The sequence below is a fragment of the Mesoplodon mirus genome, assembly GCF_964341445.2.
Source record: "Mesoplodon mirus genome assembly, chromosome: 8".
Taxonomy (NCBI): domain Eukaryota; kingdom Metazoa; phylum Chordata; class Mammalia; order Artiodactyla; family Ziphiidae; genus Mesoplodon; species Mesoplodon mirus.
This window is the reverse complement of record NC_138984.1, coordinates 103728297-103800385: the sequence shown is the minus strand read 5'-3', so window position 1 is coordinate 103800385 and position 72089 is coordinate 103728297.

The following is a 72089-nucleotide window of genomic DNA, read 5'->3' as shown; positions in this document are numbered from 1 at the left end:
GTTATTATAACAGTGTTTTAATATAAATGGGATTAGCTCAACAAATGTCAGAATAAAATTATAGAATCCTCTTTTCATTCACATACAGTTTTATAAACATGCCTTTCATTTGTTTCAATCCAATCTTGAATTTTCTGGAAAATTCTGGAAAGAATAAACTTTTCTGACCATTTTTAAGTCATTTGCAAGTCATATTATAACTATTTTTCCTTTAAATAATGACAATGAAAAGTGTGGGTTGTTTAATTAGTCACATCACTGAACCCAGCTATATAGATGGAGATCACTTTGGTGCTTTGTACCATGTCACAAGTCCAAATGTCATGCTCTTGTACTGAGCTAAACACTAATTACAAAATCATTATACAGAATTATTATTATTATTATTTTATGACAGGTGGGTGTCAACATCTGAGCATGTTATCAATAAAAAAAAACACTCCTTTTTAAACACATATGCCATACATATTTTCTCTGTACATAATAAATATATCAATAAATGATTTTATTTGCTATAAAATGATACATTCAATGACAGTAACCTCCCATCATTTATTCAATAACTATTTTCTAAGTTACTATAATACATTTTCATAGGTTTACTGTTTTATAATTGCTTACACAAGCATCCCTGTGTATCTCTATGCACAGGAAAAGCAGGGGATGTGCATTTCAAGATATTGAGAGACATTTCCAAATTGTCCTTTAGAAAATATGTAACAATGCCTGTGGTCCAATAATAGACAAGGGCATCTTTCTACTGATTACACTGAATATCTAACTGACAAAATTACAAGAAATATGATATCTGGTTATTTAATTTTTATTATAAACAAAATATCTTTTCACATGTTTATTGACTATTTGAAGTTCTTTTATAAATTTCTTAGCCTTCTTAGCCTTCATTAGACTTTTTTAATTAGTTTCTGCTTTAAAACAAAGTGAATCAGTCATACATATACATGTGTTCTCACATCCCTTCCCTCTTCCGTCTCACTCCCTCCCACCCTCCCTATCCCACCCTTCCAGGCGGTCACAAAGCACCCAGCTGATCTCCCTGTGCTATTTGGCTGCTTCCCACTATCTATCTACCTTACATTTGGTAGTGTATATATGTCCATGCCTCTCTTTTGCTTTGTCACAGCTTACCCTTCCCCCTCCCCATATCCTCAAGTCCATTCTCAGTAGGTCTGTGTCTTTATTCCTGTTTTACCCCTAGGTTCTTCATGACATTTTTTTTTCTTAAAATCCATATATATGTGTTAGCATATGGTATTTGTCTTTCTCTTTCTGACTTACTTCACTCTGTATGACAGACTCTAGGTCTATCCACCTCATTACAAATAGCTCAGTTTCATTTCTTTTTATGGCTGAGTAATATTCCATTGTATATATGTGCCACATCTTCTTTATCCATTCATCCGATGATGGACACTTAGGTTGTTTCCAGCTCTGGGCTATTGTGAATAGAGCTGCAATTAACATTTTGGTATATGTCTCTTTTTGAATTATGGTTTTCTCAGGGTATATGCGTAGTAGTGGGATTGCTGGGTCATATGGTAGTTCTATTTTTAGTTTTTTAAGGAATCTCCATACTGTTCTCCATAGTGGCTGTACCAATTCACATTCCCACCAGCAGTGCAAGAGTGTTCCCTTTTCTCCACACCCTCTCCAGCATTTATTGTTTCTAGATTTCTTGATGATGGCCATTCTGATTGGTGTGAGATGATATCTCATTGTAGTTTTGATTTGCATTTCTCTAATGATTAATGATGTTGAGCATTCTGTCATGTGTTTGTTGGCAGTCTGTATATCTTCTTTGGAGAAATGGCTATTTAAGTCTTCTGCCCATTTTTGGATTGGGTTGTTTGTTTTTTTGCTATCGAGCTGCATGAGCTGCTTATAAATTTTGGAGATTAATCCTTTGTCAGTTGCTTCATTTGCAAATATTTTCTCCCATTCTGAGGGTTGTCTTTTGGTCTTGTTTATGGTTTCCTTTGCTGTGCAAAAGCTTTGAAGTTTCATTAGGTCCCATTTGTTTATCTTTGTTTTTATTTCCATTTCTCTAGGAGGTGGGTCAAAAAGGATCTTGCTGTGATTTATGTCATAGAGTGTTCTGCCTATGTTTTCCTCTAAGAGTTTGATAGTTTCTGGCCTTACATTTAGGTCTTTAATCCATTTTGAGCTTATTTTTGTGTATGGTGTTAGGGAATGATCTAATCTCATACTTCTACATGTTCCTGTCCAGTTTTCCCAGCACCACTTATTGAAGAGGCTGTCCTTTCTCCACTGTACATTCCTGCCTCCTTTATGAAAGATAAGTTGACCATATGTGCGTGGGTGTATCTCTGGGCTTTCTATCCTGTTCCATTGATCTATCTTTCTGTTTATGTGCCAGTACCACACTGTCTTGATTACTGTAGCTTTGTAGTATAGTCTGAAGTCAGGGAGCCTGATTCCTCCAGCTCCATTTTTCGTTCTCAAGATTGCTTTGGCTATTCGGGGTCTTTTGTTTTTCCAAACAAATTTTGAAATTTTTTGTTCTAGTTCTGTGAAAAATGCCAGTGGTAGTTTGATAGGGATTGCATTGAAACTGTAGATTGCTTTGCGTAGTAGATTCATTTTCATGATGTTGATTCTTCCAATCCAGGAGCATGGTATACCTCTCCATCTATTTGTATCATCTTTAATTTCTTTCATCAGTGTCTTATAATTTTCTGCATACAGGTCTTTTGTCTCCTTAGGTAGGTTTATTCCTAGATATTTTATTCTTTTTGTTGCAATGGTAAATGGGAGTGTTTCCTTCATTTCATTTTCAGATTTTTCATCATTAGTGTATAGGAATGCCAGAGATTTCTGTGCATTAATTTTGTATCCTGCTACTTTACCAAATTCATTGATTAGCTCTAGTAGTTTTCTGGTAGCATCTTTAGGATTCTCTATGTATAGTATCATGTCATCTGCAAACAGTGACAACTTTACTTCTTCTTTTCCAATTTGGATTCCTTTTATTTCCTTTTCTTCTCTGATTGCTGTGGCTAAAACTTCTAAAACTAAGTTGAATAAGAGTGGTGAGAGTGGGCAGACTTGTCTTGTTCCTGATCTTAGTGGAAATGGTTTCAGTTTCTCACAATTGAGGACGATGTTGGCTATGGGTTTGTCAAATATGGCCTTTATTATGTTGAGGAAAGTTCCCTCTATGCTTACTTTCTACAGGGTTTTTATCATAAATGGCTGTTGAATTTTATCGAAAGCTTTCTCTGCATCTATTGAGATGATCATATGGTTTTTCTTCTTCAATTTGTTAATATGGTGTATCACATTGATTGATTTGCATATATTGAAGAATCCTTGCATTCCTGGAATAAACCCCACTTGATCATGGTGTATGATCCTTTTAATGTGCTGTTGGATTCTGTTTGCTAGTATTTTGTTGAGGATTTTTGCATCTATGTTCATCAGTGATATTGGCCTGTAGTTTTCTTTCTTTGTGACATCCTTGCCTGGTTTTGGTATCAAGGTGATGGTGGCCTCGTAGAATGAGTTTGGGAGTTCTCCCCCCTCTGCTATATTTTGGAAGAGTTTGAGAAGGATGGGTGTTAGCTCTTCTCTAAATGTTTGATAGAATTCGCCTGTGAAGCCATCGGGTCCTGGGCTTTTGTTTGTTGGAAGATTTTTAATCACAGTTTTAATTTCAGTGCTTGTGATTGGTCTATTCATATTTTCTACTTCTTCCTGATTCAGTCTTGGCAGGTTGTGCATTTCTAAGAATTTGTCCATTTCTTCCAGGTTGTCCATTTTATTGGCATAGAGTTGCTTGTAGTAATCTCTCATGATCTTTTGTATTTCTGCAGTGTCAGTTGTTACTTCTCCTTTTTCATTTCTAATTCTATTGATTTGAGTCTCCTCCCTTTTTTTTCGTGATGAGTCTGGCTAATGGTTTTTCTATTTTGTTTATCTTCTTAAAGAACCAGCTTTTAGTTTGATTGATCTTTGCTATCATTTCCTTCATTTCTTTTTCATTTATTTCTGATCTTATCTTTATGATTTCTTTCCTTCTGCTAACTTTGGGGGTCTTTTGTTCTTCTTTCTCTAATTGCTTTAGGTGCAGGGTCAGGTTGTTTACTCGAGATGTTTCCTGTTTCTTAAGGTGGGATTGTATTGCTATAAACTTCCCCCTTAGAACTGCTTTTGCTGCGTCCCATAGGTTTTGGGTCGTCGTGTCTCCATTGTCATTTGTTTCTAGGTATTTTTTAATTTCCTCTTTGATTTCTTCAGTGATCACTTCGTTATTGAGTAGTGTATTGTTTAGCCTCCATGTGTTTGTATTTTTTACAGATCTTTTCCTGTAATTGATGTCTAGTCTCATAGCATTGTGGTCGGAAAAGATACTTGATACAATTCCAATTTTCTTAAATTTACCAAGGCTTGATTTGTTACCCAAGATATGATCTATCCTGGAGAATGTTCCATGAGCACTTGAGAAAAATATGTATCCTGTTGTTTTTGGATGGAATGTCCTATAAATATCAATTAAGTCCATCTTGTTTAATGTATCATTTAAAGCTTGTGTTTCCTTATTTATTTTCATTTTGGATGATCTGTCTATTGGTGAAAGTGGGATGTTAAAGTCCCCTACTAGGAGTGTGTTACTGTCAATTTCCCCTTTTATGGCTGTTAGTATTTGCCTTATGTATTGAGGTGCTCCTATGTTGGGTGCATAAATATTTACAATTGTTACATCTCCTTCTTGGATCGATCCCTTTATCATTATGTAGTGTCCTTTTTTGTCTCTTCTAATAGTCTTTATTTTAAAGTCTATTTTGTCTGATATAAGAATTGCTACTCCAGCTTTCTTTTGATTTCCATTTGCATGGAATATCTTTTTCCATCCCCTTACTTTCAATCTGTATGTGTCTCTAGGTCTGAAGTGGGTCTCTTGTAGACAGCATATATATGGGTCTTGTTTTTGTATCCATTCAGCCAATCTGTGTCTTTTGGTGGGAGCATTTAGTCCATTTACTTTTAAGGTAATTATTGATATGTATGTTCCTATTCCCATTTCCTTAATTGCTTTGGGTTCGTTATTGCAGGTATATTCCTTCTGTTGTGTTTCTTGCCTAGAGAAGTTCCTTTAGCATTTGTTGTAAAGCTGGTTTGGTGGTGCTGAACTCTCTCAGCTTTTGCTCATCTGTAAACGTTTTAATTTCTCCCTCAAATCTGAATGAGATCCTTGCTGGGTAGAGTAATCTTGGTTGCAGGTTTCTCTCCTTCATCACTTTAATTATATCCTGCCACTCCCTTCTGGCTTGTAGAGTTTCTGCTGAGAGATCAGCTGTTAACCTGATGGGGATTCCGTTGTGTGTTATTTGTTGTTTTTCCCTTGCTGCTTTTAATATGATTTCTTTGTGTTTAATTTTTGACAGTTTGATTAATACGTGTCTTGGCGTATTTCTCCTTGGATTTATTCTGTATGGGAGTGTCTGTGCCTCCTGGAGTTGATTAACTATTTCCTTTCCCATATTAGGGAAGTTTTCAACTATAATCTCTTCAAATATTTTCTCAGTCCCTTTCTTTTTCTCTTCTTCTTCTGGAACCCCTATAATTCGAATGTTGGTGCGTTTAATGTTGTCCCAGAGGTCTCTGAGACTGTCCTCTGTTCTTTTCATTCTTTTTTCTTTATTTTGCTCTGCAGCAGTTATTTCCACTATTTTATCTTCCACCTCACTTATCCGTTCTTCTCCCTCAGTTATTCTGCTATTGATCCCATCTAGAGTATTTTTCATTTCATGTATTGTGTTTTTAATCAATGCTTGATTCATCTTTAGTTCTTCTAGGTCCTTGTTAACTGTTTCTTGCATTTTGTCTATTCTATTTCCAAGATTTTGGATCTTGGAAATAGAATCTTGGATCAGCTTTATTATCATTATTCTGAATTCTTTTTCAGGTAGACTGCCTATTACCTCCTCATTTGTTAGGTCTGGTAGGTTTTTATCTTGCTCCTTCACCTGCTGTGTGTTTTTCTGTCTTCTCATTTTACTTATCTTCCTGTGTTTGGGGTCTCCTTTTCACAGGCTGCAGGTTCGTAGTTCCCGTTTTTTTGGTGTCTGTCCCTAGTGGCTAAGGTTGTTTCAGTAGGTTGTGTAGGCTTCCTGGTGGGGGGGGCGCCTAGTGCCTGTGTTCTTGTGGTTGAGGCTCAATCTTGTCTTTTGGTGGACAGGTCCACGTCCTGTGGTGTGTTTTGGGGTGCCTGTGCCCTTATTATATTTTTAGGCAGCCTCTCTGCTAATGGGTGGGGTTGTGTTCCTGTCTTGTGAGTTGCTTGGCATAGGGTGACCAGCACTGTAGTTTGCTGGTCGTTGACTGAAGCTGGGTGCTGGTGTTGAGATGGAGATCTCTGAGAGATTTTCGCTGCTTGATATTATGTGGAGCTGGGAGGTCTCTTGTGAACCCGTGTCCTGAAGTTGGCTCTTCCACTTCAGAGGCACAACACTGACTCCTGGCTATTGCACCCAGAGCCATTCATCTACCCGGCTCAGAATAAAAGGGAGAAAAATAGAAAGAAAGAATTAGTAGAAGAAAGAAATAGAGAGAGAAAGAAAGGAAGAAGGAAAGAAAGGAAGGAAGGAAGGAAGAAAGCAAGAAAGAAAGAAAGGAGGGAGGTAGGAAGGATGGAAAGAAAGACAGGAGGGAGGGAGAGAGGGGGGAAGGAAAGGAAGAAAGAAAGAAAGAGGCAGAGGGAGGGAGGGAGGAAGGGAAGGTAGGAAAAAAAGAACGAGAGAAGTTAAAGTAAAATAGAATAAAGTATAAAATATAGTAACATTATTAAAAATAAAAAAGTAATTATTAAAAAGAAAAACGGACGGATCAAACCCATGGACCTATGGTGGAAGCAAAGCTATACAGAGAAAATCTCACACAGAAGCATACACATACACATTCACAAAAAGAGAACAGGGGGAAAAAATCGAAAATCTTGCTCACAAAGTCCACCTCCTCAATTTGGGATAATTCGTTGTAAAAAGAGGAAAAGGGGAAAAAGTCTGAAATCTTGCTCTCAAAGTCCACCTCCTTAAGTTGGGATAATTCATTGTAAAAAGAGGAAAAGGGTAAAAAGTCTTAAATCTTGTCCTCAAAGTCCACCTCCTCAATTTGGGATGATTCGCTGTCCATTCATGCACTCCACAGATGCAGGGCACATCAAGCGGACCGTGGAGCTTTAATCCGCTGCCTCCAAGGCTGCACAGAGAGATTTCCCTGTCTCTTCTCTGCTCTCACAGCTCCCGGGTCTCAGCCTTGGACCTGGCCCCGCCTCTGCGTGTAGGTCACCGGAGGGTGTCCATTCTTTGCTCAGACAGGACGGGTTTAAAGGAGCTGCTGGTTCGGGGGCTCTGGCTCATTCAGGCAGAGGGGAGGGAGGGGCACGCAGTGTGGGGCGGACCTGCAGCGGCAGAGGCCGGCGTGACGTTGCACCAGCCCGAGGCGCTCTGTGCGCTTTCCCAGGGAAGCCGTCCCTGGGTTCCGGGACCCCGGCAGTGGCGGACTGCACAGGCTCCCCGGAAGTGGGGGTTGACAGTGACCTGCGCTCACACACAGGCCTTGTGGCGGCGGCAGCAGCAGCCCCAGCATCCCACGCCCATCTCCGGGGTCCGCGCTTTCAGCCATGGCTCACGCCCGTCTCTGAAGCTTCTTTAAGCACTGCTCTTAATGCCCTCTCCTTGGGCACCAGGAAACAAAAGGGAAGAAAAAGTCTCTTGCCTCTTCGGCAGCTCCAGACTTTTTCCCTGGACTCCCTCCGGGCTAGCCGTGGTGCACTAACCCCCTCAGGCTCTCTTCCTACCGCCAGCCCCAGTCCTCTCCCTGCGCTCTGTCTGAAACCCGATACCCGAGCCTCAGCTCCCAGCCCCGCCCACCCCGGCGGCCAAGCAGACAAGCTTCTCGGGGCTGGTGTTTGCCTGAGGGCACCAATCCTCTGTGCCGGAATCTCTCCGCTTTGCCCTCCGCACCCCTGTGGCTGTGCTCTCCTCCGCTACTCCGAATCTTTCCCCCTCCGCCACCCGCGGTCTCCACCCGCGAAGGGGCTTCTAGTGTGTGGAAACCTTCCCTCCTTCACGGCTCCCTCCCACTGGTGCAGGTCCCGTCCCTATCCTATTGTCTCTGTTTATTCTTTTTTCTTTTGCCCTACCCATGTATGTGGGGAGTTTCTTGCCTTTTGGGGGGTCTGAGGTCTTCTGTCAGCGTTCAGTAGGTGTTCTGTAGGAGTTGTTCCACGTGTAGATGAATTTCTGATGTATCTGTGGGGAGGAAGGTGATCTCCGCATCTTACTCTTCCGCCATCTTCCTCCAGACTCCCCTTCATTAGACTTTGTGTGCCATTCATGTTGCAAATATTTTTCAGTTGATCAGTTTCCTTTTGTTTATTATATTTGATATAAAACCTCAATATAATTATTATGGTGATTGAAACAAAGTGTCTCTAGCACCAGAATCACAGTACATACAAATATAGAATAAATGTGGTGTGATTTTAAAATCCATACATTGAGTGGGTGCTGAGGGGAAATCTGTCTTCATGATGCAGGGCACGGACTTTGTGAAGGATGCTCCTCTCAGCCCCCACCTAATTTCATCTAGATATTTGAGGGTGTCAGAAATTTTACCTCCAGAAATGCAGGCACTGTTTCATGGTGTCAGTTATTGTCTTGGATTGCAAAAATTGTTTCATGAAAATTAAACAATGAGAGTTGGTTTCCTTCTATGTTGCTTTGCCTTTAGATGATGGTTTTGTTTCCACGTACATTATGGTCTATAATCCTGCATAGTGACCCATTGACAAGGGTTAGCCAAATATTCTGAAGCAGCAGCCTGAGAATTTTAAATGTAGTTTTCATAGAAAATAAGAGCAAGCTTGCCTTCTAATACTGACTGCCCAGGAAGGCTCCTGTACTTTGATAAAAGTTGGTGAAATGTCTTTTTATTGAAACATTATTTTCTTATAACAGATATTCATTGACTATTCTGTATCAAGCCCTGTATTCAGCACTGGCAGATTAAAGATTTATCTATCTATCTATCTATCCATCCATCCATCTATCCAACTACCTATATCAACTTATCTATCATCTATCTACTTATATCTAAACTATGTATCTATATGTATCTATGTATCTATCACCTATATATCTATCTATCAGCTGTCTATCTGTCATCCATACAACATAGATGTAGATATATAAATATGGATTTATTTTTTATCCTTAGGAAATCCAGCATTAAATGAGAATCTCAAATGAATGTGAAAACAATAAGAGGGCAAAAAGTGGAGGAATCTAATTCAAGTGTGCAGTTCAGGGACGGCTTCCTTGGGAAATTACACTGAAACTTGAAGGACAAGTGCATTATGTAGGTAAATAACTAGAGGGAGGGCTATAACAGACTAAGGAGGAAGAGGCAAAATTTAACATGATTATTTAAAAATTATGCTATGGAAATAAAAGAAAAGTAACAGGAAACTACCTTAAGTCAGTGTTTCTCAGGCCTGTCCATAAAAAAATAATTCTTGGGAACTTTAAAAAGTTCAGATGTATGGGAACTATCTCAGGCCTACTAATAATTTTAAAGAGACCAAAGCTGGTATTTTCAGTGATGATAATCTTGAAAATTACAGATAAGGAGAGAGGCTAAAGGAGCCAACGCAAACAATCATAATTCTAAGCACAGGGAAGAAAGATAATGATTATTATTCTTAAGTATTAAAACCAAGCTTATAACTAATGTACAGAAACAGACACCTAAGACAATATTTGAAATGAAGTAATGAAAAAGATAATATATCTATAAGCTGACTGTACACTTACAAAATAAGTTAGAGAAAATAAAACTTGTTTTTCCCGTAACTTTGGAGAAACATATTAGGATTTAGGCAAATAAAGAGGAAGAAATTTGAATTCACTTAATGACCAATAAGAAATAGCAGGTTTCTTGACTTAATCACCTTATTTGCTAAGCTAATGAAAGGCTCTGGAAACAGCAAACGTGTGAGAAAATTCTTATCAAAATTCAATCAGAAGGTCTTTCTCAAATTGAGGAGTCTTTCTCTCATTCTCTCTCTCACACACACATATACATACACACATACATACACAGGCACCAGCAGATTTTAAATACAAAATCAATATAGATGCTATCCATATATAATACATTTTAACATTTAATATAAAAATGCAAAGATCAATAAATAGGCTGTTCAGACATAAGAAATTTTAATAATTTGCAGTATTTGTTCCATATTTCTGAAGAAATAAAAGAACTGTAGTTGAAGTCTCTTTTGTACTTCCCTTCTTTGTGTGAGTTTTCTCATTTCTTCCCTTTGTAGAAGATGCCATTTTACTGAGTATTAAACATTTAGATCTAAGTCATCTTACTTAAATGCTGTACCTTATGAACCTACCATGATTTATTTACACATTTCTCTATTAATGGACATTTAAACTTATTCCCAACTTTTTATGTTATAAAATGTTGCAATAAACATCATATCTTTATCTCTTTATGCTCATGTATCAAAGTTGTCCTTTAGGGTTTATACCTAGAAGTGGGAGTTCTGAGTTGCAGTGTATGTTAACATTACTAAACCTCATCCTTTTCCTCTATTTTTGTTTTCTCATTCTTCACCCTACTTCTGCCTAATCACAGTCACCAAAAGGATGGTAGATTTTTGGGGTGTGTACTTCCTTGTTAACGAGGATTGGCTTAGAGCACATAATCCTTTCAAGAACGCCATGCAGTGTATAGACTTAGTTCCAGTTTTGAGTTGAGGAACGCAATGTTAAAGCAAACAAAAAACATTATTTAGATCTCAGCTAGCAAATGGCATACTGGAACGCAAAAGTCTGGGCTGTTTTAGTCAAACTCAGAAGTCACAATTGAAGATGAATTTATTTAATTATTTTAAAGTTTATTTTATTCAAGTATAGTTGATTCACAATGTTGTGTTAATTTCTGCTGTACAGCAAAGTCATTCAGTTATACATGCATATACTTTCACCAGGTCTTATTATTTGGACTCTTCTCCTACATTCACACCTTTGAAGGTCTTATCAAGTCTCTGGGGTATAAATATGACCTATATTCTGAAGAATCTAATTTATATCTCCAGCATGGATCTTTCCACTTAATTCTAAATTCAACAGATCCATTTAGATGTGTACTAGACACCCATCACACAATCTATCAGCAAATTCTTAAAGCACCACAATTGATATATAGTTTATGTATATCTGTAACACACACACATGACTAATGGTCATTTAGACTTTCAAACATTATTCCTTCTTATTTTTTCCCCTAAATTTGTTGCAATGTGAGTTTCCATTTTTCTTCTTCTGTCTTTACTCAGCCAATGCTAACGACTGCACCGTATAGTTGAACATTAGTTATAAAGTTTACCCTTGTATTTCACTATTATGAGAAGCAATTTGAGACTGTGCATCAGAGCTGCTTATTATTAAATCATGGGGACACTATTACTTCCCCAATGGGTTGGCCCTAACCTAACCTCCACATCCTTATAAGCATGTGTACATGGGTGTATTTTTAAGTAAGAATAGTTACTCATACAGTCTCATCAACTGAAAAGAAGCAAAAGAAATCTGGAGGAAAAAGTTATGTAACATTACAAGCGCTTCTACAAGAATAAGCAAATATAAAAGTGATGGTGTAACTCCTCCTCACTCTTGTGTAATGGCATATCTTAATTCCTAGTCTAACCAGTTGTTTCAAACATTTTTTCATCAAAATTGTATGTATATGAAAACCTTTGGTCTCATCCCATGTTTCTTGACATTTGTGTTTGATATGGAAACCACACCCCATCATGTCTGTAATTTGTACATGACTAGTTGCAAAACTTACAGTACAACCTGGGCTGGAAAAATAAAAAGAGAAAACTTACAAGGGGATATAGAATCATATCAGAGTGACAAAGGCTGAGATGCACCAGTCTCAGAAATGAGCTTGAAGGGAGTACTGGCTACCAAGCAGATTGTTTTGACTTCACTCATCTTTGTTTTGGTCCACAAATGTTCTCCATTCTTCTCTTATGTCTCAATCTGCTTTCTTCTGATTCTTTTGTTTGTGAAGTAGAGCTGGGCCTCTAATAATTGTTGAACTTATGTGTTACTATTTCCATCATCAGGCATAGTAACTTCCTCTTAGTACCAATATCTAATTCCTAGGGAAGCGTCTCTATCTGATGCTATCAAATATTGCCAAAGAATTTAAATTCTGCTCCAATGAATATTTCATCGTCCTTAATTGTATATTTAGGGAGTGGGCAGTTAATGGAAATTATCTTAATAAATTCCAAAATTGTCCATTTAATATACATGTAATGATTTAAGTCATATGATGCCATTTTCTCTTTTGGTTCAGCACATATCAAACAAACCAGCCAAAAGTCATGGTCTAGACATATGGTGCCTTGGATTTGTTTGAAAAAATAAAAAAGGGAGGAAAGAGGAACCTCAATCACATATCCTATACAAATGTATAATGACATGTATCTATCACTATCATATCATAGAGTATTTTTACTGATCTAAAAATTCTCTGTGCTCTGCATATTTTTTCTGTCCCCCCACTCTTGTCAATCATTGATATTTTTATTGTCTCCATAGTTTTTTCTTTCCCAGAATGTCATATATTTGGAATTATCCAATATGTAGCCTTTCAGATTAGCTTCTTTCACTTAGTAATGTGCATTTAAGGTTCCACCATGTCTTTTTATGGCTTGAGAACACATTTCTTTTTAGCCCTGAAGAGTATTTCATTCTCTAGATGTACCACAGTTTATTTATCCAGTCACCTACTGAAGGACATTTTGTTTGCTTCTAAGTTTTGACAATTAGGAAAAAAAGCTGCTATGAACATCTGTGTGCAAGTTTTTGTGTAGGCATACATTTTCAAATGCTTTGGGTAAAAAGCAAGGAGTGTGACTGATGCATTATGTGGTAGGAGTATGTTTAGTTTTGTAAGAAACCACTTAAGTACTTTCCAAAAAGGATTTACCATTTTGTGTTCCCACCAGAAATTTATGAGAGATTCTGTTGCTCCACATCCTCACCAAAATTTGGTGTTGTCAGTGTGTGGGTAACAGTAGTGTAGTGCATGGACTGAATGCCTCCCCTGCAAATTCATATGTTGAGTCCTAACCCCGTATCTGAAGTATGGCAATGTCTTGAGATGGGGATTCTAAAGAAGTAATTAAGTTTAAATGAGGTCATAATGGTGGGGTGCTGATCCCACTGAATTAGCATCCTTTTAAGAGGAGAAACCATATAAAATAGATAACTAATAAGAACCTACTGTATAGCACAGGCAACTCCACTGTGCTGTACAGTAGAAACTAACACAATATTGTAAAAACAACTATACCCCAATAAAAAATAAATAAGTAAAATAAAATTAAAAAAAGAGGAGAAACCAGAGAGCTTTCTTTTTGTCCCTTCCTGCTCAAGAACTGAGGAGAGGCCATGTGAACACACAAAAATAAAGAGTCCATCTGCAGTTAGGATGGGAACACTCATCAGAAATGGAATGGCTAGAAACTTGAGCTTGGACATCCAGCCTCTGGAACTGTGAGAAAATATATTCTTAGAGTTTTAGCCACATGGTCTGTGGTATCAGCCTGAGAAGAGGGGCTCAACCCAGGTTCCCATTTCAGCTCCAACACACCCATCCCATAGGGACTGAAGGCTCACCTACTCTCACTGGATGTTACCTTCCACCAAAGGGAATCACCTTGTGCAAGAATGTGCCTTCTCCCAGGTTGTGGTTCACAGCCTAGGTAGCTGATATGGGGATCAAAGGCCTCAGCCTCTTATTTCAATTTGGAATAATTCTGGAGGATCATCCCAGCTCTAGAGCTCCCTGTAGGGTCAGTGGAACATTGTAAGTGTATTAGTGGGTGAGAGTCTCCCTCCATCCAATTTTCTCTTCCTCACTTTCCTACAAATTTATCTCAAAACATTTCTTAGTAAATGTTCTTCACTTAGTTCTCTGTCTCAGTGTCTGTTTACAGATAACTCAATCAAAGGCAGGGTTTTATAAGTTCTTTCCTGTATTGTATTTCCATTCCCATATTCCTGTTATGCCTTTTCTTATAGGAAGCTGACTGGTCGGCTATCCAAAGACAAGGGCTCATCCCATGTTTACCTTACACGTGTATAAAGAAAGATACTTGAGCCTGGCAAGACTGGTGCTTCAAAAAGAATGAGGTCAATGCTGGAGATAGCAAGTGATAACTCGGATGGATTTATGAGACTTAGAACCATTTATCAGGCAACTTAGGAATGACTAGGGAAATTAACATGGTAAAATACAAGGGTTACTTCAGGAACAGTTACTTAGACAACTGTAATTTGGCATAAAGGAAATAATGACCTTAAAGGCCAGTGAATTACAGTACATGCAGGATATCTTTCTTTATATACATGCATCAGCAAAATTGATATTATTTTGTATAAAATTTTATGTATGGTTTTATTTCAGTTTTAAAAAATTAGGTCATAAAATAATTTTCAAAAGCATGACTCTTGATGATTGCATAATTTTACATACTTGATATGTACTGTAATTTATTTTACCCATTTCTTTATTTTTTCATATTGATATCACTTTCTCATTTTTTGCTATTATAAATAATACTGAGATTACTATCATTGCACATAAATCTTAATGTGTATTTCTGATTATTTCCTGGGAATAAATCTGTAGATGTGGGATTTTTGAGTTAAAAGGAAGACCATTTTGATAGCTCTTTGATGTATATTGCAGAACTGTGATTCATAAGTGTAAAATATGCATTCCTTCCAGCCTTTCAATCAGTGTAGGTTTACTGAGTTATACAATGTAATGGGAACTCTTTCTAGGTGTTGGGGGAAAAAAGTCAGATAGGGTTTTATTCTCAGGATTCTTATATTCCAGTGAGAAGACAATAATAACTAGTAGCAAAAAATAAGATGCCAGATAGTGATAAGCTCTGTGAAGGAAACAAAGCAGTGGTGGGGGAAAGCATGCAAACCTTGGTGAGACGGTTGAGAACTCTTAGAGGAGGTGACTTTGAAAGATCTAAATGAAACCTGGGAGCTAGTAATGCAAGGAAATAATTGCGTGGCTACTCATAGTGTTACCAAACAGTACTCAGTAAAAATTTCTGATATTTAGGTGGAAATGGGATCCCACTATTATTTTTAAAAATTATGTTTTGGGCTTCCCTGGTGGCGCAGTGGTTGAGAGTCCGCCTGGCGATGCAGGGGACACGGGTTCGTGCCCCGGTCTGGGAAGATCCCACATGCCATGGAGCAGCTGGGCCCATGAGCCATGGCCACTGAGCCTGCATGTCCGGAGCCTGTGCTCCACCACGGGAGAGGCCACAACAGTGAGAGGCCCGCGGACCGCAAAAAAAAAAAATTATCTTTTTATTATTTTGGAAAACTTTATTTTTCAAATACTTACTGATCATTGCATTGCTTGCCTTGTGATTGTCCTATCTTGTCATTTATCAACTGATGGTTTAGAGTATTAGTGGCTTTCTTACTTATATTCAAAGGTTTCTCATGTATTAAAAACAATGACATTTCAAATGTCAGTACTTGCTGCTAATGTTTGTTCCCAGTTTTCCATTTGCTCTTTACTTTTGTTTTGACTATATCTATAGAACTTTTTTTCTCTTCAGATTTTTACATACTCAAATCTATTCACTTTTACCTTTGTGATTCTCCTTTTTCAATGTAGCTTTAGAAATGACTTTCAAATTATCATTTTTGTCATTTAGAAGTGAAAGTTTTCCTAGACTGACAGAAGTTGAATTTGAACCTAGATATTTCTGTTCCCCAAAGCCTCTTTTTTTCCATGATACCACACTACTTTAAATATGAGCTGGAGAATATAAATGAAGCCTGTGATTTTAGTTTTTGAACATGTCTTTTATAGCCAGCCAGCTAGCTAAAGTTTTGCCAGTAACTAGGACAAGTAGAATACAAGACAAAATGAACTCTAGTGTCTTTGAATTGTGAAATCTGGGGTGAGATGCTGTTTGGCCCCAATTAGTATAATCGAAGTCAGGAGAGGCACAGTGGAAGAAGGAAAGTGAGCTATTCTCAGAGCACCAGAATGGTATCAAATTTCAAGTTCCCGGGTCAAGAGGCAAGCAGATAGAAAAGCTACCAAGTAAAGAAGATGTGGCACATATATACAATGGAATACTACTTAGCCATAAAAAGAATGACATAATGCCTTTTGCAGCAACATGGATGGACTAGAGATTATCATACTAAGCGAAGTAAGTTGGAAAGAGAAAGACAAATATCATATGATATCACTTATAGGTGGAATCTAAAATATGGCACAAATGAACCTATCTATGAAACAAAAACAGACTCATAGACATAGAGAACAGACTTGTGGTTGCCAAGGAGAAGGGGGTGGGGGAGGGATGGAGTGGGTTGTTGGGATTAGCAGATGCAAACTCTTATATACAGACTGGATAAACAACAAGGTCCTACTGTAGAGCACAGGGAACTGTATTCAATATCCTGTGATAAACCATCATGGAAAAGAATATTAAAAAATAATGTATATATGTATAACTGAATCACTTTGCTGTACAGTAGAAATTAACACTGTAAATCAACTATACATCAATTTAAAAAAAACTTAAAAAAAGAAATTCTATCAAGAAATAGAGTCAGAGACATATCTAGAGGAAGGGCTGGAGCTGAAACTACAGGAAATATGGATTGGTGCTTGATTTTCGCTGAATTTATGAGCTCATGGTGGTGGCTAGGAGCTGGGAATGGCATTGCCTGTGTCAGGTTGGAAAGAGACCCAACAGTGAATCGTCTGCCGATCCTTCCAATCAGTGGAATTAAAGAATGTGTACACTACAATACCGCACAACATACTATAAATACATAACCATGTGCAATTTCATGGATGAGTCTTCATTAGATTTTCAGTTGTATCAGGCATTATTTAAAGTATTTTCATGTCCTGTTTTCGGCATGCCTCAAACAAAGCAAGTTTGTAGAGAAGATGCCTTATTTTCTTGGTAAGTAAAGATGGTCTATTTGATGTAAGCTTTTTCCCTGCTCTGATCGGAACACGAAGATATGCTGCTGTTGACCCTTCTTCCCTATATTTCTTAGCTACTTTTTATTTCTCATTCTGCAGTTATACTTCCTAGATTTCAGCATTAGTTTATATCCAATTACATCTCAAACTTCAAATCCTTACTTACTCCAGAATCTTCCCACAAATCCCTTTCCTGCCCTTGTAATTTATATGTACCTTTTAGGTTTTCACCTCATAAAAATGTAAAGAAAAAAAACACCTTTTGTTTTTACAGTGTAAGGAATTGAGCTCCCGGCAGTTCTTCTGCCAGCAGAGCTGTTGATGAATGTTGGCAGCCTGTATAAAATGAGACACAAAAGCATCAAGACTCTCCCTCAAATGTTGTATGAGATTCCTCTAGTAATTTTACCCAAGAAAGGGCACCATTGTACCAGTCATTTGCACAAGCAATGCTATTGCTACCATCTACATTAGCATCCCTGCCATCATTGAATGCTTTGGGTCATTCACTCCATGAATAATGGCACAGAGAATGATCTACTTTTTCTATAAAGCCTGGACTACCATACCTGAGACACATACCTTATGAGTAAAATCTAAATATCCCTCTTTTCCAATACTCCCATTTTCATGGACCAATAAAGGAAAATGAGGGAATGAAGATACATGCAAAAACATAAAAGTAATGCCAATTTATGAGAAAATCTATCATTTACAGGCAGGTGGAATGTAAATGGTATAGGTTTTGAAGACTTTCAGCTCCAAATGAAGCCACAGCTCTGCAAATGAGTCACTGTGGCACTTTATCTGACCTCTCTGGGCTTCTGTTTTCTCCTCTGTAAAATGCATAAAAAGGTTTTGTTAATTTATATTATGCACATACCACTTCTAGAATAATGCCTGGCTTACGGTAGTTGTTCTTTAAAAAAGTAACAATAGTAATGAAATCAATTTGGATTTTCTGTTCAGTAAGTAAGCTTAAAAGTAAAAGTACCTATTTTGATTTTTATGGCAATTACATTTTTAAAAAATCTGAAAAATTCACTAGTGTTTCAGCATATTTTTCTTGTTCCTACTCATGACCCTTTTGAACGTGAGAGGACTACATTATCTAGGAAGTATCTGAATTTTGACAGCTGCACATTTTGTGTGCAGACTTCACATCAATGGTGTTTACTAAAATAACTAGTAATGGTTTTAGCTATATTGTAGGTACCCACTATAATATAAATTTTTGTTATTTTATTTTTCCAAATACAGAAAAAAGGATTAGAAAATTACTCAGTTACAACATGTGACCCTATATAGTTAATTACCCCAAATCAAAAGTCAGTTTCAGCCTCTTTTTCAGAAGTTGTAACTAAAATTCCAAATTGGATGACATATGTCCCATCAAGACAAAGAAATGGAGCCTATTAGCTGGAAGTAAGTTCATCTGGTGAGACCAAAAGACACATAGGCCCCAATTTGGATTCTGTCTACTTGCATCTGTAGGAAAACATATTACACTTTTTAGATCTCACTGTCCTTATTTGTCAAATTCAGATGATACTGATCTTCCCAAAGCACAGCATTATTATGAGGGCCACCTTGTACAATTGGGAGATGTCTCCTGCAACAAAAATATGTAAATGAAGTACAGAATCCGACTCTCCTACAGAACATGCTTCCACTCAAGGTGTTTGTGAATCACCTCAGGTTGTACAATCCAAGGTGAAGGTCCAGGGTTCCAACCACTGAATAGAGGGACCATCTGGGAACTACAAAGTAGAAAACAGGCTGGTCTATGGTGAAAAATAGACGAGAAGCTGAGTAGTATTCCATTGTATATATGTACCACATCTTCTTTGTCCATTCATCTGTGGAAGGACACTTAGGTTGCTTCCATGTCTTGGCTATTGTGAATAGTGCTGTTATGAGCATTGGGGTGCATGTATATTTTTGAATTAGAGTTTTTTATTTAATTTTATTTTTTATTAGTTTCTGCTTTATAACAAAGTGAATCAGTCATCCACATACATCTGTTCCCACATCCCTTCCCTCATGCATCTCCCTCCCTCCCACACTCCTAATCCCATCCCTACAGATGGTCACAAAGCACCGAGCTGATCTCCCTGTGCTCTGCGGCTGCTTCCCACTATCTATCTACCTTACGTTTGGTAGTGTATATATGTCCATGCCTCACTTTCGCTTTGTCACAGCTTACCCTTCCCCCTCCCCCTCCCCATATCCTCAAGTCCATTCTCAAGTAGGTCTGTGTCTTTATTCCCTAGGTTTTTATGACATTTTTTTTTAATTCCATATATATGTGTTAGCATACGGTATTTGTCTTTCTCTTTCTGACTTACTTCACTCTGTATGACAGACTCTAGGTCTATCCACCTCATTACAAATAGCTCAGTTTCGTTTCTTTTTATGGCTGAGTAATATTCCATTGTATATATGTGCCACATCTTCTTTATCCATTCATCCGATGATGGACACTTAGGTTGTTTCCAGCTCCGGGCTATTGTGAATAGAGCTGCAATGAACATTTTGGTACATGTCTCTTTTTGAATTATGGTTTTCTCAGGGTATATGCCTAGTAGTGGGATTGCTGGATCATATGGTAGTTCTATTTTTAGTTTTTAAAGGAACCTCCATACTGTTCTCCATAGTGGCTGTACCAATTCACATTCCCACCAGCAGTGCAAGAGTGTTCCCTTTTCTCCACACCCTCTCCAGCATTTATTGTTTCTAGATTTCTTGATGATGGCCATTCTGACTGGTGTGAGATGATATCTCATTTTAGTTTTGATTTGCATTTCTCTAATGATTAATGATGTTGAGCATTCTGTCATGTGTTTGTTGGCAGTCTGTATATCTTCTGTGGAGAAATGGCTATTTAAGTCTTCTGCCCATTTTTGGATTGGGTTGTTTGTTTTTTTGCTATTGAGCTGCATGAGCTGTTTATAAATTTTGGAGATTAATCCTTTGTCAGTTGCTTCATTTGCAAATATTTTCTCCCATTCTGAGGGTTGTCTTTTGGTCTTGTTTATGGTTTCCTTTGCTGTGCAAAAGCTTTGCAGTTTCATTAGGTCCCATTTGTTTATCTTTGTTTTTATTTCCATTTCTCTAGGAGGTGGGTCCAAAAGGATCTTGCTGTGATTTATGTCATAGAGTGTTCTACTTATGTTTTCCTCTAAGAGTTTGATAGTTTCTGGCCTTACATTTAAGTCTTTAATCCATTTTGAGCTTATCTTTGTGTATGGTGTTAGGGAATGACCTAATCTCATACTTTTACATGTCCCAGTCCAGTTTTCACAGCACCACTTATTGAAGAGGCTGTCCTTTCTCCACTGTACATTCCTGCCTCCTTTATCAAAGATAAGATGACCATATGTGCGTGGGTTTATCTCTGGGCTTTCTATCCTATTCCATTGATCTATCTTTCTGTTTTTGTGCCAGTACCACACTGTCTTGATTACTGTAGCTTTGCAGTATAGTCTGAAGTCAGGGAGCCTGATTCCTCCAGCTCCGTTTTTCGTTCTCAAGATTGCTTTGGCTATTCGGGGTCTTTTGTTTTTCCAAACAAATTTTGAAATTTTCTGTTCTAGTTCTGTGAAAAATGCCAGTGGTAGTTTGATAGGGATTGCATTGAAACTGTAGATTGCTTTGGGTAGTAGAGTCATTTTCACAATATTGATTCTACCAATCCAGGAGCATGGTATATCTCTCCATCAATTTGTATCATCTTTAATTTCTTTCATCAGTGTCTTATAATTTTCTGCATACAGGTCTTTTGTCTCCTTACGTAGGTTTATTCCTAGATAATTTATTCTTTTCGTTGCAATGGTAAATGGGAGTGTTTTCTTGATTTCATTTTCAGATTTTTCATCATTAGTGTACAGGAATGCCAGAGATTTCTGTGCATTAATTTTGTATCCTGCTACTTTACCAAATTCATTGATTAGCTCTAGTAGTTTTCTGGTAGCGTCTTTAGGATTCTCTATGTATAGTATCATGTCATCTGCAAACAATGACAGCTTTACTTCTTCTTTTCCAATTTGGATTCCTTTTATTTCCTTTTCTTCTCTAATTGCTGTGGCTAAAACTTCCAAAGCTAGGTTGAATAAGAGTGGTGAGAGTGGGCAGCCTTGTCTTGTTCCTGATCTTAGTGGAAATGGTTTCAGTTTTTCACCACTGAGGACAATGTTGGCTGTGGGTTTGTCATATATGGCCTTTATTATGTTGAGGAAAGTTCCCTCTATGCCTACTTTCTGCAGGGTTTTTATCATAAATGGGTGTTGAATTTTGTCGAAAGCTTTCTCTGCATCTATTGAGATGATCGTATGGTTTTTCTTTTTCAATTTGTTAATATGGTGTATCACATTGATTGATTTGCGTATATTGAAGAATCCTTGCATTCCTGGAATAAACCCCACTTGATCATGGTGTATGATCATTTTAATGTGCTGTTGGATTCTCTTTGCTAGTATTTTGTTGAGGATTTTTGCATCTATGTTTATCAGTGATATTGGCCTGTTGTTTTCTTTCTTTGTGACATCCTTGCCTGGTTTTGGTATCAAGGTGATGGTGGCCTCATAGAATGAGTTTGGGAGTGTTCCTTCCTCTGAAATTGTTTGGAAGAGTTTGAGAAGGATGGGTGTTAGCTCTTCTCTAAATGTTTGATAGAATTCGCCTGTGAAGCCATCTGGTCCTGGGCTTTTGTTTGTTGGAAGATTTTTAATCACAGTTTCAATTTCAGTGCTTGTGATTGGTCTGTTCATATTTTCTATTTCTTCCTGATTCAGTCTTGGCAGGTTGTGCATTTCTAAGAATTTGTCCATTTCTTCCAGGTTGTCCATTTTATTGGCATAGAGTTGCTTGTAGTAATCTTTCATGATCTTTTGTATTTCTGCAGTGTCAGTTGTTACTTCTCCTTTTTCATTTCTAATTCTATTGATTTGAGTCTTCTCCCTTTTTTTCGTGATGAGTCTGGCTAATGGTTTGTCTATTTTGTTTATCTTCTCAAAGAACCAGCTTTTAGTTTTATTGATCTTTGCTATCGTTTCCTTCATTTCTTTTTCATTTATTTCTGATCTGATCTTTATGATTTCTTTCCTTCTGCTAACTTTGGGGGTTTTTTGTTCTTTTTCTAATTGCTTTAGGTGCCGGGTCACATTGTTTGCCCAAGATGTTTCCTGTTTCTTAAGGTAGGATTGTATTGCTGTAAACTTCCCCCTTAGAACTGCTTTTGCTGTGTCCCATAGGTTTTGGGTCATCGTGTCTCCATTGTCATTTGTTTCTAGGTATTTTTTAATTTCCTCTTTGATTTCTTCAGTGATCACTTCGTTATTAAGTAGTGTATTGTTTAGCCTCCATGTTTTTGTATTTTTTACAGACCTTTTCCTGTAATTGATGTCTAGTCTCATAGCATTGTGGTCGGAAAAGATACTTGATACAATTCCAATTTTCTTAAATTTACCAAGGCTTGATTTGTGACCCAAGATATGATCTATCCTGGAGAATGTTCCATAAGCACTTGAGAAAAATGTGTATCCTGTTGTTTTTGGGTGGAATGTCCTATAAATATCAATTAAGTCCATCTTGTTTAATGTATCATTTAAAGCTTGTGTTTCCTTATTTATTTTCATTTTAGATGATCTGTCCATTGGTGAAAGTTGGATGTTAAAGTACCCTACTAGGAGTGTGTTACTGTCCATTTCCCCTTTTATGGCTGTTAGTTTTTGCCTTATGTATTGAGGTGCTCCTATGTTGGGTGCATAAATATTTACAATTGTCATATCTTCTTCTTGGATCGATCCCTTTATCATTATGTAGTGTCCTTCTTTGTCTCTTCTAATAGTCTTTATTTTAAAGTCTATTTTGTCTGATATAAGAATTGCTACTCCAGCTTTCTTTGCATTTCCATTTGCATGGAATATCTTTTTCCATCCCCTTACTTTCAGTCTGTATTTGTCTCTAGGTCGGAAGTGGGTCTCTTGTAGACAGCATATATATGGGTCTTGTTTTTGTATCCATTAAGCAAATCTGTGTCTTTTGGTGGGAGCATTTAGTCCATTTACATTTAAGGGAATTATTGATATGTATGTTCCTATTCCCATTTCCTTAATTGCTTTGGGTTCATTATTGTAGGTATATTCCTTCTGTTGTGTTTCTTGCCTAGAGAAGTTCCTTTAGCATTTGTTGTAAAGCTGGTTTGGTGGTGCTGAACTCTCTCAGCTTTTGCTCGTCTGTAAAGCTTTTAATTTCTCCATCAAATCTGAATGAGATCCTTGCTGGGTAGAGTAATCTTGGTTGCAGGTTTCTCTCCTTCATCACTTTAATTATATCCTGCCACTCCCTTCTGACTTGTAGAGTTTCTGCTGAGAGATCAGCTATTAACCTGATGGGGATTCCCTTGTGTGTTATTTGTTTTTTTTTTTTTTTCCCTTGCTGCTTTTAATATGATTTCTTTGTGTTTAATTTTTGACAGTTTGATTAATACGTGTCTTGGCATATTTCTCCTTGGATTTATTCTGTATGGGACTCTCTGTGCCTCCTGGACTTGATTAACTATTTCCTTTCCCATATTAGGGAAGTTTTCAACTATAATCTCTTCAAATATTTTCTCAGTCCCTTTCTTTTTCTCTTCTTCTTCTGGAACCCCTATAATTCGAATGTTGGTGCGTTTAATGTTGTCCCAGAGGTCTCTGAGACTGTCCTCTGTTCTTTTCATTCTTTTTTCTTTATTTTGCTCTGCAGCAGTTATTTCCACTATTTTATCTTCCACCTCACTTATCCGTTCTTCTCCCTCAGTTATTCTGCTATTGATCCCATCTAGAGTATTTTTCATTTCATGTATTGTGTTTTTAATCGATGCTTGATTCATCTTTAGTTCTTCTAGGTCCTTGTTAACTGTTTCTTGCATTTTGTCTATTCTATTTCCAAGATTTTGGATCTTGGAAATAGAATCTTGGATCATCTTTACTATCATTATTCTGAATTCTTTTTCAGGTAGACTGTCTATTACCTCTTCATTTGTTATGTCTAGTAGGTTTTTATCTTGCTCCTTCACCTGCTGTGTGTTTTTCTGTCTTCTCATTTTGCTTATCTTCCTGTGTTTGGGGTCTCCTTTTTGCAGGCTGCAGATTCGTAGTTCCTGTTGTTTTTGGTGTCTGTCCCCAGTGGCTAATGTTGTTTCAGTAGGTTGTGTAGGCTTCCTGGTGGCGGGGACTAGTGCCTGTGTTCTGGTGGTTAAGGCTCGATCTTGTCTTTCTGGTGGACAGGTCCACGTCTGGTGGTGTGTTTTGGGGTGCCTGTGGCCTTATTATGTTTTTAGGCAGCCTCTCTTTTAATGAGTGGGGTTGTGTTCCTGCCTTGCTAGTTGCTTGGCATAGGGTGACCAGCACTGTAGTTTGCTGGTCGTTGACTGAAGCTTGGTGCTGGTGTTGAGATGGAGATCTCTGGGAGATTTTCGCTCCTTGATATTATGTGGAGCTGGGAGGTCTCTTGTGGACCTGTGTCCTGAAGTTGGCTCTCCCACTTCAGAGGCACAGCACTGACTCCTGGCTATAGCACCAAGAGCCTTTCATCTACCCGGCTCAGAATAAAAGGGAGAATAAGTAGAAAGAAAGAATTAGTAGAAGAAAGAAAGAGAGAGAGAAAGAAAGTAAGAAGGAAAGAATGGAATGAAGGAAGGAAGAATGAAAGAAAGGAGGGAGGGAGGGCGGAAGGATGGAAAGAAAGAAAGAAAGGAAGGAGGGAGGGAGAAATGAAAGAAAAAGTAAGAGTGAATGGAAGAAGGGAGGGAGAGAGGGAGGAAGGAAAGAAAGAAAGAAAGACAGGAGGGAGGGAGGGAGGAAGGAAAGAAAAAGAAAGTGAATGGAAGAAGGGTGGGAGGGAGGGATGAAGGAAAGAAAGACGGGAGAGAGGAAGGAAAAAAGAAAGAGTGAAAGGAAGAAGGGAGGGAGGGAGGGAGGGAGGAAGGAAAGAAAGAGAGAAAGAAGGAAAGGAGGGAGGGAGGGAGGAAGGGAAGGTAGGAAAAAAGAAAGAGCAGGTAAAGTAAAATAGAATAAAGTATGAAATATAGTAGCATTATTAAAATTAAAAAGTAATTATTGAAAAAAAAAACGGACAGAAAGAACCCTGTAACATATGGTGGAAGCAAAGCTATACAGAGAGAATCTTACACAGAAGAATACACGTACACATTCACAAAAAGAGAGCAGGGGAAATAATCAAAAATCTTGCTCTCCAAGTCCACCTCCTCAATTTGGGATAATTCGTTGTAAAAAGAGGAAAAGGGCGAGAAGTCTGAAATCTTGCTCTCTAAGTCCACCTCCTTAATTTGGGATAATTCATTGTAAAAAGAGGAAAAGGGGGGAAAGTCTTAAATCTTGTCCTCAAAGTCCACTTCCTCAATTTGGGATGATTCGCTGTCCATTCATGCACTCCACAGCCGCAGGGCACATCAAGTGGACCGTGGAGCTTTAATCCGCTGCCTCCGAGGCTGCACAGAGAGATTTCCCTGTCTCTTCTCTGCTCTCACAGCTCCTGGGTCTCAGCCTTGGACCTGGCCCCGCCTCTGCGCGTAGTTCTCCGGAGGGCGTCCGTTCTTCGCTCAGACAGGACGGGTTTAAAGGAGCCGCTGATTCGGGGGCTCTGGCTCACTCAGGCAGAGGGGAGGGAGGGGTGCACAGTGTGGGGCAGGCCTGCGGTGGCAGAGGCCAGTGTGACGTTGCACCAGACCGAGGTTTTCCGTGTGCTTTCCCGGGAAAGCCGTTCCTGGGTCTCGGGACCCCGGCAGTGGCGGGGTGCACAGGCCCCCCGGAAGGCGGGGCGGACAGTGACCCACGCTCACACACAGGCCCCGCGGTGGCGGCAGCAGCAGCAGCCCCAGTGTCCCACGCCCGTCTCCGGGGTCCACGCCTTTAGCCGCGGCTCGTGCCTGTCTCAGGCGCTTCCCCAAACAGCCCTCTTAATGCCCTCATGCACCAGGAAACAAAAGGGAAGAAAAAGTCTCTTGCCTCTTCGGCAGCTCCAGACCCTTTCCCCGGACTCCCTCCGGGCTAGCCGTGGTGCACTAACCCCTTCAGGCTCTCTTCCTGCCGCCAGCCCCAGTCCTCTCCCTTTGCTCAGACTGAAAGCCGATACCCGAGCCTCAGCTCCCAGCCCCGCCTGCCCCGGCGGCCGGCCGAGCAGACAAGCCTCTCGGGCTGGTGAGTGCCTGAGGGCACCGATCCTCTGTGCCGGAATCTCTCCGCTTTGCCCCTGTTGCTGTGCTCTCCTCCGCTACTCCGAAGCTTTCCCCCTCCGCCACCTGCAGTCTCCGCCCGCGAAGGGGCTTGTAGTGTGTAGAAACCTTCCCTCCTTCACGGCTCCCTCCCACTGGCGCAGGTCCCGTCCCTATTCTTTTGTCTCTGTTTATTCTTTTTTCTTTTGCCCTATCCAGGTATGTGGGGAGTTTCTTGTCTTTTGGGGGGGTCTGAGGTCTTCTGCCAGCGTTCAGTAGGTGTTCTGTAGGAGTTGTTCCATGTGTAGATGAATTTCTGATGTATCTGTGGGGAGGAAGATGATCTCCGCATCTTACTCTTCCGCCATGTTCCCAGGGTCCCCCAAGAATTTCAGAGCCACGCCTCCGTCATATCCACAGGGGTCTCCTTGGTCATGGTGATGCCACTCCTCATGAATTTCATGCTGTAGCCAGTGCTGTGAGCTCATTTCACAAGGTACTTGCTCTGCATGTTTGTCGTGTTGCTCCCCCTGCCTGAAATAACGGATTCTTCTCTTGCCATACAGTAAGGATTTTGGCCTTACCCCCAAGCCACTTCTCCTTTTAGATTTCCTCATTCATGGTCAATGGTTCCTAGATGAGCACACTTTAGACTTCTACCTCACTTGCTGGCGGAGTCAGCCAAGTTCCTCGGCGTCTCAACTGCAGGTGCTCACCCTGCTCCTCCACTGCTCCGGCTCCTCCATGGCCCAGATCACAGCTCTGCGTCGGGTCCTCATTTGGCTGAATTAGAGTTTTGTTCAGATAGATACTCAGGAGTGGGATTGCAGGATCACATGATAAGTCTACTTTTAGTTTTTAAAGGAACCTCCATACTGTTTTCCACAGTGACTGCAGCAATTTATATTCCCAACAGCAGTGCAGGAGGGTTCCTGATAAACAATTATGAAATAATGCCTTTTGCAGCAACATGGATGGACCTAGAGATTATCGTACTAAGTGAAGTAAGTCAGACAGAGAAAGACAAATACCATATGATATCACTTATATGTGAAATCTAAAATAGAAATGATACAAATGAACTTATTTACAGAACTGAAAGATACCCAAAGACGTAGAAAACAAAATTATGGTTACCAATGGCGAAAGGGGGGGGGGTGAAGGATAAATTAGGAGTTTGGAATTAACCTATACACACCATTATATATAAAATAGATAACAAACAAGACCTACTGTGTAGCACAATATTTTATAATAACCTATAGGGGAAAAGAATCTCAAAAAGTAAGTGTATATATATATAACTGAATCACTGTGCTGTATACCTGAAACTAACACAACATTGTAAACTGACTATTGGTCAATTTTAAAAAAAATTAAAAACATATGAGAAGCAAGAAAATAAGTCTATAGTAAGAAAATAGAGAGATTAAACAGAGAAAGAGTCTAAGGCTCTGACTGAAATGAGCATTGTTGAGCATGGGGCTTTGAAAGGCCTATTGTGTTTAAACAGTGAAGGGTGGACAGAAGTAGCTGGACTGACCTCTCTGGAGTCATCATCCATGGCCCTCCCTTTTCATCATTGGTACTTTTTCCCCAGATTCCCAGCCTTGGCAGTTCAAAAGGTTGTAGGTGAGAAGGTACACATGCCCATGAGTTACCTCCCTTTGACACATGGCAGAATATTGTTTGGCTTCCAAGAAAGAATGTATAGTTGAGTATTTGGGGGAAGATATGAACAAGTAAGAAAACAAGTGCTTTATATTGAGGTAGATAGATATAATTTGAGGCATCAGTTGGCATCCAAGAAAGAAATATCAAAGAGAAAAATCCACCTTCAATTATTGGACCCATCATTTGGCTATTTGGGAAAATAAATTTTCTAAATTTTTATCTCTAAATTAAAAATATGGATACTATATTAATCAGGGTTCCCTAGAGAGGGAGAAGATGAGAGAGACAGACAGAAACAAAGACAGAGACGAGACTGATTTTAAAGAATTGACTTACAAGACAGTAAGGGCTGATAAGCCTGCAATCCATAGGCTAGATATTCAGATAAGGATTGATGCCATTTGAGTCTGAATTTCATAGGGCAGGCCAGCAGGCTGGAAACTCAGACCAGATTTCTATATTATAGTCTGAGGCAGAATTACTTCTTTGAGAAAACTCAGTCTTTGCTCTTGAGGCCTCCAACTGATTGGATGAGACCCACTCATACCTACTTAAAGTCAACTGATTGTAAATGTTAATCATGTGCACAAATACCTTAACAAGCCACATTTAGACTAGGGTTTGACCAAACAACTGGGTACCATAGACTAGCCAAGTTGACACAGAAAATTAACTGTCACAGATCCTTACTGCATGGGGTAAATGTGATAACATGCAGAACATTTAATAAGGGGGTTGACACAATTTGCCTTGTCAGCGTTTGATCTGGGTGACAGGTGGAAGTGAGGTGTATTGAGGAGATATTTTTCAAATATATCAAATTGAACCTAAAACCATTTCCAGTTGGCTGGAATATATATATATATATACATATACATATACACATTACTTTATCTTAATGTTTTTTATGTTAAAGAAATTGATGTGACTTTGGTCAAAGAAGCCAGAGAAAACAGTGCTATGTATAGAAGAGAGCACAGCATTTGACAGTGTCAATGCCAAGTTTGAATCTAAGTTATGCTCTGTGTCACTTTGGCCAAGTTGCTCTCATCCTCAATTTCTTTATTTGCAAAATGGATATAATAATGTCACATCTTAGAGTCTGCGGGATATGTGAAACATTTAGACCATGGAGTTTCTCAGAAAATATATATTTTTTTCTTCTCCATTCACTGTGTTCAACTTGCTGAATAGAAGCTCATTTTCCGGTCAGAGGATGACATTGTAAAATTTCATAATTGTCCGGCCCTTTATGATTATTATACTTAGTCCAGGGCAGTTTATAAATCCAATCCTGTGTTAAATTTAAAACTTCTGTCTCCATCATTAACTATAACTGAGGGTGAAAAGGCTTGGAGTGAAGATTGAGTGTGGCTTGTTTTTGTAGCCATCCATGTTCTGGACGTTGCGTGAAGACCTGTAATGAGACAGTTATGGCCATATGCAACGGAGGGGGTGCTGGCACCATGCAGAACCGCCCCTGGCCTTCCCCTGATGTGTGGGGCTTCTGAAGACATAGCAGTCTGTGTATGAAGCGTCTGATTTTCTTGGAGAGGTATCCAGATTCCTCTAGCCTGTGTCTCACTGAAGACCATTGTTTTGAGGTATAATTAACATACAACATTATATCAGTTTTACTTGTGCAATGTAATTATTTGATATTTACATAGGTTGCAAAAAGATCACCACAATAAGTCTCACAAACATCTATCACCACACATAGTTACAAAATTTTTTTTCTTGTGATGCAAACTTTTAAGATCTACTCTCTTAGCACCTTTCAAATATGCAATAGAGTATCATTAACTATAGTCACCACGCTGTGCATTACATCCCCATGATTTATTTATTTTATAACTGGAAATTTGAACCTTTTGGCTCCCTCCATGCATTTCTCCCATCCCTCACCCTTTGCTTCTGGTAGCCACCAGTCTGTTCACTGTATCTATGAGCTTGTGTTTTGTTTGTTTTTAGATTCCCCATATAAGTGAGATCATGCAATATGTGTCTTTCTCTGTTTGATTTATTTCACTTAGCATAATGGCCTCAAGGTCCGTACAAGGTCTGTCCTTGTTGCAAATGGCAAGATTTCCTTTCGTTGATCACCCTCTTTTGATTATAGGCCTTAAATGCCAATTACAGGGCAACTGGAAAATTTCACTCTGAATTCGATTACAGTTGCTACTATTATTATCAGCAGAAACAGTAGCTGCATTGTTCACACCAAACAGGTAGACTTCTGTTTTTCTCCTTTATTACCATTGTATAATGTATAGTTTCTGGATGGTGGCATATTGGGGCCTAAATACTGTAAATTTCTCCTACACAGATTTCCAATAGACACTCCTTTACAATCATTTTATGGTTTTAAAAATAGCTCCATATCATCAAGATGTTGTTTCCTGTTTCAAAAAAGTTATTGCTTTTCCCCTTCCTCGTGCTGAGAAAAAATACATTTGAAGAACAGAATATTGCATGTTCCCCAGGGTTTGCTTTCTATAGGGTTACTCTGGGGGAGACCAACCAAGGTATTTCAGCAGGCCTTTGCCATTTTTCTGCAAATCCTGGTCACATCTCTCTTTAGACTCCATCTTCATATATATATACACATATATATTATTTTTTGGCCAGACTGTGTGGCATGTGGGATCTTGGTTCCCCAATGAACAGGGATTGAAGATGGGCCCCCTGCATTGGGAGTACAGAGTCTTAACTACTGGACTACCAGGGAATATGTGTTATCTAATTCCCAGTTTAATGAATTATTTTACAGGAAAACCCAGAACCAACAAAATCATCAGTAAGCTGGAAAAACTCAAATTTTATAGGGTGGAGTATCATGCTGTACTGCCTGGGAGTACTGTCTTAATCACAGCCTATGCTTTTCTGACTTAGTTAAACACAATTATAGGTATCTCTTAGTTAGTACCTGGAAAAGACTGACAATGATGCCTTTGAATAGGTCTCTGGTAAGTAAACTAAGGCTGAGGCCAAACAGAACATTAGGATGCTCTTGACAAGGACATCATCTCTACTCTGTTTCAACCCAACATTCTATAACATTGAAAACAGAGAGAAACTAGATTTTCAATTAACCTAAATTGAATACCTCATTACTTATGTTTATTATGCACATAGAAGATGTTCTCCTTCAAAATTTTCAGGCTCCCCCAAAACAAAGCTGCACTTGTCTAGGAAATTAGGAGAAATGCAAGATTTATTGAAGATTCTGTAAGTGAGGTAGAGGTGCCCCAGCACTGAGCTTTGAAGTAACAATATCTCTTCCCTGCTGCATCAGTGGCTAAGTCTCTTTTTTCTTTCCTGTGCTTAGGTTTCCTGGCTCTTGACTCTTTTTCTGACATCTCTTTTCTCTTCACTTCTTCCCACGGTCTTCTAGTTTTCTCTGCCAGAGCCATTTCACTCTGCCCCAGCTACTGTATTTTGTGTTCCTCGTTTAAAGGAAAGGTGATCTGGTTGCTAGGCTTCTTCCTCTCCAGAAGGCAATAGGTTATAACAAATGACAAATAATTTCTTCCTGTTCTATGCCAGTATTCAAAACAAGAACTTTATTATGTCTGCTCAATGCAAGATAAAGCAATTTATACTTTGCTATTTGTTTGCATTATGTGCAGAAACCCATGTTAACTGGCACCATATTTTCTATTTATTTCACTGACATTTTAGCACCCCTTATAGATCAATGCATCCAGCAGATGCCCAGATGGCTGGCCTATTAGCAGGTGTCCAACTGACCCTGATCCTGGGCTCTACCAAGCCTGTTCATCCATACACAATACTAAGAGCAAATAAAAATGAGAGTTGAGCGGACAGAATTTTTTTTCAATGTTTTTCTTTGTTGTAGTAAAGCACAGATAACATAAAATTTACAATTTTAAACATTATTATAGTTCAGTGGCATTAAATGCATTCATAATGATGTGAAACATTACCAAGATCCATCTTCACAAATCTTTTCACCCTGCAAAACTGAAACTCTATACCCATTAAACAGTAACTTCCTGTTCCCCCTTGTCCCGACCTTGACAACCACCCTTCTATTTTCTGTCTCTATAATTTTGACTACTGGAAGTACCTCATATACAAGGAATCATACAATATTTGTTTTTTTGTGATTGGTTTATTTTACTTAGAATAATATCCTCAAGTTTCATGCATGTTGAAACATATTGCAGAATTTCCTTTCTTTTTAAAGCTGAATATATTCCATTGTATGTTTACACCACATTTTGTTTATCCATTCATCTGTCCATGGGCACTTGGGTTGCCTCCACATTTTAGCTATTGTGAATAATGCTGTTATGAACATGGTGTACAAATATCTTTTTAAGATCTTGCTTTCAATTACTTTGGGTATATGCCAGAAGTAGAAATGTTGGATCATATACTAATTCTATTTTTTTTGAGGAATTACCATACTGTTTTCCATAATGGCTGTACAATTTTACATTCCCACTAACAGTGCACAAGTGTCCTAATTTCTCCAAGTTCTCTCCAACACTTCTTTTCTTTCTTTTGAATAGTAGCCTTCCTAATGGGTGTGAGCCAGTATCTCATGTAGCTTTCATTTGCATTTTGCTAATGAATAGTGATACTGAGCATCTTTTCATGTGTTTATTGGATATTTGATGTCTTCTGTGGAGAAATATCAGCTCAAGTCCTTTGCCTATTTTTTAATCAGCTTGTCTGTATTTTTGTTGTTGAGATTTAGGAATTCTCTATATATTCTGGATATATATTCCAGGTATATAATTTTCAAATATTTTCTTCCATTATGTGGGTTACCTTTTTATTCTATCCATAGTGTTGTTGATACACATATCTTTTAATTTTCATGAATTCCAATGCGTCTATTTTTTATTGTGTTACATATGCCTTTGGAGTCATATCCAAGAAATCATTGCCAAATCCAATGTCATGAGGTTTTTGTCCTATGTTTTCTTCTCAGAGTTTTATGGTTTTAGGTCTTACATGTAGGTCTTTCATCCATTTTGAATTAACTTTTGCGTATGGTGTTAGTAAAGGGTCCAACTTCATTATTTTGCATGTGGTTATCAGTTGTCCCAGAATAATTTGTTGAAAAGACTGTCTTATTCTCATTGAATGGTCTTTCTCCATTGACTGGTCTTGTTAATCTTGTCAAAAATCATTTGGCCGTATTTGTGAGGATTTATTTCTGAGCCCTCTATTCTGTTTCATTGGCCTATATGTTTTTTTTTTGTTTTTTTGTTTTTGTTTGTTTGTTTGTTTTTGCTTCTATCACACTGTTTTGATTACTGTAGCTTTATAGTAAGGCTTGAAATCAGAAAGTGAGTCCGGCAGGTTTGTTATTTCTCAAAATTGCTTTGGCTATTTGAGGTCCCTTGAGATTCCATATGAATTTTAGAATGGGTCTTTCTATTTCTGCAAACAATATCATTGGGGTTTTGATAGGGATGGCATTGAATCTATAGATTGCTTTGGATTGTATGGACATTTCAACAATATTAAGTCTTCTAATCCGTGAACATGGCATGTACTTCCTTCCTTATGACTTCTTTCATTTCCTTCAACAACTTTTAAAAGTTTTTATTGTGAAAGTCTTTTCCCTTCTTGGTTAAGCTAATTCGTAAGTAATTTATTCTTTTTGATGCAGTTGTAATTCCATTTTTTGTTCTTACATGGAAATATCCTAATTACCCCTCACTTTTGAAAGATAGTTATCCCAGATATAGAATTATTCTTGAGAGCTTCTTTTTTGATTTTTAGCACTTTGAAAACCTTGGTCCACTGTCTTCTGGCCTCCAACATCTTTAATGAGAAATCTGATAGTTTTCTTTGGGACATTCCTTGTATTTGGATTCACTTTTTTGTTGCTTTTAAGATCATCTCTTTGTCTTTGTCTTTTGAAAGTTTGATTATAATTTGTCTTGGTGTGGTCTCTGAACTCATTCTACTTGGAGTTTGTTGAGCATTTTGGAGTTTTATAGTCATGTATTTCATCACATTTGGGAAGTACTCAGCTATGGTTTTTAAAAATATTCTCTCTGCATTTTTTCCCTTTAGTTTTGGACTCCCACAATGTGCATATTGGGTCCATTTGATTGTGTCCCAAATGTCCTCTTATGCTCTTTTCAATTTTCTCAATCGTTTTGCTTTCTGTTTCTCACACTTGATAATTTCCATTAAGCTTTCAAGTTTACTAATTCTCTTGTCTGCTCAGATCTGCCTTTGAATTCCTCTAGTAAACTTGTCATTTTAGTTATTGTACTTTTCAGTTCCAGAATTTATTTTTGGCTTCTTTTTAGGTTATCTATGTCTTCAATGACATTTTCATCTTGTTCATACATGATTTTCTTGAGTTTATTCATATCTTCCTTTAGTTCTTTGAGCATTTTTAAGAAGCTGTTTTCATCTTTGTCTAGTATATGTCCCATCAGCTCTTTTTCAGGGACAGTTTCTGTGGCTTTATTTTCTTCTTTAAATGGGCTGTACTTTCCTGTTTCTTTGTATGCTTTGTGATTTTTGCTGTTGTTGAAAGATAGACATTTGAATTTAATAATGTGGTAACTCTGGAAATCAGATTTTCCCCTTCCCTGGGGTTTGCTGTTTTTTGTTATTGTCTTTGCTTATTTATTATTATTATTATTTTAGGTTATCTCTTGCTGACTATCAGCCTGAGGAATAAACTTAAGGTCTTCTCAGGTCTTTACTAGAACTTTTCCTGGGTACACAGTGTCATTTTCTACATTTCCCCACACAAGCAGTTTTTTTTTTAATGTCCTAGTTTTTAATGTCTTTTTCTGAAAAAGTGGAAAAAAAAGAAAAATGAAGGGCAGTAAAAAGGGTGCCAGCCCTTTAAATTCCTTGGAAGTGACTTCAATCTGAGGAAGAGGGTCTTGCAACATTTGGGGTTGGTGTAGATACAATGGCTGCCCACTTCTTGTCTGCACCTCTGTGATCAGAATCAGGAATCAACAGTCAGAACAGAGATGCCCGATATTTGGAGGATAACGTCCTTTTTGCCCACCCTGGCTTCTGCTTCAGGAATACATGCATGGCTGCCTGACACACGGCTGGCATGCCAGATGGGTTGCTGCTAGTATAGTAACAGCTAAAATTGTCAGAAATAAACCACAATTTACTGTCTAAGCCTTCATCTGGAAGTTGCAAGCCTTCAATAAACTCCAGAGTTCCAAAATGGTTACATCAGACAGATTTGGTCATTGCAATTTTTATCTACAAAATTTTTAACTACAGAATTTTTAGAACGATTTTCAGGCATGAACTTAGCTCTAAGCTTTTTTCTTTACCATATTTACTTGGTTCTTAGCCTTAATTTTGTCTCATTTTACTCCTAAATTTACTCCTCAGATTTCATGAAATACTTTAGCATCCTGGTTTGGGTCTTCACAATTCCCTGAGACATTCTGTATAGAACAGTAATGAAGTCCAGGAGGGCAGAAATCCTAGACTGGAATCATAGGTCATCCACTTGCCATCTTTGTGATCAAGATTCATCTGGCATCTCAGAGCCTTGTTCTTCTCATCCATGAAACTTAGTGCTTAGAGAGGTTTGTTGTAAAGATTAAATTAGAAAAGCAGTTAAATGGCTTTAGTCCAATGTAAGAAACATGGCAAACTTCATTTCATACTAGTTGAAGTGATCATTTCATCAGTTGTATTGTAATTACAATGCTTGACTATTTTCATCTTTAGCAAGTACCTAATGCTTCCAGCACTGGTCTGCAGACTCTCACTGAGGCATCAGTCCTGCTGGAGACCTGTATGAGAGCTCACCCTCTTCCTTGGCAATGTGCACACTCAACAGTTACCTCCCAATATATGATCACTTGTGGACCCAAGGCAATATTCTCTTCCTAATTAAAATAAAATCAAATTGATATTTATTGTTAATATCTTTAAATGTCCACTTAACACAGCTTTCACCATATCAAGGTAAAATGAGGTTTGAATTGTCTTCACGCAAGGAAAATCATGTGTTTTTCTTCTAACAGTCACTGCTGACATCGGACCTATTAACAACAAAAAAGTGAGAAAAAGGTATAGTTTTTATAAACAATACACTCTTTAGAATGTGTTTATGAGAATAGATGTATTTGAAGGGGAGAAAGCAGCTCTTTTTCTTTTCTGACGTGATGTAAATATGTCACTCTCAACTTGTACACTTGGCTCCCATTTCCAAGAAGCATTTAGTTCCTGTTTTTATCAGTTACATAAAAGTGAAGGACTTTGGTTTATTCCTAGTTTAAATAAAGAGAACACGAAGGCAGCAGATCGTCAAGGACAGAACGTTGTCAGAAGAGTTGGTGCTTGACAGTGAGAGGCTGACCAGGAGAGGCAGGTGCCACCATGGAGAGCGAACACGGAGAGTTCTAAGTGGCTCATTTTCTATCTGTATAAATATAAAAATAAAAACATGCCACCTTGTCAGGGACTCTCTGTGCTCTGAGCATTGGGTGTAAGATGGGCTGGGAAGGAACCTGCCAAATGCCCTCGAAGCCTCTCTTTGCTGGAGTGCTTTAGGGACACGCACCTCCCTTCTGGCTTAGAGCCTTGGTCTTTCAGTTGACTCCTCTGCCTTCTTTTCCCCTGAGTTTAACCTTTGTGTTTCTCACTTTTATATATGCTTCTGCAATCTTGATTATCCCACGTCTAAACTGTATGAGCTTGGGTGAGTCACTTAACACTCTAAACTTTAGTTTACACATCAGTAAAAAGGGGATAATAATAGTGATCAAGTCATATTAAAATATTTAAAGGATTTTATCTCTCTTGTGGTATTTTAGCACTCGACTCAGGTCTAGTAAAGACCCAAGAAGACCTTCAGTTTACTTAGACTCAGTACATTAAATTACTTACAAGCTTCATTCACTGCAATCATTGAATTAACGGTATTTCTGATGACAAGCAATAGAATCCTTGCCGTGGTTCAAGTGCAGGGTAAAACATTCAGCTGGTTGCTGTGCTGCTGGGGAAAGTCACACAGCCATTCTCAGTAGCTTCACTTCAAAGCTGTAGTAAAATCAAAATGGGCACTCAATATTATCATGATGCCCTCTGTGTTTTTCTAGAGAGATCATTTTTCACTTCTGGGAATAAATTTTGTATAATATCTATCTCCATAAGATTACCAAACCATTCCTTCTACCTCCCCTCTCAACTATGAAGTTGCTCACATGACACTGGGAGAAAAAGAAATCGACAAAGACAAACTACATCATTTCCCTATTACCAACTGGTAGTCTCCCTCTACTCAGCTTTACTTTCTTAATCTGAATACAGAAAAGGAATTGTCCCTTCTACTATAGAAGGTCAGTTCCTGCACATCTAGGGCCAGTGCTCCATCCCTCCTGGCTCTATTTCTCCTGAACCATAAACATCCATATTTCTGTTGAATCATTTCCACTAGCACATAGACATGTGCTGGTGCATTCTATATTTAAAATTAAAAATAAAGAATTCTCTCTTTTCTTCATTTCTGTTTGGCTACCTCTATAATTGTCTGCCTCAGATTCACAGAAAGAGTCTCAAGAGTGAGTTACCTTTGCACTATCCACTTCCTACTCAACCCACTCCAATAGGCTTCTTCCTTGACCATCCCATCCATTCCTTTCAGTAACAAACGTACAGGCCAAATCTATGCTAGGCTTGGGAGATGCAGTAGTGAGTAAGAGAGAGAGCAATTCCTTCTTCACAACACTTATCTTGTCTAGCATTAAAAAGGATTAAGAATAAAACAAGTGACCACACTAATTGTAAAAGATGTTAACAGGAAAATAACAGGTAATTACTTGGATAATAATTGAGGTTCATTTGGGTAAACCTGAGGGGCCTGTGAGGAAAGCTCATGGATCCTCATGGTGAGGAAAAGTGAGGCTCTTACGTTCTAGGTCTCTGTGGAAGACATAAAGAGATAGGACAGATACTCTAGATAGTGTGGGTTTTCCAAAGGCAGGAGTTGTTCATTTCACAGTTTAATGATAAATAGGACTTAGTCAAGAGTTGAGGAAAAGAGTATTCAAGTTAGAGCAAAGGAACATTATGTCAAAGTCTGGTGCAGGAAATTATGCACTTTTCCAGCACTGAAAGAAAATCTGTCAGCCTGGATTGTGGTGAACAAGATGGGGAAGGACCCAAGCTGGACATGGAGGGTGTTTAAGGACCAGAACTTGAAAAATCCAGAAGACCACTGTCAGTAGTTTGGAAATTCATTTCTTACACAAGGATTATGACTGAAGACTGTGTAGCAATTAATAGCATTTTTTTGTTGGAGACAGTCTTGAAATACTGCTTATGTGAAAAGTGAGAGGCCAACTAGCAGATTATTCTGATGGGCCTGGAGGGAGACAATGGTGGTCTAGCTAGTAATTAATCCTCCCTAGTAATTATGCTCCATCTTAGCCAACTGGACACCCTACAGTGTCCTCACCCCAAATGGCCTATTTTGGTGCCTGAGATTTTCTAATAGTAGAAACTGAAACCCAACTCTATTATTTCATTATTATTGGATTTTGTAGAACTCAAGAGTTGTGGCCCTATGTGATTGTGAGTTATTATTTTTATTGAGTTCCCGAAATATTTATTTAGTTATGGTGTTAGACATTCTTAGATATAATTTTGCAAGTAAAATTTACAACTTCTTGGAGTTGGAGGCCCTGAAAGCCTATTGACTTATCCAAAATCTCATATTCACTAGTAGATCCTATATTTTAAATGAGTTCTTTCTAGTTTCTGGGTAATAAGGAAATGATGAACTAGCCTTAAAATAATAATGTTACATGAGTAGCACACAATGTATTAGTGTTTTTCTCATTGTATTCAAATTTGCTTCCCTTTTCACCTTCAAATGTCCTGTAATCTTGAGTCAGGTGAGAAGATTTACATATGGAAACCCAGAGCATCTCATCGACTTTCTTTCCTAACTACTTCATATTTTATTGGAAGAAGAAAGAGAGGTAAAGTAATAGAATAAGGTAATTTAGTAACCTCTGGACGATTCTGGGAAATTGAAACACAGAGTCTGTGATCACACACACACACACACGCACACAAAATACCATATTTGGATAATGAAAATGTATCACAATAGATCTGTAGAAAGTGACATCTTGAAAACTCACATCGTACCAAATCAAATCTTTCCTTCATGATAGCAAATGGATAGGTCCCACCTCAAGTTTCTTTCTACTGTCCCAAAAAACAAGGTAGTCATTCTATTGCCTAAAATGAAATAAATCATTCTAGGGAAACTTCAAGTGCTTTTAAATGAATAATCCTTTACATGTTTAGCATTATCTTCCTCAATGATGAGAAAAGGAGTGCCTTTTTAGTGTGACTAAGGCTGTAGAAAACAGGTCCTGCTTATTTGATATTTCTGACAGAGAGAGGTTGGAGGTATTAATGTCATCAGAACACGTACTGTTGTTATAAAGTGGGATCCAAACACAGAGAGAGATGATTGATTGACTGATAAATGTGGGCGTACTTTTATTAAATCATGAAAACAAGAGTCACAAGGCCAAATGACTGTATCATTTATCATAACTGTGAAACTGTAAAAGGAGGTGGGGATAGGAATATTTAACGTAAACTGTTTCTGAAATGAAGGAGATGTTAAAATCAGGCTAATTTGGATTGTGTGTTAAACTCATCATTTAGTTGATGTCTATCCCATTCCCTGCATGTGCTGTAGAACTCCTGCTGTCCATCTCTAGTAACTTGGGAAACTTTGCACAAGATGTGGCATTTATCCTGGAAACCCAGGAAAACCCAAGCTCCTTCACATACCAGCATGAAAACTGAAGCTCAGAGGAGGGAATTGACATGCTCAGAGCATAATTTTCCTCACACATTGTATTCATTCCTAGGGTTGCCATAAAAAATTGCCACAAACTCGAAGCCTTAAAGTAACAGGAATTTATTCTCAGTTTTAGAGACTAGGAGTTTAAAACTGAGATGTGGACAGGTCCATACTTCCTCAGAAAGCTCCAGAAAAGAATTCCTTCTGGTCCCTTCCAGCTTCTGGTAGCTCCTGCCACTCCTTAGCTCTTGGATGCTCTACTCTCTGCCTTCTTCATGTGACCTTCTCCCCTGTGTCTCTGTGTCTGCTCCACTGTGTATAAGGACACCCTTCATTGGTTTCAAGGGCCACCCTAAATCTAAAGTGGTTTCATCTCAAGGTACTTAGCTAATTGCTTCTGCAAAGACCCTATTTCCAAATAAGGTCATATTCTTAGGTTCTGAGTGGACGTGTATTTTGGGTGGGACACTATTTAATCTCCTATTTAACCATCTATAAATGGAGCTGGCAATGCCTAACTTGTAAGATCGTTATCACGACTGAATAACTGTCATGTAAAATATTTGGTACATTTTAAATGATCTATATTTTTTGTGTGTTTTTAGGGATACCACTATAATTATCTTTATTCCTGACCAAGATTGGTCTGGATATTCTCATTTTCTTAAATTGATTTTCAAGGTCTGCTCTGTTTTAGGTGTTGAGTATACAAGGAAACTGCAGTATACAAATAGGAATGATTATTATTCCATCTACTATGCTGTGTGTTATAAGTGCTTCCCAGAAGCATGGACATTGTGCAGAAGAGGGAGTGGTAACTTCTGGAAGAATGTGGCTGATAACTTTTCAGTAAGCCTTTGCAGGAAGGGTCACATGTTATTTTAAGTGGGTGGTGAACTAAACTAAGAAGCAACGCTGGGATGTAACTAATTGGCTCCAAAGTGAGGTTCTTGAGCACCATGCTTTTCTCTCTCTGACATTAAAATTGATAATCAGAAATGAATTTATTTTTTGAAATGAACACAGTTTGAGTAAGATAAGCATTCTATGAAAACAAAATTTTGAAGATTTTGAGCATTCTACCTTGCTAATGACAATAGTGAATCCTTATTGGAAATCAGTTGCAAAATATATACTCAATAAATATTTAAGAGCTTGTATTTTTTGACCCAGGAACTCCTTATTATTGAAAATAATTTGGAAACTGTGCTTGACTTTTTAAACCATTTTACACAGACATATTTATTTATTTAATCTAGCAGTGTTTTTGACATTGGAATTGGGAAACAATGTACTGCCCAACACTGGGATATTAGTAAAATAAATTATGATATTCCCCTCAATTGAATACTGCATGGTCATTATAATTTGTATTTCAAAAGAGTGTAATAAAATAGAAGAAAATACTGGACTGAATGTCAATATTATGACATAGTATGAGTGTGTTTCATGTTTGGTAATTGCAATCATTGTTGCTTTTGTTGTGGTCATCCATTTACAATGCTTGGTGTCGGTTTATTTATCTCTTGTAAAAATAAAATACAGTGTCTGTGTGTGAAAAAAAATAGAAGAAAAGTTAACCTTTGATAATATGTATCTTAGATTGACTGTTCCCAGAAACAGACCCTGAGATAAGGATTTGTCCCAGTTGTTTGTTTGAGAAATGATAACAGGGAGCACAGTAAGAGGTGCCAAGAATTGAGGTAGACAATAAGGAAGCCACTAAAAATAATGGTTGGTAAACAATTTGTCACTATGGGAAACTGAAGCTCAGTCCTACTGAAGATTTCTTAGAGATACACAAAGTGTGCTTCAGAGTTGTTCCATCCGAGGGACCAGTAAGCTGGTGTCCATCTCTGCCCTCCAGCTCTGTCACTAGTGGAGGTCTCTTCTCAGGGGTATTAACTCTACAGCACTTATGGCATATTTGGTGCATGACATACATTCTAGAAGCTATAGACAGACCCAACTTCAGTGGGAAGCTCTGGGCTTGGCATGCGCAAAAATGTTATGACAGGCAGCATGTTCCACATCATACGGGAAAAGAATATTGTTGTGTTCAAATTCTGATAATGATTTTTTGTAAATCTTCACTAAGAACATGCCTTTTCTTGTATCAGAACCCTTAAATATAAGAGAATTTATGTGAGGATATTTTGTAAATGATCACAACAATAATGATTATTATTGTGAGAGTGGTTATTCATTATGCACTTACTATCTGGGAACTATTATGATTTTTTTTTTGTCCAGGTAATATTGCTAGAAGATAGTGGTGCCACAATTCAATGTTAAGCAACCTGGTTTCAAGAAGATAATTTTAACAAATATGTTATACTATATAATCCTGCCATCGTGTAGGTAAAGAGAATTCCCACAAATTAGAAAAATAGGGAAGCAACAAGAGTGTGTATATATTAGATCAATGAACGATACCCATGTAAGGAAACAGTAAAAGAAATGTAATGTGTTACAAAATACAAAATGTGCTTGTATGGTGGAGGTTATAGGGACTTTGCTTCCTTTCCTCCTTTTGATTAATTGAGAGGTCATGTGTTTGTCTATGAAAAAACTGTTGACTCTTTTCAACTGGTGATGAGGAGAGGTGAAACAATCCTTGAAGACCTGAAAATGCTGAATCCTGATTCTGCAGTTGAGCAGACTCATAGTGTTCAGACTTTGTCAGTCTCCAGAGGACAGAGAGAGACAAGATAAGTATTAGAGTTTCTGGGTGCCGTGTTCTTTGAGGGCATCTGCCTTTATAAGAAAAATAGATTCTGGCTCAGGGGCAGTCATTATCACACTGTCCAACATCAAAAAGCCCCTCCTCCCTGCTCTGCCCCCAGCACCCCATTGATCCTGGACATTGCTGGGTGCTCTTGGACTCTTCCCAGCATCTGCTCAGCTTCTGAGCCCCTCCAACCCTCACTTTGCTTCTACAGGTCACATTAAATCCAAATTATGGAATTCCTTTAGGCAGAACTTTTTCAAAGAGTTGAAGCCAAGATAAAAGTTAATGAATTCCGGCAAAGGCAAAAGACTTCTGGATAGATGTTTTACCCTTTTTATTCATTGAGCTCATGCAGTTTTTGTTTTCTCAATTTTCTCTTTGTGAAACTCTCTGTTTCACCAATGTTTCCAAAATTAATTTTGACCTTCTGGCAACATTTTAATTTCACATGCCTCAGTAGATTCTCTTTGTTCAAAAACTTATTCCATATATTCATTATTCTTTTTAGAAAATAACATTATCTTGCACAACATAAGTATTCATTATATGTTTAATTACACTGAGAACTGCACGTAGAGGCATTAGCTAGGTACAAGGGAAGCAATGCTTGTCTATGAGGGAGCTGACCTGGATTCAGGAATGACTCTGTTATTTTTCACGGGTTCACTTCAGTGTGGGGCTGCTCCAAGCTGGAGGTCTGGTCTCATCAGAAACTACCTGAAACTAACACATTGTAAATCAAATATACTTCAATAAATAAATAAATTTATATAATATATATATGTATGTGGGCATACACACACACACACACACACACAGAGACACCAAAAAAAAGCACAAAGAGAGTCATGGTCAAATAAATTTTGGGGAAATAATTATACCCCTTTTCTTGAAGACAGTTCAGTAGTGCTCTGGGTACCCCATCAAACTCTTTGCACCCACTCCTCTGATTTGCCCCTTACACAGGCTCTATCAGAAGTCCTACGTGACCATCCTTCTGGGATGCTGTACAGGAAGCAGCATAAGGTGCCAAGGCTTTTAGGACATACTTTGCTGCAAGTCATTCCCATTTACTATCAATATCCAATTTAAACGTAAATATTCAATAGCTCCATGTGGCTGGTGCCTATGTTATTGCACAGCAGAGATCTAAACAAATATCTGTGATGAGTATTCTTTGGTTGCTCCCTGGATTGAAGGAGGCAAGGAAGAGCCTGCTCCTGTCTCCATGGATTGATACACTTTCAAGGAAGGGGGTGGGCGGAGGAGGAGGAAGAGTTAGCCTTTCATCCTTTCTTCTCTACAGCAGTGCTACCATGGTCAAAATGTACAGTTTCGTAGAGAATTCAACGTGAGTCCAAATACACCTGAACTTTCATCAAGTGCCTGTTGATGTGTATAATTTGCAGGCTCCATACATGCAGAAGAGCACAGGGTAATCTGGCTGTGCTTATGACCTAAGCTTTAGGGTGTGATCGCTATTGCCTGTGAGCACCTTGCCTTTCCACCTTCTTCCTATGGTTTCTGCTGCACATCAGCTATTACTTGCCAATAGACAGGCCTCGTAAGAGTAAAAATAATCAGACCAACTGTAGTTATGGTAAGAACACTTATTTGGGGTCACCATAATCTTGAGGACCCATATAATGATAGAGAAAAAAGGAGCCTTTGTGTGATTGAGTCTCACCACCTCACTTTACAGTTGAGAAGGGAAATGAAAAGAGAATAAATTACTTTTCCAAATTCACACAATATAATGATATGTGTACTCTAGAGTGTCCTGGAATCAAGCAGGATAAACTTGAGCTCTGAAAGTGCACTCTCTCTCTCTCTCTCTCTCTCTCTCTCTCTCTGCAGGAGGATTTTCTCCAACAATTTGAAAAAGCATAGGGAATACTCTGGATGAAATATGAAGTGCATGACAGTTCCTTCTGTCATCTTTAAGATAAATATTTTTTATGACATTAGCTGGTCCACTGAAAAAATTTTAGGCTTCCTCCATTCTACTACTATGTTAAAGAAAAGAAGGAGGGAAAATAGAAATTACTGGTTACAATACTACTATTATAACTACTAGTTTCCACTACTACTTAATGAGAAATCCTTTCTATAAATTATATTATTTAACTCTCTTGACAACATTGTGAGATAGGTATTGTTATCTCCAATAACCCCAGTAAGGAAACAAAGAGAGAGGAAGGTAAAGTAGTTTATTCATGTTCCTACAACTGGTAAGTAGTTATGTTGGGATTTGATCTCCAAGATAAACATTTCCAAAGCTCATCATTTTCCCATAGTGTGTGGTAAGTCTGAGTATCTGAAAATACCCTCACTTCAGATCTTTCCCTTCTCTTTCCTCCTCTTTATAATTTTATAGAGTGTTAGCCTATCTTTGGAAATATGGAAAACTAGTCCTTCTTAACATTTTAATACTGACTAAAAAAGTAGATTTCCAATTTCAAAGGATTAATTGAATACAATTTCTTTAAAAAGAGTGGAGTGAAAAGAGCATCAGAATAGGAGTCAGGTGACCTGCATTTCCTTTTCAGCTCTGTTTCTAACTCAAATCATAGAGCAGGAACTACTTGTTCTTACTGTACAATATCACAATATCAGGTTTTGGCAGGATCTGTGATCTCACTTGGAAGCAGAATTGGGCACACAGTAATCAAAATCACCTAGGGATGCTTTTTTATTTTCCCCCAGTATATTATACCTACATTTGTCCATTCGCTAAGCCTCAAGTTATGACAGAATATCAAGGGTGGTGGTGTGGAAACTGACATGTACATTTTAAAACAGTCCCTACGGAATTTTAATTTATCACATTCCTCTTTGAAGAGATGATCACCAAAGTCCATTAGATGTAGGTTAAGTGACGTTTGAGAATAGGCAAATATGAAATCGGTGAGACTTCTACCAAGTTCCTTTTTTTTTTTTTTTGAAATTTGAACACTGGATGTTTAACCAAGTTCCCTTTTAACAAGTCACCATTCACTTTACCAAACTACACTGCAATGTATTCATCGTATAATACATCACACACTCATGTACTAACCCCTCTCTGACCAATAACATGTGCCAGATCCCCAAAGATAATTCTCTGCACTCAGAGGATTTATTTGAAGCCTACGAAGTGCTAGATGTAATTCTGAAATTCTCTCAAGGCACCTGTAAAACCTTTTCTTTTTCCTCAAAGCAAAGATTATTGAAAAAGGTCACTTAACCATTTTCTTGTAGAGGAGGCATGCATAAATCCATACCAGTCCCCAAGGAAATAAATGTCTTGCCTGTTATATTGGGAAGACATGAAATTGAGTTGAAATCTAAGGCGTATCTTGAATTCAGGCTTTATATTTAAAGTGAAAATCTGCATTCAAAATAAAAACATTAGACTAAAATATGTGTTTGGGAGGATGTAAATGTTGTATAAAGAATAATAAAAATAAAAAGCAGGGCAGGGCTCATTCAAAATTTATGACAGTTTATTTTGGTAAATCCACTAGATGGAATATAATATATTCATAAAATTGTAGCTATTAACTATATAATGCATAATATATAATATTATATATAATATATAACTAAAGTATAATAATATATTTAAAAATCTTACAACATAAAAATACATAAAAAAGCAGGACATAAAATTTTTACCATTTGAATAAAATTAGCTTGAAATATACACATGAAAATTATGTATACATATGGCTAATTTATTAAATATGAACTATAAGCCTGGAACTGTACCTTATATTTATTATCTCATTTAAATCTCAAAACAACACTTACATAAGTATTATTTTTTCATGTTCAGTGAGAAAACTCACTTATTTAAAATGACTCAACTTTTTGTTTTCATGCCTGTAAGATGGTTAATTTTATGTGCCAACTTGGCCTAGTACCCAGATATGTGGTCAAATACTATTTTAGATTTTTCTGTGAATATATATTTTTGGAGAGATTAACATTTAAATCACAGAGTTTAAGAGAAGCCAAGTGCCCTTCATCTTGTGGATTGACCTCATTCAATCAATGAAGGTCTTACAAAAAGACTGACCTCCCCTGAAGAAGAGGGAATTCTTACAGCAGATGGCTTTGAACTCAAACTGTAGCCCTTCCCAAGGTCTCCAGCTGACCAGTCTAACCTGCAGATTTTGGATTTGCCAACCTCCACATCAGTGAGCCAATTCCTTACACAAAATCTCTCTCTGTCTCTCAGTATAGATAGATAGATATTAATGGATAGATAGATATAAGTGTAGTTAGATAGATAGATACATAGGTAGATATAGATACACATGTACATATCATATCTATCTATATCTATATGATGTCTATATATTATATACACATCGATATATGTGTGTTATATACCCACATCCTATTCTGTTTCTCTGGGAAACAGTGACTACTATAGATTTTGTTTCAGAGAGTGGTTCTAGAGGAACATAATCTTAAGAATGAGTTTTCTAAATTGATTTTAGTTTTTCTGGAATTGTTTTTCTAATCTGATTAAATTTAAAGTCACTAATGACTCTATTTCCTGTAGTAAAGAGGACACTGATCGTCCATGATATGATGTGACCATAGAGGTAAGCAAGGTATCACCATAATATTCATAATCAAACACTTATAAAAGGCAAGGTTCTGTGTGGCCATGTACTGTACATGATAACTTTGAAAATTTTTATCAAAATAATGAGTATAATGAAATTGCCTAGTTGCTCCTATATCACTAGATAAAGTAGGGGAAAAAAGGATGAGCTCAAGAATTCTAATTTCCAGTTGAAGTGCTGTATAAATGATCTGAAAACTTCTGTCTATGCTGAAAGAGACCCTTATCTACTATAGTTGCAGAGCTGAGATTTCTGAAAAACCAAAACCAGAAACTCATTCTGTGAGTGGCTGAATTACAACACAAATTGAATTCCCAACCTCACTGCATGTCTACTGTTAAAGTGCGGTCAATGATTGGGAAAGAATGGAATCCTGGATGTTGGAATGGGAATGTATGGGAAGATTCATATGATACTGGGGACATTGAACCCCCAAATTCCGATAAGTCTTCTTTGCCAGTAGCTGATCCACCCCATCTGTGGAGATTTATCCTGCTTTGTCTGAGGAAACAACAATGGCCTCCCCTGAAATAGTACCTTTCAAGACACCACTGATTCTCCTCAGGAATCACCCTCACCACCTCTCTTTGCTTCTAGACCTATAACTAGACTCAGCCAGACCTATAACAAGCCCCAGCAGGCTTCAAAAGATGAAGTAGAAATTATGACCCATGAGGATAATGATAGAAGGAACATAAAGTTGTATCTGCTGAATTTATGAACATGGGCCCCCTAAGCAGACATTCTCAATTTAATGTTGCAGCTCAGGTTGTTAGAAAGGGCTCCAACAGTTTGGTTGGATGTTAAAACATGGATCAAACTTGAAATGCTAGACCTGCCTTGGTATAGTGTGAGAGGAAGGAATTCAAAGGTTTAGGGAGATTGGAATGTCAGGGTAAATTTGTTACATAAGACCTACTCACCCACCTGGGAGTGTCCAGAGGACATATCTGTTACCAATATTGTGAGGACTAAATTTGTGAGGGAAGACCCAGTATCCTTTAAGAGCTCTGGGATCACTCTTTTCTGAAGACCCAAAATTGCAGCAGGAATTGCTGTCACTAAATGCAATGGAAGACTTAATGCAATGAAAATCATTGGATCCCGTGGTAGCAGGGCCAAATGGTGGCATCCACTGACAAAGGCATGATGGAGATAGTTATCCCAGCAGACAGCAGAGTCAAAGCAGTGATCAAAGAAATCTGGCTCACCAAGACCTGTGGTGTTAGCTAGGTGATCATGATGTTCCTATAAGTGAAATAGATGAGAAACCTACAAATTCTTACCTTATCTGCATAAAGTGAAAGAATTCTGGGTCAAGTGAACAAAACTCTAATTTGAATCATAAAAATAGAGTCATGGCCCCTCAAGTCAATTCCCAAACTTCATCCAGTTTGCAGACCCAGAGGCCCTTGTATAAAGGGAAGGTGGAGTCCACTTGAGGAAGGACTCTGTACCCTGTCAAAAATTTATACTCTTCATCATTCTGTCAGTCTTACCCAAAGGGAGCCATGGTCTTTTATCATGGTGACTCTGTACTGGGGATAAAGATATAATCAGACCTTTCAGAGATTACTGAATAATGACTCTGAACTGAGACTAATTTCAGGGGATACAACACATCACTGTAGCCCACACTGCAGTCAGAGTAGGGACTTGTGGAGGTCAGGTGATCAATGAGGTTTTAGCTCAGGTCCATCTTACAATGGATCCAGTGAGTCAATGAATCCATCCTGTGCTTATTTCTCCAGTTCTGGAATGCGTACCTTGAATAGACACACTGAGCAATTGGCAGAATCCCTACATTTGTTCCCTGACCTATGGAGTGAAAGCTATATGATAGGAAAGACCAAGTAAAGCCATTAGAACTGCCTCTCCTAGGAGAAATCGTACACCAAAAGCAACATCTCATTTATGAGATTAGCGCCACCATCAAGGACTTGAAGGATACAGGGGTAGTGTTTCCTATGATATACCCATTCAGCTTGTCTATTTGGATTGTGCAGAAAATAGACGGATCTTGGAGAATGAGAGTGGATTAGCATAAGCTAAACAAAGTGGTGACTCCAACTGCAGTTACTGTACCAGATGTGGTTTCATTGCTAAGGCAAATTAACATGTCTCTTGGTACCTGGTGTCTAGCTATCCATCTGGCAAATGTCTTTTTCTCCACACCTGTTAGAAAAGACTATCAGAAGTGGTTTTCTTTCAGCTGGCAAGGCCAGCAATACACCTTTACTGTCTGACATCAGCGGTGCATCAACTTTTTAGCCTTATGTTATAGTTTAGTTATCAGGGATTTTGATTGCCTTTCCCTTCCACAAGATATCACATGGGTCCATTACGTTGTTGATGTGCTGGTTGGACATAGTGAGAAAAAAGTAGCAACTGTTCTAGACTTATTGGTAATGGATTTGCATCTCAGAAGATGGGAAATAAACCTGACAAAAATTCAAGGACCTTCTACCCAGTGAAATTTCTAAAGGCCCAGGGGCTTGAGAAAGTTGATAGCCCTTCTAAGGTGAGGGATACATTGTTGAATCTGACTTCCCCTACAAATGAAAAGGTGACACAGTACCCTGTGAGCATCTATGGATTTCTGAGGCCACATATTCCTCATGTGAGTGTGTTATCCTGGCTCATTTACCAAGTACCTGTAAAGCTGCTAGTTTTGATTCGATCCCAAAACAAGAGGAAGTTCTGCCACTGGTCCAAATTACTGTACAAGCTGCTCTGCCAAGTAGACATATGTTACAGCAGATCCAATGGGGCTTGAAGTGTAGTGGCAGATAGGGATGCTGTTGAAAATCTTTAACAGTTCCTTAAAGCTGATCCACAGCAAAGGCCCCTAGGATTTTGGAGCAAAGACTTATCCTTTTCTGTGGATAACTCCACTTCTTTTGAAAGAACAAAAAACAGCTCTCCGTGTTTTGAAACAGTGTTTTCAAACTGACAGCTGTTTTCTGAAATGGATCTTGGCCTGCTACTGAGCCTTAGTAGAGACTGAATGATGAGAAGACTACTGAATCAAGTGATAACCATGGTCCACCAAGTTCCCATGCGACCTGAGCTGCTCGTCATGGACTGGATGTTACCTGACCCACCAAGCCATAAAGCTGGGCATGCACAGTAGCACTTTGTCATCAGATGAAGAGCTATGTGTGTAATCGGGCCCAAGCAGAGCAGGAAGGTACAAGTAAGTTACATGAAGAAGAAATGCCGATGGTCCTCACTTCTCTCTCCCAGCCTGCACTCATGGCCCCATGGGGAGTTCCCTAAGATCAGTTGACAGAGGAAGAAAACATGTGGGCATTGTTTACAGATGGCTCCATGTAATATGCAGACACCACCCAGAAGTGGACAGCTGCAGCCCTGCAGCATCTCTCTGGGACATCCCAGAAGGACAGTGATAAAGGGAAATCCTCTTAGTGGGCAGAACTTCAGGCAGGGGGCCTGATGCACCTTGATATTCATTCAACTTGGAAGGCCAGACATACATATACACCAATTCTTGGGTGGTGGTCAATGGCTGGATGGTCAGAGACTTGGAAGTCACATGACTAGAAAATTAGTGATGAGATCTGGGTAAAACGCATATGGATAGCCCTCTCTGAATGAGGAAAAGTGGGAAGATATTTGTGTCCCACGTGAATGCTTACCCAAGGGTGACCTTAAGAGGGGAATTTTAATACCAAGTGAATAGGCTGACTCATTCTGTGGATACCAGTCATTCTTTTTCCCCAGCTACCCTTGTCATTACCCAGTGGGCACATGGGTAAAGTGACCATGGTTGCAGGGATAGAGGTTTTACAAGGGCGCAGATACAGAGTTCCACGCATCATGGCCACCACTGAATGCCCAGTCCACCAGCAGCAGAAACCAACACTATAATTAGTCAGCAATCTGATAACAGGTGGATGACACTGGGCCACTTCTATAACAGAAAGGGCAGTGTCTTGTTTTACAGTAATAGGTACTCTCTCAGGATCAGATTTACCTTTCCCATATGCAGTGTTTGTTCAGTTACTTGGGGGTTACTAGTATTCACTTTATCCTCTGAGCAAGGAAAGTAAGGTGCAGAGAGGATAACCAAATTGCACTTTGTTACCTGGATGCTCACAGCAATATTTTAGCTTTCTTGTCAACTTTCCAACTATTTCTCATTTACCTGTCTCTTCACAGAATAATCATACTGTTTGCCCCCTTTGAAGGTGTATATTAGGTTTACTATCAACCAGGAGTAATAATCCCTCATTACTCTTATTTTTCAGAATTTTCAAGCCATTCTTGTAAGGATTTTATAAGGATCTTGAAAAAAAAGTTTTACTTCAAAAAATATGTTGGGGGCTTCCCTGGTGGCGCAGTGGTTGGGAGTCCACCTGCCGATGCAGGGGATGCGGGTTCATGCCCGGGTCCAGGAAGATCTCACATGCCGCAGAGTGGCTAGGCCCATGAGCCATGGCCGCTGAGCCTGCGCATCCGGAGCCTGTGCTCTGCAACGGGAGAGGCCACAACAGTGAGAGGCCTGTGTACCGCAAAAAAAAAAAAAAAAAAAAAAAAAAAAAAAAAGTTGGTAATTTTTTCAAATTAGCATTAAATTTATATGTTAGCAAATATCATTTAAATGGTTATTTTTCTTTAAATAAGGTAAGACTTCCTATTTGTTGAAGTCTTTGTATTTTTGTGATTATGCCACTCATTACCATTTTCAATATAGACCTAACTTCAACATAGATCTGGTGTCTAGTAAGTTAGGTCTAGTTCCCCATCACTTCTTCATACTGTTAAGCCTGATGCAAGTGTGTTTTTTTCTTTCATTATTTCTTCCAACTAGTTAGTAAGAAAATATTTATTTCTATATATTAAATTTACAAACAATGGTTCTGAGTTTTTTTGATCATTTGAACATTTAAATGAGTTTTTTTCAATTGAATCTCAGAGATGTTCCACATATAAGGTTAAAACTCTGATTTCGCTGTTGTTTTGTTTCATTTTTTTCAAGTGTATTATTTCTTTCTTGTGTAATTGTATTTACTTGCAACTGAAGAATCTGCAGAAATAACAGTGGTGCTAATGGAAACCATGTCTTCTTAGAACATGAATGATCCTGGGGCAGGATCCCTGGGCTGGCTCAGACCCCTCACTCCTTGGGGGGAACCTCTACAATTGTGATTATCCTCCTTTCTGTGGGTCACTTACTCAGTGGTGTGGGTCCTGGTTATACCGTATATCTGACCCTACTATCCATCTCGCTGTGTTTTCTTCTTTATATCTTTATGTTTTGTAGCTAGTTGCTGATGTAATAACAATGATCTTATATGCATTGTATTTATATCTCTTTCATTAAACATTTTCTATATTTTCTTTCCATAAATAAAAAAGTGTCCACTTTGTTTCTGCCACTCACTTTCTTCATCTCCAAATTTTAGATGATTACAGTGTTTGTGTGTGTGTGTGTCTGTCTCTGTGTGTGTGTTAAGGTTTATGCCTTTAAATATTCTCAATTATTTTTTTTCCTTCAAGTAAGTTTTTTGACCTGTTCATAAAACATGAGGAAATTTCATACTTACACAACTACGTACCTTCTCTCCCTCATCAACTTCTGTTAGTTATATAATTTCTATGACACTAAAGTTTTTAGCATTCAAATTTTATATTAAAGTCATAATTCCACATTTGTTTTAGTCTTTGTTCCATAGTGAATGGAATCAACGCTCAGAACTAACCCTTCAATATCATTTCTCCATCCATCTTTTGTCTGGCTCAAGTTCATTCCAATGTATTTCCCTTAAAAAGACCCCATTGGAAATCTTTATTCTGATCTTGGGAATTCTAAATGATGTGTGTCAAGTGCCTTCATTCTTAAATCCCTTTATAACTCGTATAAAATTCTTGGGACATTTTTGTTCATATAAGAATTAGGAACGGCTCTACTGTTTTCTACCATTGCTAGAAATGCTAGCTTAAAACATTCCTTATTTAATTTACAGTTCAGTAATTTATTAGGATATGTTTCAGGGTTAATCATTCTGTCAATTTTTCCCAGAACTCAATGCATTCTTTAATATTTAAAAGCAAATTTTCTTTTATATCTGGGAAAAATATTAAATGATACCTTCATTTTTTTCTGTTTCTTTTGTCCTCTTCAGAAACAACTAGTTTTCTTCAGAAACAGCTATTATAAGAATCTGTCTTCTATAGGTATTATTATTTCAATTCCACAATGTATTATCATTTCAGTTACTTTTTTTTTTGATTTATAACAAATTTAATCAGTTATACATATACATATGTTTCCGTTACTTTTAAACTCTTTTAACCCTTTGCTTATTTTTCTTAATCCTGTGCTTTATATAGAAGTCTTCATTTTTCTGTAATATTGTAAAATCCATCCCCCCTATATACTATATCCAAAATTATCTTTATTTGTATATTCATTTTACTTTTTCATTTCACTTTTTTAGTTTAATTTAGCTTTGTTTTGTTTTGTTTTTTAGTTCTGCTACTCAAGTCCTTCTTTTGTTTCACAACTTTCCTCCTTCAATGTTTTTTGTAAGCTTTGAGTCCTTATTTTTTCTAGGAGAGTACTTCATTAAAGTTTTTTTTTTCCTTTTATTTTATAGTCATGGCAACAGTTTTCATCCACTTCATGGCAGCATTTTTCTTTTTTTCTTTTCTGGCAAATGTCTCTACATATGTGTGTAAATTTTAATGTCTTTTTCTAAATCCAGTACTTATTTTTATTATTATCATTCATCTTGAATCAGATGAGATATACTGAACCACATTTGCAGGAGGTACATATGAAAATCCAATACGAGGGTCCAGGCTAATAGGTTTAAGTTGTCTGTGTAAGTGAGCCATTAGTTAGCTGAGCAGAGCAGCTGGAGGTCTCTACATAATTCATTGTGTTTCTCACTGCCCACTGCACCCTTTACCTAAAGGCTACCTTTTCTAAGTATCACTTGGTTCTACACTGCCTCCTATGTTCCCATCTCCTGCACTTATTCCTGGTGCCAAACTAGCTCTATGAAAGCTTTCATTCCCATTTTTCAAAATGAGCTTCTAAGTGTTGTTCTTCAGCATATCCCCAGACTTTGTACCACCTGGGAAGCCATGACAGCACTTTTCATTTTGTTCTCCAGTATGTTACATACCTTGTGGCTTCCAGTTTCAAGAAAAAGTAATGTTCTGCTATTGCTTTTCTTTCTCCCTATTGTTTTTGTATCATACCTGGGAAGAAAATTAGAGAGAGCTGATTTTGATGTTTTAAAATCTGTAGCCTGTTAGTTTTACTATCATTTGAGTCTAGTCATACTTCAAAAATTCAACATTCCTAAAATGTAAGTTTAGCAAATATATTTCTATAGACTTAAAGATTTTATTAGTTTGTGGAAATTTGGAGACAATGATAAAATATCTAACTTTTTGGAAGACTTACATATTGTTACTTGTAGTGTGCCTAATTTTTTTTTTGCTTTATAACAAATTTAATCAGTTATACATATACATATGTTTCCATATCCCCTCCCTTTTGCGTCTCCCTCCCACCCTCCCTATCCCACCCCTCCAGGCGGTCACAAAGCACCGAGCTGATCTCCCTGTGCTATGCGGCTGCTTCCCACTAGCTATCTACCTTACGTTTGGTAGTGTATATATGTCCATGCCGCTCTTTCACTTTGTCACAGCTTACCCTTCCCCCTCCCCATATCCTCAAGTCCATTCTCTAGTAGGTCTGTGTCTTTATTCCTGTCTTACCCCTATGTTCTTCATGACATTTTTTTTTCTTAAATTCCATATATATGTGTTAGCATACAGTATTTGTCTTTCTCTTTCTGACTTACTTCACTCTGTATGACAGACTCTAGGTCTATCCACCTCATTACAAATAGCTCAATTTCATTTCTTTTTATGGCTGAGTAATATTCCATTGTATATATGTGCCACATCTTCTTTTTATAAGAGTAGAAAAAATCAATAGACTAAACAAATAAATAAAATAGCAAGAAAATGTCAGGTAGTCAAAAGTGCTGTAATGAAAATAAACCCTGTTAAAGTGACAAGATTAGTTTATATTGGATGTTTTGAGAAGCTGTCATCAAAAAGTAGGTATTTGAAGTGAGTATTAAATGCTGAGAATGAGGCAATTATATGAAGATTTGGGGACAGAGCATTCTAGAAATAGGGCACAGCAGTTCTCATGTTGTAAAATGTGACAGACTAGGATGCTGGCTGATATCACCTGGAGCCAGGTAGAGATTTTTTGTTTTGTTGTTTTGTTTTGTTTTGTCTGTATTGGGTCTTCATTTCTGTGCAAGGGCTTTCTCTAGTTGTGGCAAGCGAGGGCCACTCTTCATCGCGGTGCACAGGCCTCTCACTATTGCGGCCTCTCTTGTTGCGGAGCACAGGCTCCAGACACGCAGACTCAGTAGTTGTGGCTCACGGGCCTAGTTGCTCCGTGGCATGTGGTATCTTCCAAAACCAGGGCTCGAACCCGTGTCCCCTGCATTGGCAAGCAGATTCTCAACCACTGCACCACCAGGGAAGCCCCCAGGTAGAGTCTTAAAGTCCAGAAAAAGAGCATGGATTTCATTAAAGTGCACTATAGGGGATTTTTTGAGATATAATTGACATATACTATTAGATTAGTTTCAGGTGTACAACATAATCTTTCGATATTGGTATGTATTTTGAAATGTTCACCACAATAAATCCAGTTAACATCTGTCACCAGACATAGTTAACAGAGTATTTTTCTTGTGATGTGAACTTTTAAGACCTACTCTCTTAGCACCTTTCAAATACACAATACAGTGTTATTAACTATAGTCACCATGCTCTACATCCCTATGAATTATTTGTTTTATAACTGGAAGTTTTGACCCCCTCCACCCATTGATAAAGGAAAAAAATATTTTTTATAATGAAATCAGATGTCTTTGACTCACATTTCCCTTTTGAATGGTATACTGCATGAGAATACAAACCCACTTAATTCACCAGGTACCAAAAGGTTTCCCCACATACAGATTTGTGAAATTTGAGATATAATTCAAATGTATGGATGCTCCCTGACTTCAAGTGTTTTTCCACTTAGAAGAATTTGAATTGTAAATGAGGAGTCTAAAAACTGCACTGATGTTGACCTAAACACATTATCATTCATGAAGACTTAGGTACATTGTCAAAGGGAGATGCTCTAGCCTGATGGATTACTTCTCTGAGGTAGATTCTCCCAAACAGTGACTGATTTAATTTTCACTACAACCTATTTGAAATAGTTATAAATATCTTCTATTTTCCAGTTAAAGAAACACACATTCAATGTTTAAGAACTTTGCCCAAGGTTACACAGCTAGTAAATGGCAGAGCACAACCAAACTCAGCTCTGCTCATCACCCAGCCTGGGAGCTTCCCCCAAGTACTGATCTACCACCTGAAAGGCAAGAGGTAGAGAGAATTGGGGGCAGGAAGTACCTTTCTGATTTGGCAAATCATTGCCCTATTAGTAGTTCTCTCTGGAAGCTATGCAAGTGGTATCTTGAGTTAGACCATTTATTTATCTCTGGCAGAGAGTAAGCTCCCTTTTCCCATAGCGGTACAGCCTCAGCATTCAGAACTGATAACAGCTCCTGGACACCTGAGCTGTTTTATATTTGCCAGGAGACGACAGCGTGAATGACTTGTAGCACCTTCAGAACCCTGATGAGTTCAAGGCCCAGAGTAGAGATTGCAGAGTGTAATTCCCATATAATTTAAGGAGAAGGGAAAACTAGACAAATCCCTGTTTCACTCTTTGAAGTTGTGCTATGAGAAATGAGTTTAGAAGTCTGAGAAGAAAAATTGTCTCATGGAGAGTGCTTCAAAGAGCTTTATTTAATTTTTCCTTCACTCTTTGGGGATTGAACTCCAACCCAACTCATTTTTAAAATTGGAATTTCTCTTCCATTTGGAGCAGGATTTAGCACAAGATAAAATTTGATGGTTCCTTCAAAGACACCAAATGTCTTAGACACAGGCCAGGGAAACTATTGCTGACTACTCATGTGCCATGGATCTTGTTCTTCCTTTTTGCCTTTTTGGTAACTTGGTGGTGGAAGTATAGGGGTTTTAGATCATTCAAATATGCTATTTTCTTTATTTCAAAATGCTGAATCCATTCAGCCCATCTCAAAGAGAGAGACAGATCATGCAGTGCTGCCTCAGTTTAGGCAGAAAACTTACTTGAAAGAAATTTATTTCAACATGAAGTTAGTGCCTCTCCTATGTCAAACCATCTGGTAGGATCTGAAATTCAAAGATAATAGGATCCTGGTCCTGTCCTTCCGAGGCTTACCTTCTCGTTGCAGGGACAGATGGGCAACTAAGTCCAGTATGCATTGGGCAAGGCTTCCCACACTTTCTTGAAATTTGAGGTCTCCCTGTTTTTCATCAGTTCTCCATCTTCTTAGGAAGGAGCCATAGATGAAGACCATGGCCACACATCAGAGGAGAGATTGGATGTACAGAGGTTTATGTGACATTATTAAGGGGTTCTTCATGGGCCAAGATTTGAGATGACCTGGATTTAAATTCTAATTCCTTTACATCCTGTCACTGTCACCTTGTGTGTAGTTCCAGTCTGAGTCCTCAGGGAGGTGAGAAGAGGCTGAAGGGAAGAGCACAGTCTTTGTGACGTGTTCCACCATGATGGTGGCTGGGACTCTTGGGTATGTGGTTGTCTGAAGGTGGCTTCACTCTCACCAGGTCCTTCCATGACTTTCTCAGTGATTCCATGGTGGAAAATTTCTGTTGTGAGTCATGTGATGTGGTGATGACTTTTCTTAGAGGGTTACACAGTAATTCTACAACCCACCTCTGCCCAGACCATTCTGAGGCAGCCCTGTCCCCCACTTCCTCAACACTCGCCCCCCCAAGGGAACTTGTCAAGAAAAGTCCCTTTAGAGTTGCATCCAGTTGGATCTTTCCCACATGCCTCAAATCAAGTTCACCCTTTTCACTGCTCTTTGTGGAAATGAATGCTCGTCCTAATACAGCCCCTTATCTCTTCCTTTTGCCATCTTCAGTCAATAGCTACAGTCTTCAGATTTCTCAAGTTTTAGCTCATTGGAGAAGAAAAACAGGTCTCAGATGAATTGTACAAGGATTCTAGTCATCATAAACATGAGCGAATTCACACAATCAAACAAACAACAATAATAACAGCAATGATAGATGTCAATATTTACTGCAAGCAAAATTAGATCAAAACATTGAAAGAGACCATAAGTGATACGGAAGACAAAGGCTAGCCCATATTCACAATTATTGTCCCTGAATTAAAGATGTCAAGAAATGGAACAAAGCTGTATTCAAAGATATAAAATGATAACTTCTTTTTTTCCTGGAATTAAGGAAGAACTGAATCTGATAATGCAAGAGTAGCAACGTGTTCCAAGGATGCTAGCACAGACATCTTTTTCTACAAATGTTGGGCTGTGTCACTAAGAGCAAACCTCTTGCCAAAAATTACCATAAAAAAACTGGATAAAAGACTATTTTTGTGTGTGTGTGTGTAGTATGCGGGCCTCTCACTGTTGTGGCCTCTCCCATTGTGGAGCACAGGCTCCAAATGCACAGGCTCAGCAGCCATGGCTCACGGGCCCAGCCGCTCCACGGCATGTGGGATCTTCCCAGACTGGGGCACGAACCCGTGTCCCCTGCATTGGCAGGCAGACTCTCAACCACTGCACCACCAGGGAAACCCAAGACTTTTTAAAAACAATTTTAAAAACCTAAAAATATGGTGAGGTAGTGCTAGAAAAAACTTTGTGTCAGAACATTAACTAAGGGTATACAGAGTTGTACCATGTGGTGTAAAAAGGGAGGGTTTTATTTATCTATTTTTGTAAGGTGGGGAAAAATTAGACGTCGCACACTAATATAAACACTTGTGTCACTACCACCAACCTGGAAGCACTGTTAAGACCATTTTCCTGAGGATCCACTTTTACACATTTCTGAATGATGCCTTGGGGACTAGTTTGGTTCCCCAGGACACCCAGGGGAAGAAAATCAGATAATATCAAAGATTAAATTATTTTTGTTCCCAATAAATAGCACCATTTTTCTCATCTCATGGCTACTGAGATTTTTCAGTAGCTGGAGACACTCACAAGTTGTAGGTTAGTCAAGTGAAGGAGCAAGAAAAAATATTTGCTCTGAAATAAACCATAATGGTGATGTGCAAGCTTAAAGAGTAAAAGAAAAATATTTTTTCTTCACATTTCCACCAGTTTATCACTGTGACTAGAAAACCCTTTCTCTTTTCATTATGGCACACTGCCTTCTTATTTGGAGAGACAACTTAGGCCAAAGACCTGGCAAAGTCCCTGGAATGTAGCGTGGGCCTGATCAATGACCATCACTTTCTCACCTTGAACGAATATACTGTATTTCATTTTTTAGGAAGAGGCATGGACTCATCTTACATACAAATCTTGACAGACTTAAAATACTTTTCCCAAATGTACACTCAACTCATATCTCTTTAATAAGACTAAGTCTCTTTAAAGAAGATGAAAAGAAAAAGCATGTGGAGAGTTATTCTGTAGGGAAGGATGAGGTAGGTGGTAAGGGGAGAGGACACCACGAAGTAAACCCTTTGTGGATACCTTCACTGCCCTCCTGCAAGAAAGTTGAGATGTAGCTTTTCCTATGATCACCCTGAATTTATATTGTGTCACTAATAGTGTGGCAATTCTTTCATTGAATTTATTCAGCCTTTTGTTCATGCAATTTGGTGGATGAAAGAAATAAAACAGGGACCAAACTATAGTCATTTATTTGATGAATTTAAGGAGTAAACAAATAGACAAATATAGTATTTTTTGATAAAGAGAAACGAAGCTTGAGTTGAGATGAGCACAGGGGAAGAGTTCCAACAAATTACCAGGCCACAGAGACTATAACATTTTCCAGAGATACATAGTAAGGGAGACCTGAAGAATGAGTTGGAATGATCTGGAGACAAAGGAGGAAAAACTCACCTAGACAGAGGACTGGTGTGTGTAAAGCCCAGCAGTAAAATGTATAGTGTAGCCTTCCAGGATTTCTTGCTTACTCAAAAGGTAGCAAAATATGCACACATCTCTTACCCTTCCTTTGTTCAATTAACAGTATATTCTGGATATCTGCCTGTACAGGTTCATTAATTTCCAACTGCTTAGGAGTCTACTCTGTGGATACAGTTGAATCTAGTCTGGATTGATCTCTTTCATGATTTCCGATTTTTGCTATTGCAAAAATTTCACTCTGAATAAGATAACAATGTTTCCCCAGTTCCTCATTTATCTTTACATGTGTTTTCAAGACCTTACATAAAATTGTTTGTTTACATCTAGTATTCTATTTTGGCTTGTGATACCTCATATGTTATATATAAATTTTTCATAAATATTTGGGTCTATTTCTGAACTTTCTATCTTGTTTCCTTGCTTTGATTTTCTATTCATTTGCCAGTACTACATTTTAAAATTGTTGAATCCTTATAGTATATTAATATCTCTTAAACTATATTTCCTTGTTGCCTTTTTACTTTCAGTGCTATTAAAGCCATACTTATTTGTTCAAGTTTTATATAGGATTTAGAATTAACATATAATTCTGGAAGTAAATCTTGGTATTTTCACTGACAGCATTAATTTATAAATTATCTAGAATTGACATCTTTATGAGACTGAGTCACTCTATTAAGAACATGTTATATATTTCTATTCATCAGGTCTACTTTTCTGTCCTTAGAAGTTTTGTTGTTGTTTTTAAAGTTTCTGTGTGTAGTAGTTTTTTGCACATTTCTTGTTATATTTATTCTTAGGCTTTTTTTTTCTGCTATTAAAGGTGAAGTCTTTTCTTCTATTATATATTATTAGTTATGTATACATATGAAGGCTACTGACCGTTGAATATTAACTCTATAACCTGCTATCCATTGAGTTAATTTACTGTGTTTAGTAGTTTTTTTCCTTGTTGAGTCTTCAGGGCTTTCCTGTTTTACAGTCACATAGTCTACAGATATTGTGTGTAGGGGGTTTGGGTGTGGGTGTGGGTGGGTCTATTTTAATCTTCTCCATACCACTTTTAATTCTCTAATATCTTTTGTTTGTCTGATAATGCCTCCAGTTAAAAGTTAAATAATAATTTTAGGAGTTAGGAGAGAGTGGGCATCTGTGTCTTGTTCCTGACTTTAAAAAGTGATAAAGTAACTAGGGTCTGTCCTTTCATTAAGCCATATTTGAGGTGTGTGTGTGTGTGTGTGTGTACACAACATGTTTAAATAGGTAATCCTCAATTTCTATCATATTACAGTTGTGGGTTATTTCTCAAGAATAAAGTCAAAAGTTGTTAATTTCTGTTTCTATTGAGAGGTTTATATAATTTCTATAATTAAATGAAACTATGTTACCAATTGTATTAACATATTTCTTGATAGTGAACCATCCTTGAATTCTTGAAATGGAGTTTCATATAATAAATTATTCTGTAGGTTTTCTTTTTGTGTTATCATCTCTTTATATTTTGAATCAATATTATATATTCTTCAGTAAAATAATTTAGTGATGGCCCTTTTAACCCTAAATCTGGAATAGTTTAAATATTATGAGTGATATGTTTGTTTGGTGTAATTCTGCTCTGAAACCATATGTTTTTGACATTCTTTTATCAATATACTGTGGTCAAAGCTTTCCACTTGCTGTATGTACTTGATTTACTTATTTTGGTGTAAATCAATCTATTTAGTTTCTTCTCTCATGAAGACATTTAGGTAAATGATAGTTTGTTAAAATGGCATCCACTTTATCCAGCTTCTCTTTATTTGCTTTGAGTTTGCAAAAAAGAAGTCTCCTATGTTTTTTATTCTGCTCTTCCTGTTTCAGTGATTATGTCTTTATTTTGTGTTTTATCTTTTTATCAGGAAAGTTATTCTTTATTAATTTTATATTGCTTCAAAAGTAAGTTACTTATTTATTAGCAGTTTTCTTATCAGCTTTTCCCTAAATGATTAATTTGTATTTTATCTTCAATTATTTCTTATTTTCTTCAGATTAATTTTGCTGTTATATTTCAACTTTTTTTCCTAAATTTCAATGAGATGCTTACTTCATTCACTTTCATTATTTCTTGTCTATTTATATGAATATTTAAAATAATATTTCCTCTGAGCATTTCTTTTGCTTCATTTTGGTTCTGAAATATAGTGTTCTCATTATCATTCTTTTTCTAGAAATTTTGCAATTTGGATTTATTTATCTTATGACTTGAGATTTGCTTGTGAGAGACTTAAAGTATTCATGAATATCAAATATTATATTTATAAATATAATGTAAGCATTATTATTTTAAACACATGAGAAAGCTTACTCTCTGCAGAGGAGATAATAGATTGGAGGGAAACAGGCTGTAAGGACCTCTTTACAGGACTTCCCTGGTGGCACAGTGGTTAAGACTCTGTGCTCCCAATGCGGGGGGCCCAGGTTCAATCTCTGGTCAGGGAACTAGATCGCACATGAATGCCACAACTAAGGAGCCCACCTGCTGCAACTAAGACCCAGCACAACCAAATAAAGAAATAAATACATACATATTAAAGAAAACATAGATAAAGTGAATATGGAAACATGTTTTTTAAAAAGAAACCTCTTTATATTTGAAGTTGTTTATGTTCAAAGATAAATTTTAGATTGCCTGAGATTGAGCAATTATGTATTCTAAACAAAGAAGTCAATAGTGAGAAGGAAACAAGCAAGTGGATTTGAGACATAAAAGGGGACTATAATAAAAAATTTCGGGGCTTCCCTAGTGGCACAGTGGTTGAGAATCTGCCTGCCAATGCAGGGGACGTAGGTTTGAGCCCTGGTCTGGGAGGATCCCACATGCCGCGGAGCAACTAGGCCCATGAGTCACAACTACTGAGCCTGCGCGTCTGGAGCCTGTGCTCCACGACAAGAGAGGCCGAGATAGTGAGAGGCCCGCGCACCGCGATGAAGAGTGGCCCCCGCTCGCCGCAACTAGAGAAAGCCCTCGCACAGAAACGAAGACCCAACACAGCCATAAATAAATAAATAAATTACTAAACTCCGACCTCAACATCTTCTTTAAAAAAAAAAAAATTTCATAGGGATTCATTGTAAGTGCTTCCTGAGGCTGAGAAAATTGTTAAGGCTATTGACATAAGATGAGGCAATAGCCTGGGTTGAGGAGCTACTCACTGAAGCAGAAACCAACAAATGACATAGGTTCAAAGGGAAAGACAAGAAGAGGCCTGACCTGTTAGATTTTAGGTGCCTGAGAAATATATATGCAGTGATGTTCTCGAGACAGCTGGATCCATAAAAGAGACCAGGGGTGAAGACAAATTTTAGAGTCATAATATTGAGGTGGTAATCTTCTATATGGAAATGGCTGAGGAAGGAAACTTAAGAAGATAGGATGGAAGAGAGATCCTGAGACTTCCAGGCATTTGGGGGATGAGCAGAGTATGTATAGCCTATGATGGGGGCAGAGAAGAAGGAGCCAGTCTCTCTTACCACTGCATGGTAAGTGCCTTGAAACAGGCACAGAATCTGCACTGTGGGAGGTGGATGGAAAAGTGTTCATTAAAAGAGCAATTAAGTGAGTGTGTAGGCAAAGCAATTTTCCAAAACCGAGACTTTTCCATTGCTTATGTATGTGCAACATTTTGCTTGTCCATTCATCTGTCTGTTGACATTTGCAATGCTTCTGCATTTTGGCTACTGTGAATAATGCTGCTATGAACATGTGTACACAAATATTTCCTAAATTTTTTTTTCCAAAACCAAGACCAATCACAAACACTGTTATGCTCATTTAATTAATGAGGAAATTGAACCACGAAATAAGAGGTGCTTAAGCCAGGACCTCCAGGATAGGACAAACCTCCATAGAACCCATGGTTCCATTGTTGCCAGAGTCCTTATCCAGCAGTAAAATACAGTCTCTCTCAGCCACTCTTGCTGTGCTTTAACACCCAGCCAGCGTGATCATTTTGACAGCTAGTTATTTAACAAGTTATCAGCAAGCAGGTAATAGCCCCTCAGCTCAGTCAAAACAGTCAAATGGGTTGTACATGTAGACATGGCCTTCCTTTGCCAAGATTGATGACATGGATAGGGATGAATCAGAAAATAGAACAATAGCACCCTGTATATGAAAGAAGTGGCAACTGTCTAAAGTGAAAAAACACACACTGTTTACTGAGTGGCAATTGCCACTGAAGGTTGGAATAGCTTTAAAAGAAAACCAAAATATTCTAACTTTACTCCAGGGATTGAAACATACAATTTTGGAAGTTTTTATGAAAAGGAAGAGAAAAAATTAAAAGGGAAGTTGAAGTCTTTAAAAAGAGATGTATGCGTCAGCTCCTATCCAAACACTATAGCCTTGACCTTGATCTAGACTTTGCTACTGTTTTATTTCATCTAGGAAAATAGCTTCAATGGCACTTCAAAAAATAATCCAAAAATTTTTTTTTCAAACAAGGTAGCAAGAAACCATCTGGCCAAAATTTTTACAAAACTGCATTCTTAATGCGAATCAAAATACATGTTTTAAAAATGTTTTATATCCATGACCCTGTGTTCTTACTTAGGAATGCAATACCTTTCCCTTCTCTCAGTCAAATAAAGGAACAAAAAAACACCCAACGCGTTGGACAAAGCTGCCTGATTAATTCCTGCCTGAGGGGCTGTTGTTTCTTTGACACAGATGTTAAGACTCATACTCTATCATTTATGTGACATTTTATCATTTTGCTCAGTGCAATTTATAACATTGTACTGTGATTTTTTTCCTAAGCTTTAACTATCATGTTGTTTGCTGTTGTTTTTCACTAATCCTTGATTTCCTCAGAAGTCTGTTCTCTGTATGAACACGGGCTGCTCTGCACGTTGAAAGGGCACACTTATTTGTTGGATGAATAACTGCTTTCTTCCTCTCCTCCCTCTGACTTCATTCCTGCCCCGCCCTTCTCTAAGCTCTGTTCTAAACAAATGGTTCACCGAATTTTCACTCAGCCCTCTGCATCAATTACTTCTGAGCGCTATTCCAGATCTTGGTCACCTCACCACGAGTTTTCCAATTAAGGCTGCTATTTTCTCTTTCCTTCTGTGCCCCCCAGAATTGCTGTCAGTTAAACAAAATGCAGAACCAGTGCGTGTTGGGCTGTTTAGTTTACTGATGTGGGAAATTCAATCTCAAAGTACAGTTCCAGTTTTAATTGCTAATATTAAGTGATTTTTTTAGTTTCTAATGAATACCTAATTAGAGCAAATGTTTTTCTCTCTAACAAGTAATTATAGCATTCCGAACACATTTACTCTAATTAAACAAAACAGTTTGACTAATTACAATGGCAAGGCAGGACACAATGTATTTTATCTTGAAGGTTCTTCCCTCAGAAATTCTCTTTAGGGAAAGAAATTTTCTTTCAGGCATTGTAAAGGCACCTCCTGGTGGTGCCAGTCACACGAAGGGAAGTGGTCCATCTGGAGCTTCAATACATTTCTCTGTATGGTAGAGGTGTCTCCATGGGGTTCTTCTCAACTCTTTGTTTCCCCATTGAAGGGGAACAAATTACTCCAGAGCACATGAGGTAGTTGCCCAAAAGAGCTGCTGGAATCTACAGACTCTAAGTTTCAGGTTAAAAATTTTAAATGATATACATTTTGCATTATACATTATAATAACAAATCTGTTTTGATTTTAATGAAAGAAATAATAGCTTGCTGCAACTCTTTGACATTCCAAAAGATAACCCACATTCTACTGAGGTTTTCTGGGCCCCTGGCACCACACAGTGGACTCGTGTGTTTGTGATTTTGGGGGCAGTATCTATGGTGTCTGAATGCAAAATTCATCCTCTTGGTAAATACTTAATGGTATGGGTCTCATTTGAATCATCACTGAAGGTAGCTAAACTTCAGTCTCCTATTAGAACTCTTATATATTGAGCTGTTACTGAAATTTGAAATTAGATCCTAAAATGTTACTACTGGTCTCTCTGTGCAGTATCCAGCAACATTACTGAGGAAACAGATAAATAGATATTTCACATATATCTCTGAAACCAAGCTGACCTGGTATCACTACTAGAGAGGTCGTGAAAGGAAATTCACACATAACCCTTCAAGGAGGCCAATCACAGGTACAGGGATCATATGAGTCACAAAGAATGATATAACTAGATATATTTATTGATGCTCATGTTATATAAAAATTTATCCTGAAGATATGTGACTGAAGGAAGATGAGCATGAAATGTGGTCTTGGGAGGATGCTTCTGGAGAAAATGGGTTTCACCAAATATCTGAGAATAAGCTTATAATCTGGCAAGAAAGAAAGTGTATTTACACCTAAGAATAGATTTGGAAGAAGGTAAAGAGATGAACTGACTATGGCATGGGAGAGCAACAAGCAGGGAGAATAAAACTGTGCAGAGGATTGAAATCCAAGATGAACATGGAAGAAAAGTAGGACATAAAGAACAAGAGAGAGTCCAGGTCTCAGCTTTGGAGGTTGTGCAAGGCATGCCTGTGTTTTATTGTGTTATTTGACCAGCACCCATCCATGAAATCAGTGAGTATTTAACCACTTTTTCCCAGGTGCCAGCTGCATGGGGCCATGCCATGTCCATAAACTGGTGTGATGTGAAGCAAGGGATCTGTCCCATAAAAGAGAAGCAGATTCATGCTGTAGGGGTTCAGAGACCACAGGTTGGCCTTGCTTCTCAGTTTCTTCTCCAGCTCAGTTCTGTCTTGTGACTCTGTTCAGGGCATCTTCATGCAAACTGCCTTCACTGCTCTCATTCTCTCCCTGTTTTTCTACAACCTCATCAACTTCTCAGACTGGTAGAAGCTTTCCCCAATGAAACAGAAAAATACTTGGCACATTTCTAAGGGCTTTCCAGGTATTAACTAATTCAATTTGCCCAAAGGTGAATCAGTTGTGAGTCACAGAGCCAGTAGCTGACATACAGAACTGTGCTTCCATAGCCTGTATACTTAAAATATACCCCACAGTGTCTCTTTGATGCCTTCTTTGTTGTCACGAAGTATCCCCAATTTATCCATATAGAAGGTTCTCCATCTCCTCTGAATTCATGAAGCATTCCTTATGGCTCTCATCAAATATTTGTCTCACCATCATTTTATATTGGGGGTTCTTGAGAGTGTGGCCCATGGGTGTTTTATATTTAGAGTAAATCAATAAATATGTGTAAAAGAATAAGTGATCCTATATCCAACCAAGAAATCTCCAAAATAGTCCCAGATTCCTGTTTGATTTTTTTTCTTTTTTTTTCATAATTTGGTCATTTTCTTGGTTTTTGAAATGATATAAGTATGTCTTTCTTGGCTAGTCTTGTTTTGAAGGTAAAATGCAGATTGCATACATGAGTGTTTTGTGTTTAATTTATCTTTGTATAACTTTCCTCATGTAGACAGGGATTATGCAAATCTTTGAAGTTTTTCTTTGGTCCCCTCCCAACTTCTCTTTTATGGTCCTCTCCTATGTCCTGGCATTTGAAATGGCCTCCATCCTGGTATCTGATCCAGACCTGCCTTTCTTAAAAGGCCCTGTGCTCAGTTCCCTTCAAAAAGCTAACTTTGAGGTTTTATTTTAGCAGAGTAGATGAATTTACACTAAACTATTAATGAATGCTCACTTATGCTTCCTATTATATTTGTTATTATTAAAATTGCTATCTTAAAGAGACATCAAATAACAATATTTGAACTTTTGCAAATAGTGACATTTTTTTAGCTGCAGTCTAATATTTCTCCTTGGTGCTCCAAACACTTTGTAAAATTCAAAAGGATTCAGGCATCTGAATCTTCCCTTTAATCAACGCAAACATTGTTCACTTAAAGCACTCATGAATCCTTTTCATAGATCTTAACTCAGAGGAACCTGCTTAATGCTCATTAAAACTTTAGCCTCTGTTTAGCTGTGTTGGCATACAGTGATTTTGCCCTCTAAGCTCTAAAGCTAGACAATTCATTTAATGTAATCAAGGTTTGAAGGATAGGCTTATAAGTAAACAAAAGGGAATTATCCTCCTACAGATTCCTTTTGCCTCCTGATACCATGCCATTTGCTTATCAGAATTCAGTTCCCTTCAGGATAGAATAAATTAGAATATGAACTGGGCAAATGTTAAAGCAAATAAAAGACATGAATTTTAAGGTGTAGACTTCAAGTAGCACAGAACCCAGATGAGCGCTCACCACTACCTGCATTACACTTAGGGACAGAAAAATAAAATTTACTCAACAATATTTTATTTGAGGGCAAAATTTCAACTCATCCAAACTCTGACATCCTGAAATTTGTTAAACCATCTTAGGTGAACTAGGTACTAGAATCATCTCAGGCAAGACATGTTGCTCTCTTCCTGCCTCAGTTTGCCACACTGTCCAGTGATGATACTGGTCTGTGAAGCTCCAAGATATTTTGCAATTCTGCACAATATTAATTCCAAATGAGATAGCTTCAGCTAGCTTGCCGTCAAATGCCACATTTTTATTTGCTTTCTGATTCCCCTTTTTTCATTTAATAAAAAAAGAGTTCATGAATCTTTTCCTATCTATTTGATAGTGGGAAATTATAGGCACTTGGAACTAGTTTTAAATTTAAATTATATTAAATTACATTTACTTTTCTCTCTTACTCCACCAGGGACATGTGCATGTAAAAATGTTTGCCTTCTTCCATCTGTGCTCTGCTGACTCATTAGGAAAATTCAGAAGTGAGAGTCTCCTCCTCCCCTGCTAATAATAGCAGAGGACTCTAACATAGATAGAAGAAATTATACAACAATTCAAAGGATTGTTGCATGTAGTATTTGATATTTATTTTCACAATTGTATTATGATGTAGGAAGCATCATTACCTATTTTACAAATAAGAAAATATGCTACAGTATAGGAACTTGAGCCACTCTACAAAACCTAAGGGTGTTATGGGTACAAGCAACCATGGTTGTATGCCTCCCCCACAATCACTTACCCTTGTCCTGCCTGCACACATGCACACACAAACACCCATACCTCACAAACATACAGAATGAAAAGCCAAGTAATATGGTGTCTGTATTTATGTAAGTCACCACCTCTAGAACAATTGTAAGAATTAAAACCTTACATAGCGCAGGAAGGTAGTAAAATCTCAACCAATGTAATTTTATTAATTTTGCCTCCTTTCTCATCTATGAATTCTACTGAAACAGAGAAGAACAAACTGACTCCCTATTGGATCTAGTCCTTGAACTCTAATCTTTGTGCCTTGTTGCCTGTCCTGAGTCATGCTGACTCTACACCTTTTGTAAAAGAATGTTGCCTAGAGCCTGAAATACACAGGAGAGACTATTCTCAGGGCTCTGACCTTTAAAGGTATAACGCTTTTCCATTAAACAGTTGTGAAACAGAGAATAACATTTGATTTGTTGGAGGTTTATAGGAACTTCTTGACCAGACTTATGTGGACGGCTGCAAGAGCAAAGGAATCAACGCAGCACCAAGAAGTTTACAACAACCAACCACACCCCCTTCACTCACAGGAAAAACAAAACCTGAATTACAACTCTGGGAAGATGGTTCTTTGGGACACTAGTCCACCATTTTCTTGGTCTGTTGTCTTTCTGAATAAAGTTGATATTCCTTGTCCCAACAGCTCATCTCTCGATTTATTGGTCTGTCCTATGGCAAGCAGTGTGAGCTTGGACTTAGCATCACTACCTCAGTGTGGTCGTAAGAACTATAAATGTAAGAGTGATGAATGCTTGATGCCCAGTTCATTCATTCTCTGGGAATGATGTTACATTCTTCCTTTACATGATTTCAGGGTCTCAGATCTGGATAATTCCTCCATCAAATAAGCAAGTCCTTGATAGTCCATTAATCATTTTGCTTAGACACTACTGCACTATAAAAAAAAAACAAAACCCAAATTTCAATAGCTTAAAACAGCAAAGGTTGACTCTTGTCCCCTGTACATGCTGAGATACTGTTCCATATCCCCTACGCCTTAGAGTCAGATTGAAGACAAAACCCCCATCTGGGACATATTTGTCTCAGGGCACAGGGGAAAAAGAGAGATGAAGGAACTATGCAACTGTTCTTCACGTTTCTGCTGAGGAATGGGTAACATTACTTCTGCTCCATTTTATTGGGCAAAGCAAGGCATTTGGCTTAGCCTCACATCAAGTGGCTGGGGAAGTATAATCATCACACAGGCAGAGAGAGTTGATATTTGAAAATAGTAATCTATCACAAAGTAGCATGTTTTAAACAATTTTTAATTGCTCTCATATAAGTGGATGACTGCAAACTTGGGCTCATCATTTGCTCATTTATTTATTTATACATTACACCTCAGGTGCCCATGGAAGGTGTTCGAGATACTGTGCTAGGTCTTGTAGGTAGTAAAGAGAAAAAGAAAGTGTCATCTACATGCAGCAAGAAATTTTTTGATAGAAAAAGAAAAAAATACTTTATTAGGGGGACTTCTGTGTATGTGTATATGTATGTGTTTGGAAGGTGGACACAGTGTCAAACACACACACACACATACATACACAAACACTTCTAAAAGTAGTGAGTGTTCATGTTTAGCCTTTTGAAGATCATAAGGGGAAGAGAGAAAAAAGCATGAACAAAGGCACATAGACCTCAAATGTATTCTATGTTCAGGGAATGTAAACGTCATAGAAGCAGAGGTCACATCTCATTCTGCTCACTTCTCTGTCTATACTCAACAGTTGGTCCTTGGAAATGAGAAAAGCAAGTGATCCAACATGTGGATGCACAGACTGAGAGCAGAAGTGAGTGTACAGTAATTCACACCAAAGACATCTGTAGGAAAACTGCTCCCAAATCGTGACAGCATTGCCTGCTCCGAGTCTCAGAGCATCAGAGGCCATGTGTCCAACACGAAGGTAAGGAGTCATTGGTGTCAGGGGGGAACAATCTGAGGGTACTGTCCTGCTCCCTCTGTAAGACCAACTGGAGGGCCAGGGAAAGCTTCATGGTGAGATGGTGCTGACTGGGGCCCAGGTTCTGGCTACCAGAGGGCTAGGAGCCCCTGATCCAGAAACAGAAGAGGCAGTGTATGCTAATTCAGCTTATGTGGAAGGGAAGCCAATGGTTATTGACAGCTTACTACATTCAGGTTTTGCATTTATATGAAGTGTTTAAGGTCCATATCAGTGTGTTGTATTCATTAATTAACTTTTTTCCTATGATTTTTTACTACAGGATTGTAAGAAATGAGGTGCTGGGGAAAACAGCTGTTTGGTAGAAGAAATCCAGTATCCCTACTGTAACATGACTGAAAGCATCCTACTAGGTTTGAACACCCCTGAAGGAAGGGATGTCTTTGTATTGCCAGAAATAAGCTGTGTGTCCTGCATACATTAGGTATTTGGCAAAAGCTTTATAAATGGATATAGGAGTGAATGACAGTGGTTCTTACTGAGAGAGGTTTTCCTTGCAATTTTTTATTCTATCAATCACTTGAGTCTGCAAGACTGTTATAAACCCACAATCTTTGGCACACTGCTGTTAGGATGAATAAATAGACATTAAGGAGCTTTCTAGAGTGTATTAAAATACTTTTCCTGCTTTGTAAGCTCACTTCAATTCTATTTAACTAAATTCAAGATACTTGTATTGAATCACCTCTACACATTAGGAACTGAGGTTCTGTGGTTTCAGTGATGATAAACACTTGATCCACACTTTCAAAGATTTCACTGTCAAGTGAAGAAATAGATCACCTCATTTAAAATAATGTGCAGTTGATACTTTATTAATTGCACATTTACTGAGTCAATAAAGAGAT